Below are 72,089 nucleotides of genomic sequence, written 5' to 3'. Positions count from 1 at the left end.
GGCAGCTAAGAAGCCTTTGTAGGATGCTGAAGACTTCCCTGGATTTCATTTCAGATCCATCTACAGGAGAGGCATATAGCTGCCAAAAAACACCGGTAATTCTGTTTCCTCCTTTCTCTTTTCCTTTACATCTTTAGGGCCTGGGACCTTAACAGAACTTCCATGGCTTTCTTACAATAGTCTGCACTGGAAATATTATCTTGGCCAACACACACACACACACACACACACACACACACACACACACACACACATACCACAGAGACAGACAGACAGACAGAGAGTTGCACAAGCTCCACCACCAGCAAATCTAAGTATGTGTGTTCATCAGTCCAGTAACATTCACACCCTGGGAAACATAGTCTAATTATATTCACCATTCTGTAAACTCCACTTCACACCTATACAACCAGAAACTCAGGTCAGGGATTAGCACCCCATGTTTTAGCCAAACAAGTTTGATTTTTAGACACACACACAGAGAGAGAGAGAGAGAGAGAGAGAGAGAGAGAGAGAGAGAGGGAGGGAGGGAGGGAGGGAGGGAGGGAGGGAGGGAGGGAGGGAGGGAGGGACGGAGGGAGAATTCATACATTCAGTGGAATTGAATGAAGCTTGAAGAAATACTGTGATTCCTTTTAACTCTTGAAAACCTGGGATGGAATACAGCAGATATTCTCATTTAGCCCAGGGTGGGAACAGAGCCATTAAGAAGTCAAAAGACATAATCAATGTGAATTAACCATTGATAAGGTAAGGATGAAGGGGTCAGGAATGTGTGTTAAGTGATTGTTGCACCACACTAATCCTCCAGAGAGTCTAATTTTGCTACTCACCAATTTGCCAGCAAGTGTTCATTAAGCAACTACAGCATCTGCTTCTAAGATATATACCAAACAATGGTGCCACTCAGAAAGGGAAGGTCTGGAGAGTTCTTCAAAGGATTTGTAACACTGCAACCACACTACAAGGCAATATTCATGTGCAGAACTGACACTACAAAGACTCTAAAATGGCTCCTGAAGACGTAGAATGGCTGATAGCTTCTACAGCATTCTTTCACATTCCTTCCCACCTAGAGAGAAGAGGACAGGCCCTTAGAGGGATAAATAACAAACATATTCATAGGCTACAGATTTCTACCACGCATCTCAGTTCAGATATGAAGTAGGTCATGACTTGTTTTGCAAAGTGTTCCTAGTACAGAGCTTTGCGTCTCTGCTCCTGCTGAGGCTGAGAGGGGCGTGGAAGGGTTCATGTCTTTGGAACATCTCAAAGAAGAGGATGTCCAGAAAGAGGGTTCTTAAGGAGGAATTTGGAAGTGCTGCCATTTCCCCAGAATGCATACGACTCTGCAAAATTAAAATGCCCAGGGTTTTTCTTTTCCTTTTATTTTTATTAGGTTATAAAACTAGTGAGATAATGATTCCCACTAAAAAGAGTTATTTTCAGGTTTTAAGCGATCACCATATTTCAAACACTTTTCATATTATCTTAATTATGGTGAGACTGCAGAGTATTTATAAATGTAGAGGAAAGTCATCCAGATGATAATATTTCAAATACTCCCTACATTCTATTTAATTAATAAACCCAAAAGCCTTCTTTTTGCAGAAATAACTGCCTTTAGCTTCAAAAAAAAAAAAGTTTTCACTTTGAAAGTAGCAAAATTTAACATCTAAAAGTAGGTTGTGGTAACAGAAAAAAACTGGAAAAATTACTAACAGAAGAGACTCAAGGAGAACAACCCCTGTTGACCTGTTTTGTTCACTTGTCTGTCCGTCTGTCTGTCTGTGTTTGTGTGTTGCTGCACACATATGGCAGTCAGAGGACAACTTGCTGGAATCTGCTGTCAGACTTGCCGGCAGGTGCCTTTCCTGCTGAGCCATCCTGACCTGATGGCGTACTCCCTCCTAGACTTTCACTGCATATAACGGAACCCTCTTTTTCCCTCTATTTTCAGCGTTCTGTTGAAAGCCTTTATTACTTGGGTTCTCTGAATAGGACTGTAATAGTTTTTGTGGAAACAAAGGCAAACAAAAAGAGAAGAGACATGGTGTATGGAGCTCTTACTGTTGCAAAGAAGCCAGCCAGCACCACTTGGGTTCTGCCGTGACTCAAGGGCAAGCACAGGCATGGGGTGGGCTACAGAGAGGGGTCGTGAGGAGCCCTGAGCATCCTTTTATTGAAAGCCATGGCTAGGGGAAGCTGGAGGCATCCCACTCACTGCAAGCTGGGCAGCCCACTTTCTCTGGAAGCCCAGACTTGGAAGTGGGAATAAATATCCACATATATCTACCTCTGTGGGCATAGAACCCCAAATCCAGAGGGCATTTCATATTATCACACTTGTGTGAGGGCCTGTACAAGTGGGGACATGCTTAAAATATTGTGACTGATAGTCCCTGGACAGACACGAGCTTATTAAAATAAAAAAGGCATCAGGCTGCTAAGCACACAGGTGCTCTTCACTAGCAAGGGTGTCAAGCGAGCAGAGTCCACCCATTCCAAGGAAAGAAGATGGGGCTAGGAACAAGAGAGTGTTCTTGTTGCACAGGTTCAAAACCACTGTGAGCACCAAATGAAAAATGTTTTCCAGGGCATACGACCAAGAACCCAGAGTATTCGTGCCCCGTCCACTCTGCTATTCAGTCAGGATGCAATGGTCTAGCCACACTGAGCAGAGAGTGATCTATTTTATCATGGTGCCCAGGGTACATATTTATTACGTATGCATTCTTGACATCACCTCAATCCAGAATGGGAGAGTTTGGATGTCCACAATTAGTGGTTGCCAAGAATGAGGGCTTGAAATATAGTTTTGTAGACATGCTGACACTTACTCCAGTCTAGTTATTGGCTAAGCTGTGTCCAGCTTTATCTGAGTGCATAAAGAAGTCAAATAAAGTGCTCCTGGTGGGACAAGGACCACTTTCCTTGACAAATATATTACTAACTGGTGTCAGGCAGGCATCCAGGCAGATGAAGGGAGGAAAGTCTCTCAGCGCATGCCTTCTGCTCTAACAAAACGCAGATGGGGAGGGACAAACCACAGAAGTCTATTCCTCACCAATCTGAAGGCTGAGAAGTCCAAGGTCAAGGTACTGGCAGACATGCTGTCTGGTGAGGGCCACATTCCTGTCTCCAAAGTGGAGAAGCATTACAGACGACGAAATGTCTTCCGTTGCCGTCTTTACCACAGGACAGCTCCCCTCTGTTTTATGCAATTTTTTTGTTGTTGTTGTTCTTTCCTGCCTGTTAAACTTGAACAGGTGCCTGCTGGGGAACAGTAGACATCGCAGCTGGACCAGACACACCCACTCTCTCATCCACTAGGGTCATCCATCCTGAGAGTGTGTTCGGGCATATGTCTACAGACTTTCCTGAGTCTTCTGACCTAAGTCTTCAAAGTATGGAAAAGGTTAGAGGATATGGATCTCTTGTAATATTGTATTAATGTTGTATTACAATCGCAGTAATCCTGTATGAGTGATGGTTGGGAGAAAAAGCTTCGGGGGTTCATTCTACTAAGATATCTGGGAGATTAGGCGAGAGAAGAGAGATGGCCTGTGCATACATCATCAGTGGGGTGGACTGTAAGTGAGAACAGGGGCTTCACTGACCTTTTGGGGTGTAAGGAAAGAGAAGAAGGCGCCTGGGTGGAGCCCGGCTCTTGGGTCTCATTCTCTAACCACATTAAAGTGATGGCATCACGTTCAGTGACCTGGACAGTCCGTCACTGTCAGCCTGTCCATTGTGTGATATGTCAGGGGAGAAAACTCCTCGGTGCTAAGGATGACTGAAGAAATCTTTGCCCTGGGGTTTGCAGAACCGGAAAACAGCTTAAGAACTGTTGATTAATGGCAATTTAGCTTGTTTTGCCACAAGCTTCCACCCATGCAGCCTGCTGTCCCTCATCCTTTAATTACTGCTGCAGCGAGAAGATTCATTAGGAGTGGGGGTCCCCATGGTATCCCCACCCGCTAGCTTGCTGTACTAAAGTTCTCTCTCCCACTTCCTTGCCTTTCGGAAAACCGTGTCACATCATGTGGGGAGACCCCTGAGCCTCCGTGCAGTAGCACGGGGAATCTGCTCGTGAAGCAGGCACGTGTTCATCTTCCTACTCTTCATGGCTCCAAGCAGGGAGATGAGACCTTAGACGGTGTGAAGGACGGCGGAGGGGAAGCCAACCCTCCTGGTGTTTACACAGTTGGTTTCACAGCTCGGGCGCAGGTGCACAGTGCACACAGCAGCAAGCTTGAGCTGTCTCGGACCTGAAACAAGGTCACCTCCATGGTGGGAGCCTGAGCTACAGGAAACAGCTGGGTATGTTACTGACGGCAACCGCTGTATGTACTTCAGAGAGGTGACAGAGTAGACCTCTCCCATGATAGGAAACTGGATAGAAATGGGAAGAAGCAATGCCCTGACCTCAAACGGCCTGGGGAGAATGCACAGTGAACCCCGTGGACGAGCCAGCCTGGAGTGCACCCTTTCCACGTCGCCCGACATGTAACACCTCCTTTCTTTTCCATTACTGGGGATTCAGCCTGAGTTACCACACATCCTACGCAAGCCGCGTACCTCTGAGCCACACCCTCAGGCTGTCTCGGACTTTCACACTTTGCCTTCAGACATGCTCTAAACTGTCCAGATAATCTGAAACCCAGGCAAGATCTCATAATCCTCCTGCCTCCGACTCTGAGCCCACCAGCTCAAACTTGACTAACTTCTTTTTTCTATGTTCAGTGGTAGATTTTTTTAAAATTATTTAAATTATCGAATTCTGGAGATAGAAAGCAAAATTTCTAGAAAACCTCCCCGTGAATAAATAATTGTCGTGATAAACATGCAAGGGACTTTTCCAACAAAGGATGTGATTCTCAGGTCTGGAAGCACAGTGCTCCTGGGAGGGAGGTCTTGTACGAGTGAAATTCCAGGACAGTTTTTCCTCTGGGCTCAGAAGAAGTAGGACAAGGAGATTTGTTTAAACTCATTCTTTCATAGCTCCTCAGACAATCCAGTATAATTTGTACCAAGTTGAGAATGGGTAAATTAAAAAGTAAGAAAAAGAGAAGCTCCCCCCCCTCGTCCCCTGCGCCCCCCCCCCCCGGTGCTCATGACTGTAGCTCTCCAGAGGAGGCAACAAAGCCAGGGTGTGGCCTGAGCTCCAGCACTCACTGGACGGGCAGAAAGTAGGTCCTGGGATGACAGACGCCGGCTTGCATAGGATGTATGGAGACCGAGTGTCACAGACTAACCTTGTGTCTCCAAATCTCATAGTTTTGAAATCTTAACGCCCAGAGACCGACCCCTCAAGATGTAACTGGGTCCTTGGACTAGAGGGCTCATGATGGGGAGAACTCTATCCTGCTTTTCCATGTAAAGGAATACACAACAAAGGAATATCTGTCTGCAACCCAGAAGAAGGCTCAGCCCAGACATGGACCCTACTACCCATAATGTCTGCTGGCCTTGGCTTCCCAGTCTCTAGAGGTATGAGAAATGACTTTCTGTGATACACGAGATACTCTGTTTAGGTTACTTTATAATAGCAACCCGAACAAACTAAAGGAAGAAAGGGCAGCTTGGAAAACCCCAGACCACAAAATATACAACAAAACCCACCTTAAGAGCTTTAGTAATAAAGGATGTGGAAATGGAAAGGGGGGTTGTGTGTACAGGCCTGTCTGGAAGAAACACGGAGGAGACAGAGAGAGAGAGAGAGGGGGGGAGAGAGAGAGAGAGAGAGAGAGAGAGAGAGAGAGAGAGAGAGAGAGAGCAGGCGTGGGTGGAGCCTGTCTCTTTAAAAGGGACCTTTGCACCTGTATACAGAGCCAGGGTACTGCCTGCCTTGTGTGCAGCGGTGGGCACTCTTTGTCAGGCCCCTAAGGGGCAGGTGTGCCTGGGCTACAACAACCCTACTCTAGTAAAGAAAGACACAGGATCTAGGTTTCCAAATGCTTGTTACCAAGATCCATAGTAAAAAACTATGGCATGCCATGACCGTGTGGACATGGACAAGTACAATCTATTAAGGTTTCAAAAACCAATATTTACTTGTGGTGTGTAATCCACGTGGATAGTTTATATTCTGTTTCCTCAATGGTGGTCCACGACCCATATAAATTGATTTCTGGGCCCTAGCTATCTACACACAGCAGGATAAACAACTCTTGTGAGAAGGAGAGGACCCATAAGAGGGAAGGGGTGTGAGTCTCCTATGAACTAACAACGTGGCTTTTCTCCCTGAAATATGACCCCTGTGTCCGCAGCTCCTTCTTCACCACAGCTGGGAATCATATGTCCCTGACAGTCTATGAAGAGTTATTACCTCCAGAGTTCATACTGCATGGCTCATCCTCTCTCTCTCCAAGGCATATCTTCCTAACTCTCCCCACTGTATGGTTACCTAAGGAGTGGTGTCTTTATAATTACCTGTATGTCACTGTGACCAAAATATGTCCCAGAAACAAGGTGGAGACAGAAAGGTTTCTTTGGGTCCATAGAAGTTCCAGTCCATCACGACCGGGACAGCACACTGGTGTAGCTGATGCCACACAGATGGGGTGTGTAGGGGGGCGGGGCTAGTCACACCACACTAGACTAATAAGCAAGACATGTCGTAGGATCCGATCTTCAGCGGCCGGCCACCAGAAGCCCACCTCTGCCAGCCAGGCCATCACATTCTAAAGGTTCCACAGCCTCCCAAAGTAACACTATCATCTAACGGAACTTAGAAAAGACACCTCATGACAGCATGGGAACTTGTTAACTATCTTCCAGTTGGGTCAGCTGAAGGAAGGCCTCTCAGAAAGTATGTTTTCATTTTCATATGAGCCTGGTGGCCAAGTTTGCTAGTTTAATGTGAATGTAGTAAGTAATCTTGGGGAAAGATAGAAATTCTGTAAATGTATCCACTGTAGGACAATGGTGATATTCTTTTATATCCCACCAGGGGGCACCATGCACCAGGCATTCGATACCAATGAAATGGCACCTTGAGTTGGTGGCTCTGAAAAATGGTGCGCATAAGACCGACTAACACACTTCAATATCAGAATATCAGACCAATTAACACACCTCAATATCAGACCAGAGAAAAAAACAACCATCCTAATTAACATTTAAGTCCTGTGTGTCTGGAGAGTTCTAGGTCACGTAGGAAACCAGCACATGAAGTCTTCCTTCTAAATAAACGGGATTAGCTGTGCTGTGTTAACGCTTTTCTCATTAATCTTTAAGTTAGCGCACAAAGTAATAGCCTCCATCGTGGCCTTTCACTGGCTTGCTTGCGTCATCATGGTTTTTCTTGTTGGTCTTCCCCGACTACCCTCCCTGGAGAACCTCGCCACAACAGTCCATTAAGTGGTTACCTCCCTCCCCCACAAATATTTCCCATTCTTGTTTTCCGTTTCCATTACCTTCACTTTTCCCAACTCGTTAATATCTCTCCCTTCCTCCTCATAATCCTCTGTCCAGTTCCATAACCCACACTCAGACAGATAACACACAAACATACTAAAAACTTGGGACCCACTGGGGAGACGAATAACCTGAAGCGTTCGTTTGTCTAAGTCATGCTTATTTCACTTAACGGGCCTTCCCATAGCAACAACTTTCCTGTTGATGTCATGATTTCCCTTTTTACTGCATAATAACATTCCATTAGTGTGTCACATTGTCATCGTCCATTCATCCGTTCACAGACATCCAGCTGGGTCATACGGTATTGCTGCCATTAATTCTTTAGAACCCTCCACACTGATTTCCACAGTGCCTTACCAGTGCATGTTTCCACTCGCTGTTCCCTTCTGCCGAATTCACCGGCATTTATTTATAATGGTAGCCATTCTGTCTGAGGTGAGATTATACAACAAAGAAGTACTAACTTCCATTTTCCTGAATATTGAGACTGTTGACCATGTTACGTCTTTATTGCCTGTTGGCGCCTCTTTTGAGAATGGTTTCCTAAACTGATTGGTCCACTTATTGATGGTTTTGCTGTTTAATTTTTGCAGTTCTGATACAGTCTAGCTATATTTTAATTACTTCTGGATTTATGTAATTTTGTGTGTACGTGTGTGTTACCTTCGTCTATACATGTCCATACACATGTGTGCCTGGTGTTTGCGAAGGTCAGGAGGTCAGAAGAGGGGAAACAGGTCTCCTGGACCTGGAGGTATGGACAGTTGTGGGCCGCCTCTTTGTGAATGCCCACAGCGCCCTCTCAGGTCTTGTTTCGTAAATCATTGTCTTGTTGTTGAGTCTGTACTGGAGAAACAGCTGATGTCCACCACAACTCTCTTTGCATACCAAGTCCCTCTGTTGTCCACACTTGGCTTTGCAGTCTGGGGGCTAGGCAGACTCCCCAGATCATACTCCACTGGGGTAACTAATGTTTCTGCGGGGGGGGGGGGGGGGGGGGGAGGCCTCTTCCACGTGGGTTGGCAGTGTGAGAAGCAGCAGCGTAATTGAGGTGGGAGAGGCCCTGCCTGGCTGTCCCTAAGACTTGCTGAGTGTCACTCACCCTGCTGGAGGGATGAAGCTGTAGATGCCAAGGCCCCCGCCAGAACTTGAACTATCGGGTTCTACAGAGGTAAAAGGCAGGCTGGCAGCTCCAGAGCTCCAGAGACTGATCCTCCCAGTGGACTCAGGCTCGAGAGATGTCACACTCCAGGCTTCTCAGTTTGATGAGACCCGTGCCCAACCATGTACTTCCTTGCCTGAGCCAAGCCTCCTGCCACCTGCAACCTTCAGCCTGTGGGCTTTCTCTCCCACTCAGTCTGTGGCACGCTGCGATAAGGCCTGCTGCCCTCTGGCTGTTCCTTCTTCTCAGCCTCCCCTCCCTACTCCTCTGCTAGGTCAGTTTTTTACAAGTTATCTCTCGGATAACAACCAGAACAGCCAGTGCACTCCAAGTCTTATAGAATGACAAAGGGATTTGTCCCCACCCCTGATTGGTCAGAGCGGCCTGGGGAACTGTCCTGAGGGCAAGACTGTTCTCACGTGTCACCTAGTGGCTTCCGGTGTGCCCTTCCACTGCACAGCTGACGCCGTTTCAGCCCATCCCCACCCCATGTCATGTCATCCCTCCGCGTTAATCATCTTTCCACCGTCCTCCTCGATTACCAGATCTCTTTTCTAGCCCATCATCTCACACAAAGGACTCACAGCCCCATGTTCTCATTTGCAAAGTGACAGGGGAGGCAGGTGGACCCAGCCTGTGGGGAATGCATGATGTAGAATGCATCTCCTTCTCAAACTGACACACAGCAATGTTCCTCCCCCTCGTCCTCGGCCACAACTGGTCTCCCTTGCCCACTCTGTAAGGGTAAAATCTTCATCTTACATCAGCATCGTAAATGCGACCTACTGGACCCTGTGCTTTCCGGAGTGTCACAAACAGCTTAACAATCTCACAGCAGTAGCAGTGTTGGGGTTTTGCCATGATCCAGCGGGAACAATGTGGCTTAGAGATCTGACAGAGCTGTTTCAAAATCCAGATTGATGAGTTGGGGAATTCCTATGAAGCATTACACACCAGCTGAGAGCATTTGACTTGTTGAAGTCGCTTCTGAGAGCCAGATCAGATTCCTGCTGCCACGCGGAGACGAAGAATGAGAATTGGCTGCCTGGAAAATGTAGAGGAGGTGCTCCCTGTTACACAGATTTTTTTGTTCTTTAATTATCTGGGAGGACTGCTTTGGTCCCTCCGTGCTATTCCCAAGGGGCAGAAGAGGAATGGAGAGAGTATTGATGAGGCTGCTGTTGTAGCCTCTTCAGGCTGACCTCACAACCCCCTACAGTTCCTGCTTAGTTACCTGTCAGTGGCTCCTGCCCATCAACAGCCCGTCTGCTGCAAACTAATGAGGCCTTTCTAATTGATCTGGGTCCCTGACCTTGTAAGTTGGGAGGACTGTTTTTAATGCATTTTGAATGGTCAAATCTTCCCATTTAAAAATATAATAAGCAGATTAGCTTCCTAATGTAAAAACCGGGGGAGTTGCTAAGGCAGAGGTTTTTGGAATTTGCCAAAGGCACAATTCTTCTCTCACACATAGTTGGTGATAACCTTATATAAATAAAGCCAAAGTTCATCAGATAAACTCTCCAAATTGGTGTCCATAAGCCCAAGGGCAACTGTCACTAAAGTCTCTGAACATGATGGTTTGACAAATGTGGAGGCAAAAGTGGAGAGTGAGACTATTGAGAGTCAAGAGATACTTAGAAGGCAGAAGTGACATTTCAGAGTATGAACGCACTGTTGACATCAGCAAGAAACCCCCAAGTGCGAGTTCAAGCGTAACAACCCCAGGGTCCACAGATCTTTAGGAACTCCCTGTTGGGTGTCAGTCAATACACAGCATTCAGTCTCCTGTATTCTATTTCTTTATATCTTGGGAAATCGTACTGTATAAATCAAGACAGGTCAAATTATGCCACAGTAACAAATGAGCCCAACTCTCAGGTTCCTTCAGCTGCACCAGTTTGTTAGCTTCCTGGGGTGTTCTAGAAGAGTCACAAGGCTTTATCAGTTAAGAGTCACAAAGCTATTTATCAGTTATCAGCACAAAGACTCTGAGCGAATCGCTCACTGGTCTACGGTAACTGAGTCCTTTGACCTGCCATGTGCAAGTTGGAGACACAGGAAACCTAATTGAGTCTGAATCCAAAGGGCTGTGAGTGAATCAGTGTGTGTGTCTGAGAGTCCCTATGTCCCCATGGAAGGAAGTGGCTCTCCTTCCTCTACTACCTGCTCACTTCAGAGCATTGGTGGATTGATTGAATGACACCCGCTTAATCAGAGAAAGCAGTCTAGTTTACTAGTCAGTCCAATGCTGAGGTCACCTGTGTCCTCACAGACATACACAGAAACAAACGAAGCTGGTGATATGGCCAGAACACGAGCAAACTCAAATGACATGTGAGATTAACCATCATATCTGCATACCACGTGCCAAGTTAAAGTTGCTCTGGCTCATCTGTCGGTGAGAAAGAAGGGACAGAGAGGGACAGCACGGTGCTTCTTGGTGTGTCTGCATGGGATTTTCCCTACCTGTGTTTCATTATCCACTTCTAGGCAACTGGCCCTCACTGGGTTTAGCAGAGTAGGAAGGAAAGACCCACCAATAGCAAAAGATGAAGGAAAAATAAAATAGTCGTCAAGGACAGATACTGTTCACCACAACGTTAGTTATTCTCACTCTGAGCCATCTGAACCATTGCTTCCAGAGATGCCAGGTCACCCCAAGTCACAGTTACCACCTGTCTATGCAATCCAAGTTCCGGCCTTTTATCCTCAAAAGGACAGAAACTACTTGGGTGGTCCTATAACACAGTTAACTAAAGACTTGATTGCAACAAAGAGAGAGAACAAGAGCAAATACAGCAAGATAGGTGGGACTAGGAGATTAAGAGGAGAGAGTAGGGAGGAATCAGCATGCAGAGACTGGAGAGAACAGATGTCCAGGCTCTCTCTCATCCTAGTCTCCTAGCCCCGCCTATCTTGCTTTGCTATTGGCCAACAGTGCTTTATTATTAACCAATAAGAGAAACATATTTACAGAATGACATCTCCCAAGTCATTTCATGTCAAGCTTTAGGTCTGGTACTTCTAGTGTGGTCATGGCCATGCTCTACCAATGCACACTCCCCAACCCTCCCACTCTCTCACCTAGAGGCAACCTGATGTCACAGCAAGGGACTGATGTGTGCTCTATGTGTATATATAAATAAAATGAGCATGTTTGGGGAGTAAGCTATGTAATTTGGATACTCAGGCAAGTGATGATTTATGTTATGCCACAGGGAGATTTCAACATTTTATGTAATTTCTTAGTTAACATAGCTAAAGACTACATCTTAGTATGCTGACGTAATTTGTTACAGCAGTCTTTCTCTTCAATTGGCTGTTTCCCCTTTAGTGTAATGAATGAGGTTATCATAAACTACTTCATACATATGGATCTTGCTTCTATTAGATTATTTTATGGAAGCAAATTCCTAAGGATAAAATTCCTGGGTCAAAACTATGGTTATTTTTACTTTGTACTCACTCAGTTTATATCTCTAGCCTAAATTATAACAGTCATTTATAAATATATAACTGTATATTACATTTTTGTTTTATATTAGTCCAGTTTAATTTGATAACTAATATGTGAAATATGGGTGATGTTTTCTTCTAACAAACAAAAAATTAATTTCACCAAGTAAATTTGAAAGCTTTGCATTAGGATGAGGGAAGTTCCTTTTAATATTAAAGTGTTATTATCTAGTATCTATATATCATATGTATATATATACATATATATATCATAGTATACATGGGTTGTAACCCTTTGTCTGCATTTATGGCAATTTATGAAAGAAATAGTACCTTTCATCGTGAGCTTCAGCATCAACTTGATAGGAACCTAGAGTTATCTAGAGCACAGAACCTCAACTAAAGAATTTCCTCAATGAGCCTGGCCTGTGGGTGTCTTTGAAGTGTTTTCTTAATTTCTAATTGATAAAGGAGAACCCAGAGCACAGTGAGCACTGACGTCCCTGGGCACTGGACTCCATCGGAAAGAGCTACCTGAGCAAGTCAGACAGAGTAAGCCAGGAAAGCTGTCCTTCTGTGTTTTCCACTCCAGGCTCCTGCCTCAAGTTCCTGTCTTGGCTTCCCTCCACGATGGACTGACTGTAAACTGTAAAGTGAAATAAACCAGGTCCTCTTTCGGTTTCCTTTGGTCATGTTGTTTAACACAGGAACAGAGACCAAACTAGGACCCGCATCTGAAAGAAAGGAAAGCGGATCAATTACACACCTCAGAAGTGAAGCTGATCAGCTAGGCCTTAGCAGCGAAGCTGTCTGAGCTCACCAACAGTGCTGGAAGAACTGGAGGATTATCAGGGCTACGGTCGATTCCATCTGCTTCTCTCGGGGTTTCAGCTTTAAGTTCTCCAACTGCACACAGTATGTATAGAGAGCCCATTCCTTATAGCTCTAGGACTGACGTGGGGGTGATGGGAACTTGGAGGACTGGTCCCAAAGCTTCCATTCTTCCACAAGGCCACACCCTGGCCAGAGCCTTTGTGCGGGTATTATACATTTCTGCCCATGACTCATGTCGATGACACATGGAGAAGTCATGATATGTCATGGTAGAACTTGCAAGTTTTCACAGGTTCTCATGGAACACACCCTAACCAGTCTGATGTAGGGTAAGAGGACTATACATAGAGACACAAACCTCTCTAGTGTAGACTACAGGCTCGGACAGCCAGGCTTCTGCAGTACAGCTAAGTCAGCCTACTGTCATCGTGCACACGTGTAAGCAGCATTGCTGCTAGACCTGCAGTGGTAAAACCGACACAGAGATCGATGCAGGATGAATAGGAAGGAACAGCATCCATGGAAATGAAGGTTCTAAAGACATGGTGTGTCAGTGAAATCTGAACACCCCAGAGGACGAGGTAGAAAGACCCTTGGTAAGAAATTACCCTGGCACCCTGAGAAGTCTGAAGATCCATAGCTTTCGCTTAGGAAACAAACAAAAATCATTGTCACATGTTGCTATTTGGCAAGGATTGCTTTATTCATATATGGTCCCCATAACCTGTTCTTGGTCCCAGAAGGAATTTAAATTAACTAAGAACTCGGCTGGCTTAGAGTTATCACGGAATAAAGACTGAAAATCCTTTAAAACTGCTCCTAAGAAAATAGTGTTACATCTTTGTCACTACGGGCATACGTTGCTCCAACTTTTGCTATCTGTAGCAGGAAATGGGGTAAAGTGCCAAAAATCTCCCTTGTTTGTCCCAATAAAAGCACTTAGGGCAACAACAAAGTGATTACACTTTCTCCGAATTAGTAAGGCCAATGGGCAAGTTCTTGCGCGCGCACACACATGCGTGCGCACGCATGAGTGTGTGTGTGTGTGTGTGTGTGTGTGTGTGTGTGTGTGTGTGTGTGTGGAAGATGTCAAGCTACAAATAGTGTGCAAAAATATTTTTAATGCATATTGAATGAGAAAAAATATTATTTGGGAAATGAAGTTCTGTCGGGCTTGGCCACTCTACCAGAAGGTTTTCCATTCCTGCCATAAATAGATGAGATAATCTGTTTGCTAAAAGAAAGAGCTTGGAATTGGGGCCTGGAGTCATGACTCAGCAGTTAAGAGCACTGCTGGTCTTCCAGAGGACCCGGGTTCAATTCCCAGCACCCATGTATCTCACAGCCATCTATAATGCCAGTCCCAGGACACGTGATGCCCTCTTCTGGCTTCATGGGTCACGGCACACGTGTGGTACACAGATGGATATGTGGGCAAAACATCCCTATATACAGAATAATAGAAACGGTTTTGCTTTGTTTTGAAGAGAAAGAACAATCTTTGTGCTGAGGAGCTGGGTCAATGGATAAAGATCTCGCTGCACAAGCAAACGCGTCTGGGTCCCCAGTAGTGTGTGCACCTTTGGCCCCCGTGCACCTACAGGAAGATGGGGAGTGGAGTCAGGAGAATACTCTTTGCACAACAGAAGAGCCCGTGGCAAACAACCAAGGTAGAAGTGAGGTCTGACGCTGGAGGCTGTCCTCTGACCTCTTCAAGAATACAAATACATATGTGTATATTTTTCATAAATATACATCTTCTAAAGGTTCCAGTATTTCCCAGTCACTCACCGAGGCTACAACCAAGCTCCGGTGGCTTTTAGGGTTTTTAAAATTCAAACCATAACAACATGCAACTCATACTCGGGGCTCACTCGACGTTTCTGCTGGATGTAACTTGTTGAGGATCATACATTCGCCGAGCCCCGGACATCTGTTCATTTTTTGAGAATGGTCCCTGGATTCTCTGCATTGTTCCCTGACAATGGTGAAGTTAACTATCCAGGTCACCTAGAATGTGGTATACCGAGAGGGTAAACCCCAAACTTTGCACCTGCATACTCTTAATAGATCCACCTAAGTGCCAGTCAAATTTAAAGGATAAGATCTTACTCCGTTTTAGAAGAGGGAACAGGACACAATATCATCTCCAAGAGTGGCTTCTTTTTACGATAAATCACTTCCACTTACTTTGTGTGGGGAAACCTGAGGCAACATATAGGAAGCAACTTTTATTAATAATTATATAAGAAGAGCACCGGTCCTGAGGAAGACCATCCTGCATATGCTCCCTGCAGATAAATCAGCAGCCCCACAGTGAGACTACCTAAGTGTGGCCAGGCTTTAATTTAATAAATCCACTGAGTTACAAACACCCTGACCTTGTTTATAAAGGAAGCTAGTTTGTTCACTTAATGAAGCCATCAATTTGCCGTTCAGCTTGGACCGATTGCTCATTAGCTGCTGCTGTCCCCTGACCAACAAGCTCTGACTTAGCAGCCCAACCTCTACAGATGATCTAGGTGGTGGTGGTGTGCTGCCACCTACAGTCGTGAAGAAAAAGACGCAGCTAACAACCAGAACGCGCTACAGGATTCTGCAAAGCAAAACAAAACACAATCCCAGGTTCACGACTGTGGTCCTTTCACAGTGTTCAAATCAGTGTAAGATGCTGATTACAGGGGAAACGAAACAGATAAACCAAGCAATATCGTATTAAGTCTTAGCCCGATGCCCAGTTGTGACCTGTACGGAAGGACCATAATACAGATAGCTCGGATCTGCTTGAGTTACTTTCTATGTAAACCCTCTTCGTGTTTTCTCAGAATTCATGCTAGGGATTTTTTTTCCACTTTCCTCAATGTTTTTCCTATTGTAGGATGCCACTGTCAGCCTAGTTTTATGTGAACTTGACACAAGCTAGAGTCATCAGAGAGGACGGAACCTCAATTGAGAAATGCCGCCATAAAATCTGCCGTAGGGTATTTTCTTAATTAGTGATTGACGGGGGACCATCCAGCCCATTGGGGGTGGTGCCACCCGTGGACTGGTGGCCGAGTAAGCAAGCCTGTGAGCAGCATCCTCTATGGCCTCTGCATCAGCTCCTGCCTCTAGGCTCCTGCCTGTTTGAGTTCCTGCCCTGACTTCCTTCGTTGAACAGTGATGCGGAAGCGTGAGCCTCATAAACCCTCTCCTCCCCGCTGGTCACGGTGTTTCATCACAGCCATAGAAACCCTAACGAGGACAAACATCCACTGCACGGTTTGAGATCTTCTCGAGTGCCTGGAATCCTAGATAGCTGAGATGCGACATGAATGGAACAATTAATTCTCTTGCCTCTGAGACGCTTCTATTCTAGTGGGGTGAGACAGATAATACACATACTGTGAACTGGACAAAAGAAAACACCCTGATGCTACAGCATGCAGAATGGTGGCAGGTGCCATGGAAATAGTGATACATGGTACTGAAGGGTATGGGGCCGTAAGCGGGATGGGAAGATGGTGCAGGTCCTAACCAGGGTAGTCAGGACAGCTTTTCTGAAAAGGTGACAATGTGCAGAAGTCACCAGGAAGGCAGCAAGTGGAATCTGCAGGGAAAGCCACTGGCCAATATCCCATAGAGAGATGTAGTGAGATATTCACTTAGTCCGCACCTGTGGCACTGACCACGCCCATTGGGGGGACAGGAGTGGACGTTACCTAGGGGAACTAGGTCTGAGGAGGGGGCCCCAGGGAGCTCTCTTGCTTCCATCACGGGGACAGAAGAGCATCCGGAGGCATCCTTGGAACCAGGAACCTGCTGGTGTTCATCATCTGTCTATGCTGTAAGTTATTTCTCCCTGAATAAACATCTATTCAGCCTATTTGCTTCTCCTGATCCTTACAGAGAGATGGTGCCTAGAGTGCTGGAAGATCCTGGAGTCCCCGGGGACATAGGCCTGAGGGACAGAGGAAGCATGTGGCCTTGGAGGCCACTGTCAATGAGCCAGCTTCTAGCTTAGAGAAATGAAGCTTGCTTTAGATACAGGCAGATGTACCTACAGCATTTCCTCAACTTTCAAACGCTACATGGATACTTTTATTACGAGGTCTCAAGAGTCACAAGCACTCAGAACAAATTTTAACAAATCGCTTCACTTTTTGTGGACTTCATTTCAACACTTCGATTCATAGACAGCTTTGAATATACCCTGTTATCAACCACCCCGAATACAGAAGCATCTGGCTTTTAAATTAAGCATTTAATGTGCTCACTTGTCATGAGCATTTTAATGCTACTTTGTGTTTGTCATAAACATTTTACATTTTATTGGCTGCATAAGACTCTTCAAGAGGGGCACTGGTTTTTTTTTTTTTATGTCATTATGAAGACTGAGTAAAAAAAAAAAAACAAAAACAAGTGAGAGCTGAGTACAGTGTCTAGTACAAGATGAGCCCTCAATAAATCGCAGATGTACAGTGATATGCTAAAAGTTTATTCGCGGCCATTTGCTATGAAGAATGATGCCATGATGAAAGTCTTGGTGGAAAGGTATTTCACTGATTACACTTCAACATACAACTCCCAAGGATTATGATCACTGGGCCAAGGGTTATGGTGGTCGTATTAGTTCACTTTTTTTGGTAGCTGTGGTAAAATGCTGTAACCAAAGCAACCCAGAGAAGAAAGGGTTGCTTTTGGGAAACGTTTTGATTACAGTTCCAGAGGGATAGACTCTATAATGGCAGGGACGGCATGGCACTCCGGTAGGAAAAGGAAGCTCAATGGTGACATTTTTATGCACATACGGGAAGCAGAGAGAGGACAGGAAGTGGGTGGAGCTATAAATCTCACAGCCCACCCCAGTGACATTCTTCCTCCATCTCCTAGAGGTCACACAGCCTCCTGAAACAGTGCCCGGGACATGCTGTTCTGGGATTGTCTCTGCCGAAGAAATCAACCCAGTACTTTAAAGTAGCCCCAGGCATATTCTCATGATAAGGGCAGAACACATCTAGATTGCTTGTCAAAATATCCCACAAATGGCCTCCGGTACCATCGTCTGCAGAATCCTCCTTCCCCTTGGAAACCTCCGGAGTCTGACCTCTACTTTCTGCATCACCCTCAATACTATTACTGTCTTCCTGGCTTCCATCAGAAGTGATAAGTGGAACTGATGGAGTCTGAAAAGCTCTGCATGACGGGTAGGGGAACAATCACTGGAATTAGAAACAGTACACAGATAGGAAACTGCCTTTTCAAACTATACATAAGGCAAGGTATTAATGTCTGAGATGTATACAGAACTGCAAGGATGTGGGAGATGGCTTAGTCAGTTAGAGCTCTCTATGTAAGCCCAAAGACCTGAGTTCAGATCCCTAGCACCCATGTAAAAACAAGCTACTGCAGCATCTCATAGTCCTAGCACTGGGACAGGCCGGAGGATCCCCATAGCTTGCTGGCCAGACACTCTAGCCAAATTAATAGGCTCCGGGTCCAGTGCGGCTTTCTCAAAAAAGGATGTGGAGAGCAACTGAGGAAGACATCCACTGTCAACTTCTGGCCTCCATGCTCACATGAACACACATTCATGCCTCCTGACATATTCATACACACTCACATGAATACAGACACAGAGAGGAAGACAGCTAGGAAAAGTTAATGTACAAAACCCCAACCAATCATCCACGAGTTAATGAACTAAATAGAAAATTCTCCAAAGAAGAAATACAGACAATACTTTAAAAATGGAAATACACACACACACACACACACACACACACACACACACACACACATATATCATCATCATCATCAGCCATCAGGAAAATGTACATTCCACCTGCTCTAATTATTCCTTAGGAATTGCTGTCATCAAGAAAACACATGACAAATACCAGTGATTATATGGAGAAGGAGTAACTCTTCCTCCCATAGCACTGGTGACAGTATAAACTACACAGAGGAGTTCAGTGTGGAGGCCCCTCAAAATACTCAAAGCGGAGGTACTACTGACCAGCTCTACCACTCCTGGGAACTTACCCGAGGGACCCTAAGTCAACGTATCTCAAAGACGCTTGCACATCCATGATTACTGCTATGGAACTCACAACAGGGAAGGAACGCAAGCAGCTTCCCCACCCATCAGCAGATGAACGGGTAAAGAAAACGTGGGCATGCCCACAATGGAATTGTATCCAACTGCAAGGAAAAACGAAGTCATGATATTGGCAAGGGGATGGGTAGAACTGGAAATCATTATGATCCATGCAACATGCCAGGTACAGAAAGACAACCACATGTGTTCCCTCTCAGGTGCAGAATCTAGCCTTAAACCATGCGGGGGGGGGCACACGGGCGTGATAAAAGTGTAAAGAGGGCTATCTGTGGGGAGGAAAAGATCTCAAGGAGGTGCTGGAACAAATGTGACGTGGGAGCAGACTGTAGGGACAAAGGAGACCAACACGAGGGAGTATGCTGGTGAATGGAGTTGTGAAAAAAAAGTACATATTATATTCATATATTAAAAGGTCATGAGGAAATATCAGTCTGCATGTTACTTTAAAAAAAAATAGTTAAGAGAAAACAAACTCTGGTGTGGCATGTCCATAATCCTAACACTCAGGAGTCTGAGGCAGGAGGGTAGTTAATGCCTGGAAGAGCTACAGGATGAGTTCAAAGCCAGCCTGAACAATGTACCAAGGGAGAGGAGAGCGAGGTATGCAGTCAGTGATGGGACACTTTCCTACTATGCACAAGGCCTGGGTCCAAAAAATAAAAATTAAACTGCTCATGAGGACTTGGAGAGCAAAATTAAAGCCATAAAGAACATTAGAACACGTTGTTCTTCAGCATTCCATGTAGCTAGGCATAACCCTCAAATGGCCGCGCTCCTAAGCAAGGGGGACAAAGGAGAGTACATTGTACTGGCAGTCCCAGGGAGCAGAGCTGCAGTTCTGGACACTTCTGGACTCTCTCCTCCCACTGCAAAGCAGTTTGCCTCACGCAGCCACATAAAGGGGCACACAGGGCTCACAAAGGGGCCACTGTGCTATTTACCAGCTATGACTTAAACATGTTGACCCCTCAAACAAAAGAGCTGCAGTTTGTGACAGAAATCTCGGAGTCCCAAGCAGAGTTCAACTCTGAATCTTCAGAAGGTAGCTAGAATGGCAGACATACACCACAGTGTCTCTGCCGTAATAGATTTGCTGCAACTTGGACTCACGGATCTCCAAATGAGCCCTACAGAAAGAATTGTGTTGGGATTTCAGTTAATCCTGTCCACATTTCATTTGCTTTCTTCTGGGACCTTGCAGTTGAGTTCCTCCCACAAACTCCCACAGTTCAATATCTGTGTGCTCATCACTAGGTTCTGATAGAGTTCCTCGACCCTTTGCCTTTGTGAGTCACGTCTCTCTTATCTCAGTCACTAGCAGCATCCTCTAACGGCACTTGCCCATTGACTCCTTTATTATTTCTTTAGCCAGCTTTTCTCCAAACCTCCGATGTATCACTTCCTACATCGCATGAATCTAGCCACCTTTGCAAGCATATCTCTACTCCAACCTACCACAGCTTTGACCTGACCATAGCCAAAGCCTCTCATGAGTCTCCCAAGTTCCACTCACTCATTGTGCAAGCCACAGCCCTCTAAATAGCCAGAGAAAGGCTCAGAAATTCAAAGCTGGTTGTATCACACAGCTCAGAAGTTTCCCCTTATAATTAAAGAGATTGCAGAATCTACACAACACCTAAGAAGACTCGGCAGCGGTGCCCTTCCTCCGTTAACGTGTCCTCCATTCTGAAGCCATGTGTACATCCTCTCAATCCGAATACACGGCATACAACCACAACGAACACCCCCGTGCTCGGTGGAACCTTCTTGCCTCTCCCAGCAAAGGCATATGCAGCCCCAACTTTCTGCTCACCGTTTTGGGTTGCATTTGCTTGCATCCCTCCTCATGCCTAAACTTGAGGGTCAATCTTACTTCCTTCTTTCACCACTCCCTGAAGCCCCTATTTGGAACAGAATGTGGAGGGGAACAAGGACTCCAACTAGAAAGTTCTTGGGGCTCAGTGTGGAGATGGAAAAGGCTCGGAGGAGAATCTTGGTATCACGCGAGAGCACTGAGGCGGATGAAAGCTGGTAGTAGCATCGCCAGGCAGTGCTAGAACGTTGGAGATGAGAGGGGAAGTACCGTGAGAGATGACTCCAAGGCTTTGAGTCAGGAAAGGAAAGGAGAGGTGGTCCAAATTGCTAAGATGGAAACGACTCAAAGGAATGCAGGGTTTGCGTCAGGAAATCATTCAAAACATCTGTCTCGGTTATTATCTTACGCGATGCCATTGTTACGCATCTAAGAGGAAAGATAGAAAAGCTTAGATGTCTCAGCACCTCAGACAACTACTGTGCATCAAATCGCTCCTGAAGCATGGTCCTCTAACGACAAGGTTAACTCGTTACCGCTCACGGACTCTGCCGTATGTGACTGGTGTCTGTCCTCAGGCCTGAAGCATCCGCTGGGAAGGCTAACACGGTTTGGTGACCGGGGCTAAGATTAGCTGGAGGCTTTGACTCAACCATGAGCCTCTGAGTTTGAAGCCAGGCTCAGCTGGTATTGTTAGTGGGTGGGGTGCGTACACATGACCTTCCACAGGGCTTTCTCACAGCATGGTGACCTCAGAGCATCCCTGCTTGCTCATCATGACTCAAAGGTCCAAGAACAACTACTCTGGAGCTGAACAAAAAGCACAAATAGCCTTCTGTGCCATCGTGCCCATAGAACTGTACCCTACTGACCAAAGCAGAATGACAGCCCCAGGTTATGGTGGAGGGGATGGCAACATTGCCTCTAAAGACTATAAAACATCAAACTGGTGAGGTGCAGGCAAGAAGACCAGGAGTTCAAGGCCAGCCTGGGCTACATGAGACCCTCTTGGGGGTAAAAGAATCTAGACTAGCCCAGCACGTGATAAAGAAATTAGAAACAAGTCTCTGAGTTTAAGAGGCCTGCTTCATGCTCAGCCTGGAGGCGCAGCCTACAAACTCCAGCTACTTAAGATACTGAGCCAGGAGGATCAGAAATTCGAAGCCTGCCTGGGCTACAGAGCGAGTCCAAGGCCAATCCAGTCCACTTAGTGAGACACTATCTCAAAATAAAAACTAGAAAGAAGACTGGGGATAAAGTTCAGTAGAGTGTTTGATTAGCAAGCAAAACCCAGAGTTCCATCCACTGTACGGGAAGAAATAAAAAGGGAGGAGGACAGCGGGGAGAAGGGCGTCGGGGAGGAGGACAGCGGGGAGAAGGGCGGCGAGGGGGAAAAGGAGAGCAGCTGCATGGGAGAAAGGTCACGCGGGAGTGGATGAGTTTCCACTTGGCTAGCAATGGCTTCTGACGGACGGCACACACGGACACCGAAACTGCACACCTGGTGGGTAAGATAACCAAATGCAGAAGACACAGTGCGGTCATGTTTTTTGTCGACAGTCCCTTCTTGCCTCTTGGGAGGTGAGGCTTCAGCAGCCGACTGTAACAAGACTGTCAGTGTCAGGACAGTTGTATCTTCACTTAGTTAAAAACACAAAACGGTGTTTAAAATGCTGGTCTGGGGAACTGGGCCGCGTGCCATGGAAGCTCAGCATCCCAGCTGCCTTTGAAAACCTTGAGCTAGAGCAGTTCGCTGGAGCCCAGCAACACAGCCCACACCTCTGCCTGCCTCACTTTGTGAATCTCAGGACCCTGGGATCAGCCCCAGAATGGCACGTGGTCGTTTCCGTCTGTCCCAGCAACTACGGTCTTGATCTTTTCAGCTGTTGGCACCTCTTATTGAGGCAAGCCATCCAAGGGCACCTGGAGAGGCATCTTATAACCGTCATGGGGCAGGGCTACTCCACCCAGTCTCTCCCCTGGACAAACACAGACTTTGCCCCTTGCCATGAAGGCAGGTGCTTTATATGGCTTTAGACTGGCTGACCTCTAAGGCACACTTACAATGCAGCCCCATGTGGGCACCTCCAGCGTGCTATGCATGACGTGCTATGCATGACGTGCTATGCATGACGTGCTATGCATGACGTGCTATGCATGACGTGCTATGCATGACGAGGCAGGCGGCTTCTCCTCCTCTCTCTCCTCCTCCCATTCTCACGGGCAGCTCAAGGAGACACAGAATTTCTGTCTAGCTAGAGACCTGCATCCCAAATTACATATCAGAGGAACTAGGGAGATGGTTCGGCGGGTGGAAGTGCTTGCTCTGCAAGGGTGAGGATCTGAGTTCAAATTGTGAGCATTCACATCGAACAAAAATAAAACAACAAAAGAAAGAAGGAACGGAAGGGAGGAGGGAGGGAGGGAGGGAGGGAGGGGGGAGAAAAAGAGGGAGGGGGAGAAAGGAAGAGAGGGAGGGAGGGGGAGAAAAAGAGGGAGGGGGAGGGAGGGGGGAGGGAAAAGAGGGAGGGGGGAGAAAGGAAGAGAGGAAGGGAGGGAGGGAGGGAGGGAGGAAGGAAGGGAGGAAGGAGGCATAACTATGCATGTCTGTAGGCGGAGGAAGGGTAGAAACAGGCAGATCCTGAAAGCTCATTTGCCGGGCAGCCAGTCTGAAACCTTGAGTTTCCAGTTCACCAAGAGACCCTGTCTCAAAGGAATAAGATGGACAGTCATAGAGGAAGACATCCTACATCCTCCCTTGGCCTCATCACAAGAGAGGAACATACTCTGTGTCCTCCTCTGGTCTTTGTTTATGCATGCCTGGGCACATGTACATGTATACAACACACAGAGAAATACACACCAGCTAGCATGCACATGCACAAACATACACACCCCACACTTTCATATGTACATACACACCATGCTTACACACACACATACATACACAATCACATATTAGCCTCACCCAAGTACCACTCTGAAGAGCAGAAGGTTCTCTCAAGTTTAAGTAGCTCACCCCAGTCTAACCACGGGTAAGATGTCAGACTCCCCTCCCCCAGGCAAGCCCATCTCTGTACGGGGCTCCCTGGAGGTGTCTCTACTTGATAATCCCTCTCAGTACTCTGCTCCTAGGAACCCACTCAAAGAATCTAGATTCTTAATGAATCATGGGGTTCCCCTATATAGGCTTAGAACCAGAGACAACCCAGCCAAATGGATAATTTTAGTACTGGTTTCAAGTCCTGCATGTGTCATTGTTGACTCTATCTCTGTCTGTCTTTCTGTCTCTCTGTCTCTCTGTATCTCTCTCTCACGTGTGTGTGTGTGTGTGTGTGTGTGTCTGTCTGTCTGTCTGTCTGTCTGTCTGTCATCTCCCTCTCTGCCTTCTCCTTCCCTTTCTCTGTTTTGTTTTAAGACAAGGTCTCACTCTGTAACCAAAACTACCTTGGAACTCTCTATGTAGTGCAGGCTGCCCTGGAACCTGTGGCAATTCTGTCTCCCTGTCTCAAGCTCCAGGGACACTCCAGTGTCCAGCTGACATCTCTAGTATGTTGTCCCAACTTTTGAGGCTTGCCCTGAGATTCCAAAGTGGCGAAGCCCCAGCACAGCCCCATTCTACACACAACCACATCTCCCCTGATTCCCCAGGGCCGCATGTCCTGGCCTCTGCTGCCAACAGAGCTTGGCGCAGTAACGACAGTGTTCTCAGTGAGTACTGTAGAAACACGAGCCCAGCGAGCACTTGAGATGTGGTCCCACATGTTTATTCTTCTTATGTCACTTTTGTCATCCAATATGTGCATGCTTTACGCACACATTGTTGTCCATCGATCTCAGTTACGACACACGCTAGGCAAAGGCAGAGATACTGTCCCTTTCTCTACATCAGCGGCTCTCAATCTCCCCAAAGCTGTGGCCCTTCAATACAGTTCTTCGTGTTATGCTGACCCCCAACCATAAACTGTTTCCATTGCTACTTTATAGCCGCAATTTTGCTACTGTTATGAATCATAACGTAAATATCTGAGATGCAGTATATATGAAATGTGACCTGTAAGCGGTCATGCCCCACAGTTTGAGAGGCAGTCTCTGAAGTACCTTTGGGGCCCAAAGCGTGTATGGCTTTTCCTGGGGTATGACCGAGTTTTGCTGTGTGAGTGAATGAGTTACCTTCTAGATTAGGCCTGCACTCCAAGCAAGGGATGGCAATCCTCCACGCCCTGGGTGGACTTATGCCTGAGGATCTGAAGCCAACGTCAGAGGCGGGGCCTGAGGAAAGCTCACCAGCTCTGTGTATCGCGAAGAGCGCCAAGCAGTGAGCAGAAGAGGGAGGTGCCTGTGTGTTGGTACACAGATGACACAGCCTTGACACAGCCTGCGGTGGGCAGACTGCAAAATCTCCCATGCAGCATTCAGCTTGAAGAGCTACCTGTGTCGCTGAGATGGAAATTATCAGTCACATTTTCAGTCAAATCTAATCAAACCACAGAACTTATTTACTTCCCTAATCGGACGACACTCAAGCCAGCGTTGGAGAGTCATGCCCCCCACCCATGTTAACCACAGAATAAGACAACTGAGAGGCTCATGGGTTGGATGGATGCAGGTACCCAGACGTAAAGTCATAGTAATAACACACACACACACACACACACACACACACACACACACGCCACAGACAGATCATCTGCCCTGCCACCAACACAGACAAAGAACATGTAAGGGAACCATGACCAAGATAAATTCATTTTCTCTTATCGGTACAGCTGTCAAGCATCAAATCCAGGCTCCAGAACCACGCGCCTTTATTCCTCTCAGTCCCTTTATTAATGGGGGTTTGGATGTATGCCCGAGTCGTTGCCTAAACCAGTGTCATTCCTTTACTTCTTGAGCACGTACTCCATAGCGACTATTTCCAGCAGCGTGCAACAGCTGTCTGCCCTCCCAGACCCCGAGGAACACAATCTACTAAGTACTTCGGCGGGCCAACTTCTCCCACCTTATCAGAGCAGCTACGTGCTCCACACCTTGTTCCTGTAAAACTGTCAACTCCACTCCCACAGGCTCCGTTGTAGCTGAAACAGCAGCCTGAGCAGACTTCCTGCACTCGAGGAAAGCTGTGGAAGACGCCTTGGCAGAGTTAACTTTCCACCGCCGCTCCCCGAAAGACACCCCTCAAGTACCAAGAGCTCCTAAACACCAGACAAAAGGCTCAAACGAGGCCAAAGCATGTTTTACAAAAGGGACCTTCCACAGAAAACTTTCCGCTAAAGGCACTGATGGGCAACCCTGTGTCCAATACATAAAGCTACCATTTAAATCGAGGCAAATGAAACCTTCCGCATGCTTACACCACAAAGCAAGATTCCAGCAGCATTTCCTCTCACATGGTGACTGTCATATCTAAAACCCGATATTGAGACAGCAACTAGAAAATTGTTTGGGTCCCAGTGTTCAGAAAGGAAATTAACTATTCGGGAAAGTGCTGACTTTCTAAGAACAGTTAAAAGTAAACTTAAAGCTGGAAGCAGTGAGCACAGAAAAGATGGCTATGATTGAGTGATGAAGGAACGCGCCCTGCTCGGCTCCGAAACCCTCCCTGATCTTTTCATTTAGACCCAAAGAAGAGCAACATACCAAACAGAGATGAGAGAGATGGGGAAACCTCTCGGAAGCGAATACTTTGATTTTAAACCTGGACCTATGTCCCTTTCATAAGTACCGTAAAGATGGGAAGGCAAGTTCGGGGCTTTTATTGGGGTCTATCCCTCCTGAGGGTACCCTGCTGTTTCCCTCAAACTTCCAGATTCGTGGACTCCATGTAATTTTCTCCCCCAGTTCCCAGTCTTCTGATAAGTCTCCTCACGCCAGCCCTGGAAAGGTGGAGCGCCTTGGATAACGGAGACGGCAGGGAAGAAATCTGGTGGCTCTCACTCCTTCTCAGTCACTCTTCTCCTTGGAGCATTGTTCCTCCACCGGTAGGAGTAAAGGCCATGCTGAGCTGATGAGAGGAAAACCTCTCTCCATGAAAATGAATGGGGAAATTATTTCCTTAAAAGCAAACAGGAAACCTGCTACTGAATGTCTATTTGCCTAGTTCTGTAATCCGCCACTCAGCAGCTCCCCATCAGCAACCGGGTTTAATTTGGTCTTCCTTCTAATGTCATTGTCTTTCTCTAATTTTAACCCCAGGGCAGGAATATGAAAGACCTGTAGAAAGGTGTGAGGTGTGAGGCACAGAATTTGAAAAGGGAAACACCTGTGTGTTCATGATCTGATCTGTGAACCAGTGTGTGATGTCCAAGCTCAGACAAGGCATGATGAGTTGCTTTGGTAATGAAGTTGGTCGAGGTGAGCGTTTTCAGCCTGGAAGGTTGCCAGAGTATTGTGTTCTAGCCAGCAAATGTGATTTCCTGCGGGAATCGCTTCCTGCCTTCCTTGGGCCTTAGAAGGGGCCATTTAGAGATTTTCATGCCAGAGCCAGCCACTGGAATCTAGGCAGAAATGTGATCATCGCCCACAGGAGAATCCTGCAGGGATCCCATCATATGGCCCAGTGCTGAGCCTCACACACACACACACACACACTGATCATAGCGCTGTGCCACCTATGTTGAAAACACACAAACGTGCAGGTGCTAACAGCAGCTCTGCCAGGGTAAGTGGTATTACGAGAATGTAGCACCAGGCATACCCCTACTCTGTCTGCAGAAGACACTCCGTGTGCCTGCAGGGGGCAAAGTCAACAGGGAATGCCATCTTTTCAGCCTTGCCTTGACTGCTACCAGCCGTTTCCTTCTTTGGGGAATCAATTCCCTATGGTCATTAAACAGTTAGCAGAAACCCTCCTCCATCTCCAACCCCATGGACGCAGGAGGCCTTTGAAGAGTGTGCAATGTGCCTGGAGTTAAGATGTGAGCAGTGGCGGGCTTGTGGGGGTCCTCTCCAGCTCCAGCAGCTGTGCGAGGCACAGCAACACCCCAGGAGCAAGCTTTGTGTGGGGGTAAGGAGTTTAGATGCCTCCGCTGCAGTCTTCAGTGAAACAGACATCTCCTAAGACATTTAAGTGTGAATGGGAAGAATATGTACTGATTATTCAGTTTCCAAGGCGACTGGGTTCCAATGAAGAGTCCTCTTAAGGTTCTAGCTTTTGAGAGAGAGCTGCAGACCAGTGGGGTGTACCAAATTTCAGTTAATCAAGGAGTGAACAGCAAAGATTCCAGCCTTGAATACAAGCGGCTTTTCTTAAGTAGATTTTGTGTTGTTTAAACCTACTTAATAAACTAGCCAATCCCCAGGCAGCCACTATCTTAGGACACACCCCAGTGGCCCTGGCTGGATCACATCTATGCCCTGAGAGAGCTTGCTCAGGGCCCGTTAGCCCTCAGAACTGTCCTGTTGGAACAGAAAGTGTAAATCAAGGCTTCATACAGCCGTGGGTCTGTCTCCCAGCATGCTGTGAGTCAAAACCTAACTATATCTAAGTAGTCCCAACACAGATTCAGGTTGTGAATTCCAGGACAAGCACATCTCTCAGAAGTAGGAAACAGAACTTGGGTTTTGTTTGTTTGCTTGTTTTTAATATATCATCGAATCCTCTTATTATATTGGGCAGTACTAGGTACCAAGTTCAGGGACTAAAGCTCTGTCTGGGACAAGTGATTTACAGCTTGAAAATTTGCTTACTCCAAATAAATATGGCTCTGATAATGCTATAACCCCTCATACTCTAAACCAGTGGTTCTCAACCTGTGGGTCATAACCCTTTTGGGGGTCAAACAGACCTTTAGTAGAAGTCACCTAAAACCACTGGAAAACACAGATATTTACACTTCATAACAGTAGCAAAATTACACTCATGAAGTAGAAACAAAATAATCTTATGATTGGAGGTCACCACAACATGAGCTGAGAACCGTTGCCGTTGGGCGGCTAAACAGGGATTACACCAGACACCCAGCCTTAACCCTCCCAGGTTCCTGCAGGAGCTCTCACAGGGCAGCAAAGCTAACGTTTCCATGGGAACCTCTTCCCCATCCTAGGCACAAAGCGTCCTGCTATGAGTGAATGAAAATCTGGCAGAGTAGTTTGGGGTTCTTAAAAGTTTTTGAACTCTGAACTCAGGTGGGCAGATTATTTTGCTTTTTAAGCTCTGGATTTGAACCTCCCAAGGGATAGGGTCTTTGTCCGTCTGCAAAGTAGAGCCACAGTACCTCTTCCGGAGCATCCCGCCATTGGGCATCTTCATGTGTCAGCATTCACCGCTCCCAGTGCACAATCTCTGATCTGCTACTAAGACAAGGGACAAACAGAGAGGAAGGGAAGGGGTTGTGGCGGGGGAGCTGGGATTTTGGCGGTTCGGAATACACAGGGAACTTCTGGATTTACTTAGTGTGCTGTTGAATCCACGTCAGGGCCTCCTGAGGGACCAATTGTCTACCAACAGCCCAGAACACTGCAGCCTGAAGCTGGAACCAGATATGGCAAGTGGCTTCCTCCTCCAGGGTGTCCATGAGAACTCCCAGAAAGCAGCTGTGTCTGCATCTGCAAACTGGCTGACTAGAAGCTGGAACACTAATTACCTATCTCAGACTAACTTTAGTCTCTTGGATTGCCTCAAAGTCTGGCAGCTGCTCAAAGCTCGGCTTTCAAGGCCTTGTTGGAGCAACAGATTTAAGAAATAATCCGAGAGTGTGTGTGTGTGTGTGTGTGTGTGTGTGTGTGTGTGTGTGTGTGTGTATTTGTGTGTGTTTCATAGGTAACCAGTGTCTCTCACTGGCCTGGGACTCACCAAGTAGGCCAGGATGGCAGGTCAGAGGGCCCTAGGGATGTGCTAAACTCTGCTTCTTGATACTGCAATCATTGGGCATCCATGGTTCAAGCCCCTGTGGCCACAACTTGGCATTTTTTTATATGGGTTCTGGGAACTGAACTCAGGTCTATGGCAAGCATTTTACCAACAAGCCAATCTCCTCAGACCCTTCACATGCCCGTTTCACAGACTGAAATTAAGTAAGTGAAATGCAAGACTAAGATATGTGTGTCTTCTATTACCGAGCACTGGAGTCTTTTCAGGCATAAGATAACCCAACCCTCCCCTCCCAACACATAACCTGACTTCTAGTAACTAATCAAACGGTTGATATTAGTATGTGCACACGGGTAGTGAGACAGGGAATGCACAACTCTAGTCCAGTAAAAGCAGGGTTAGGAACTTTATTTAACTGTCAGTCTACCAGCTAATACTTATATTTCGGCACCTTTAGACAAGCATATTAGGAAGGAAACGTAAATTAAATATTATAAAGTGTACGTCTAATGAAACATGGGCTTAATAGGACATGAATATATAAGTTCGGTGGTTTTATTGCAGTTAGAAAAATTATATTATGAAAGATACAAAACATCAATATTATTATTTGCTTATTTTACAATCAGTATGCCATCTTTTACCATTATGGCTTTAAATTTTCAATCTACCCAACAGGTGGCAAAGAATAGTTTAGTACATGCCTTAATAAAACAGTTAAAATACTTACAAATTCAAAATAGATGTTTTCATAACTGAAAGGTTCACCTGAGAATTCACTGTCACATCGCCATTCGCTTCTTTTTTTTCCAAGCTGTTAATGTGGCTGAGTGCCCTCATGCCGTTCCCACTATCCCCTGCATCATATATATTACATTCCTAACTTAAAACTGGCCACGCATGAAGCTACAGTAAATCGATACAGAGCTTGCAGGGAGACAACCAATGCTATATCCATATTTATTCTGAATATAACAATTCAACAAAGTATTTGTAGCTACAGCATTCAAAACAAGGGGCAAATATTTAAGATGACATAATTGTATTGAGTCAGATATGACAACTTAAAAAAAAAAAAAATCACCAGGCATTGAGAAGGTCAGATCATACAACAAGGAGTAATGATCTCGTGAATATGCGAAACACAAACTAAAAGCATTGACAAAACTCTGCATGAAGGAAAAGGCATACGATGTACACACATGATCCTATCACTTGTCTTCGGCACCCCCCCAAAAGAAATATTGTCTTGCAACAAATTTTCTTAGAAAAAAAAAAAAGTCTTTAAAATGTCTTGTTAAAATAGGCATAAATGTGTAATGCTATGCAATATACAGAAAACTTACCCATCTTATGGCCAAAAGACAAAAGGTAAAATCTTTCCTGTCCATCTACTACAACTTGAAAATCACATAGTTATGAGGTAGTGTAGTTACTTGTATTATATGCTGGCTGTTAAAAGTAATGCTAAATTTTAAGGAACATTACACTTGGCCAATTACCAAACACCATGAAAATTAACCCTTAATGCTAAACTGTTCACAGGTAGGGAGACTAAACCAAGTGTCTTTAAAAAAAAAAAAAAAAAAAAATCTTTACATTGAGGAGAGAACTGCATTTTATCATAAAATGGTAAGTAGCTTTCCAAAAGCAAATATTTACAGTTACATTTAAAGCAAAAAAAAAAAAAAAAAAAAAAAAAATCTGACATATGTACACACAAAAACTGATGACTGACAGCTGAGTGTACAGTGAGGTAGGAGATCGAGGGTTCCATTGGCTTGTTAAAGATTTCACACTTTGTAAACCAGAGACGTTTTCATATTATTTTATGTTAAGTTGAAATCTGAAATTACAAGTATCAGATAGCTGCGTGGGGACATATACATATATATACACAGCTCTTTCGTAACATGGGGTGCAAGGTCACAGTGGGCATTCTCTCCCAGATGAACTGAGTGGACTCTTCCAAGTTTCTCGAAAATAATTACAATTTAATTTTGTCTTCCAAAGACTAAAAACACACTATCCTCCCTCCCTCCCTGCACCCCGGGGGGAAAAGGGGCATCATCTGACAACCTACTATTGTGAAATATTGATTCTGGTCCCCATTTCTTCTCATAGCAAACATCAGCTTGCTACTGACTCGATACCACACTCAGGGTGGCTCTCTGGCACGCTCTCCCTCTCTCTCTCTCTCTCCCTCCTCCTGCCCCACCCTCTCTCTCTAGGATCTCCATGCAGTGGAGATGAGTGTCTCTTTCGGATATCTGACTTGGAGAGACGACGCCCCATGGACTGTTCTTCATTCCTTTACACAGGGCTCTGCCCATGCCTCTGCCGATGCTTCTGCGAGCACTGAGGGGCTCCCTTATCGGGGGTGTGTGAGACCAGAGGTGCCTCCCACCCCAGTTTTCCCACTGTCAAACAGTCTACAGACTGCTTCGATAGCTTGACGAAGGCGCCCTCAGACCCTGCCCCAGTCTTAGTGAAGTTCCTATGTACCTGACACACAGCTTAAAGCTCTCAGAAGATGTTGACGACCCTGTTTTGATGGTGGCCCTGCCTCAGGAGATCAGGACTGGGATAACCCACATCTGGTGTCAGCTGTCCTCAGCGTGTTGCCAACTCTCTGGCAGTGTGTTCACATTCCTTGAATACAGGGCTTTCTCTCCACTGCAGAGGTCTGCATTGTGAGATTCCAGAATGGTTAAGAATCACTGAAAAAAATGTCATGGGGTAGATGCTCAGATTATTAAGAATTCATTTTCTACCAACATTAATAAGCACAAGGCTGACTTCTCAATGTCCAAGTCAAAGTGATGCGTGTGCCTTCACACCATACCAAAGGGGGAGAGACTGCCATTTTATGGTTTCAAATCCCAGCAGAGCTGGGGAGCCACGTTTGCTACAACAGGCAGGCTACGGAGCACACTCTTCATTAGGACGCCAGTGAGCTGCCCTTCTGGTCAATGTGGACATTCCCCTCACCTGACCCCACTGCCCTCTTGGGCATCGGTGACCTGCAGCTAGACAATCGACAGCCTCTCACAGGGGTGAAGCTCTCCAGATCTGTGACAACTGCAGTTCCGGCCAGCGTGTGCACACTCGGGCCATTCAACCTACCTCCCATTGCTACCTCCAAGAGCAAGAAGGGGACAGAAAGTTCCTAACTGGCCTAGACATGGCAGAGGCTGCAGAGGGGAACAAAGGAGAGAGCAGGAAAAATGGCATTCTCGTCAAGACTGAGGAGAGGAGGCCTCTTAGCTCTGGCCAGACGTGGCCCTTCACTACACCCTGCCAGGGCAGCCTCGGGGTCACTGGGTCCAGCCCACACTGGACTTCGGTAGGAGCTGCAGTGGAGTGTTAGAGTTCAAAGATGATTTCTTTTCCACGTGTAACAGCCCTACACAAACTCTCAGTGCTGATAGCCCCCTTCTGGGTAGATCACCACCACACTGCTTGGGTAGAATTTTTCTCTTTAATCAGTATACTGCCAAAAGGTAGATTATCGAGCTTCCACAGGCCCGGAGGGCCGAGGGCAGACGCTTCGAGCTGTTGAAACGGATACTGCAGTTTCCACTGCCAGAGTTATTTTGAATACTGGGAGATTATTACTCTGTATTTTCACATGTGATTTTTCAGCATCCAAGAGGTAAATCATGTCATGTCTCCTGTGAAAATCAAGAACTCGGGGTTCCTAAAAGAGAAATCCCCTCAATAGAAAGCTACCGGGGGAAGAAGGGGCTACTAAACGAGTAGACACGGCCACATGCGGCTCTCGGGACAATGCCAAAACTTCAGGAGGAAATCCACGGGCTGAAGGGGGCTCGTGCGGTTTACTCATCAGTAGTGCACTTGTCTGTCATCTGCTGACAGAAGTCTGAGATCCCGCCACTCTGCCGACAGGGTTCCAAGAGCGTGGCCTGCTCCAGGGCAGCTGTGGTGGTTGGTGAGGCTGTCTGGGACACTTGAACTGGTTTCTGGCCTGCCTTGCTGCTCCCGGGCCCACAGGGGGCTGGCACAGCCGGAGGCACATCGGACACACTGAAGACTGAAGGAAAAGCAAGTTCACCATCAGGAATACTTTTTCCTTTCTCAGAAACCAAGAAAGAAAGCGGGCAGTCTGAGGCCGAGTACTTGGCGAGGATCTGAATCTGCTCCTGACTCAGGGCGGCTTCCTTGCACACTTGCTGGCAAAGCCCCGTGAGGTTCTGCTTCGTTTCACCCAGCGTGGACAAAATGTGATCTCGCTCCTTCAGCAAGTTCTCCTTTTCACTTTGCTGTGCAGGGGTGGGGGGGGGGAGAGAGAGAGAGAACACAAGGGCTCGTGTTTATTGGGTCCACCGACATCTCTAAGGCAACCAACATTCAGCGTCTACAATGTCGTCTCCTTCGGTCAACTCAAACACACATCCGCCTCAAGTCACGAGAGACACCTGCACATCAGCGTGTACCACAGCACTGTTCACAACAGCCAAGGCACAGGACCAACCAAGGGATCCAACCGCGGAGGAAGGGACGACGTGGCGTAAGCACACAACGGAGTTTCTCCCCGACAGAGAAAAATGAAGTTATGTGATTGGCAGGAAAACAGATGCAACCGAAGTGAATTAAAAGCCAGTGTTCGAAACATAGATGCTCTCTGTCGTATGCAGGTCCTGGCTTTTTCGATAAGGCACATGAAAATCGCTCATGAGATGAAAGTGGAAACAAAACAAGTCTGGAGAAACAGGGGAGACTAAGAGACTGGGCGAGAGAGGGGAGTGAGGGAGTGTACACAATGTGTCATAGGCACTTGTATGACAGCATCCTTGCGTCATGTGGTGTATGTAGTACTGTGTACCAGGACTACACAAAACTGAACACACACATGTTGAATACCAAAACCTCATGATCCTTCATCCAAAACTTCTAGAGACGGACCTATGGTGGAATTCGGAACTCTTCCCATTACAGAAGGATAATATCGATGCGCACACACTGCTCCAGTGTGTGTGGAGTTAGCACCCAAGATCAAAAATATTTATACTTTTAAATAAAACACTGAAATATCCAACAAGGTGGGAAGTAGGGAGAAACTACTTGTAGCTGGTTATCAAATTTGGCTGGGTTCTAGCCAAGATTCTAAGACAAATCACCGTTCTGAGAGTTTGAATCTGAACTGTGGAAGGCCTGGGCTTGACTCTGGGCAGACACCAACAGGGTCTTCCTAGTTTAGCCCTAAGACTAACCCCACTGTATGAGTCGGCTAATGCCTGCCTCCCTGAGAACAGACTATGAGCCCAAGATCAGGGCCAAGGTGTTTTGGGGTTTTTTTGTAAACAATCTTATCTTACAAACCAACCCCTCCCTCCAGCCCTCCCTCTCCCCCCAGGGCCAATGCTGTTAAAAATGCAATCTCTGCTATATAATCCATACACTGGCTTAGTGAACGGGAAGAAGACTGTAGCACATCCAGAGATAAATTGGTTGGGAATGAAGGGGCTGGCCTGAGTTTATTGTTTCCAGTAATGTGACATTTTTCAAATCCTTACAGGAAAGTCTACCATAAAACTTTCCCAAGTGTTCCTGGCTGTGTCCCTCCTTCCCACGTTAGGTATCAGCGCAAACAGCCCCTTTCCACCCACCCGCCTCTTTCACACACCACCATTTCACTCCTCGTCCATTAGGAGCCAGGCAACTTATAACCCGGCGCTTGTAAAGTTAGCAGAGGGCCAAAGGTTCCAGCTGTGAAAACTATGACTGGGGTCTGAGGGAACCAGGGGCCACCTGTCTCCTGCCTGCTCACTGACTGGTTCTGGAAAGACCAAGGATGCCTCAGAGCACTGAGATGAGGGCCACCTCAACTGTCATAGTCGATGTCCCTTCGGGCGGGCACAGACAGTTTAGGCTTTACTAAATGCCTATGGATTATTACAGCTTTATAGAAAAGTATTTCTACAAAGTTATGTGAGAATTCAATTAGTGGTGTTTTTTTTTAAAAAAAATTAAGATTATATAATCTTTAAAAAAGAATCCCTTTGTTATAAACACGATATAAATTTTTATATTGCAAAGTAATTCTCCAATTTGTTCAGGTTTCTAGGTTTGTCTCAGAATAAAAAGACGAGCAGGTCAAGAATGATCATATGCATGCTTGTGTGGGAGCTAGGTTCAGTCAGCCATTTCCTCTGCACAGAATCTTCCAGTTAAAGGCTTCGAAGAGCCCACCTACAGTGCGGAGGGGACAAGACCAGCACTGCCTTCCACCCTGGAGAAAAAGCACATTTAATAGCACCTGTGCCCTCCCTTCTTGGGACCTGTCAGAAGCTCATCCTAATGGAAATAAAAGCAAAGGCCCCAGAAGAGGATGAGAACCCTCTTTACCTGGTTCCTGGTTCTTCTACTGAGGTCACTCAACAGCAACAGAGGAAGTGCAAGGTCATGCTGCCCTTTCACATTAGGAAAGGTTAACGTTAACAATGACCATTTGGGCTTAGTGATGGTAGGGACATCAGAAATACTATGTAATGTCTGCACCTTCATGTAAACATCTATCTATATGATCCCTCCACATTCACACTCCTACCCCACTGAGTAAGAGACGGCTCCATTCATTAAGAATATCCGAGAAGAGTGTGGGGAGATGACTCAGTTCACAAGTACAAGGGCATGAGTTCAAACCCCCAGAAACCTCGAATAAAGCTAAGTGTGTCCACACACTGCTGTGGCCCCAGTGCTAGGGCTGGAGGAAGGAGGTAGGGGGAGGTAGGGGGATTGCTGAGGCTTGCTGGTCAGTCTAGCAAAAAAAAAAAAAAAAAAAAAAAAAAAAAAAAGGAGGGGGGAAGCAGGGGGCAAGCTGCAGCTCTTGTTAAAGACCCTTCCTCAAGGGGCAAAGGCAGAGAGAGGGCCATGGAGAAGGGCACTTGGGCCTCTCATGAAAACATGTGTACACACACACACACACACACACACACACACACACACACACACACACGGAACACACATGCGTGCATTCGAGTGCACACACACACACACCAGACACACAATTTTAAAAAAACAACAATGTCCTGCAGAAGTTGGCCTGTGCCCAGCCCCACCCAGCACTCCAGAATCTTACATCTGTTGCTGGGATCCCAAAGCCACTCCTACACAGCCACATCCGCAGCAGTTAACTGGCCTTCCCATTTCCTTCTAGTTTTAAAATGTAAATTTACCACCCCGGCAAGTCAGAATAGTTGGTAAGCAGCAAATTAAAGGAATCCAACGCAATCACTTTATAACATTCATTATCAGCGCCTCCCAAACAGAGGAGGATCAGGAGTTCAAAGCCAACCCAGGCAACTTAAGTGAGAATGAGCGCCATGCTTTTTCAATAAAGGGGGGGGGGGGTTCAATGCTTAACCTAACAGGCTTGAGGCCCGAGTTTAATACTGGGGAATGGGAGATGATGTCTCAGAGCCTCAACCTCAAATGCAAGCCAGCTCCTTCGATTATGGTCATGTGCGGTCCTTGACAAGGAACATGCTCTATGACATGTCTTATGGGGCAACTGGGCCACCGTACAAACATCTAAATGGTGCCACCTGAAACACACTTGGGCTGAGATACGGCCTGTTAGCTCCTGGGCTACAAACCTGAACAGCGTGTTCCTCACTGAAGCTGCAAGCAGCGACACATACTCCCAAGTGTCTGCGTATCTGCCCCTGTCTAAACAGGAGAAGGGCACAGTGGAGATATGGTCCTGAGGATTAAGAATGGACACCTGCACAGGCACCTGGACGGTGGGGCTTCCCAGCCTGGACGCTCGCTGGCTGCTCTGGGTGGGAGGATGAGCAACTGACGGCCTGGGGGAGCACTGTGCACTCCGGGGCCCTCGCAGCTACCAATGCAGGCTGCACTAAATGCTCCGACACGGTGGGATTTTTCTTCGGCTTATTATGAATTCTTTACTTTGCCCTCTAAGTTTCTTTTAAACTTTTGACTCTTTTGAAATAACACTTAGCTTACAACACAGAAAAATAAAATTAAATGGTGATGGCAGAGAGTTCCAAGCTTGCACCTAAAATGAGTACAAATACTGTGCAGCTATACTTTATGTCCTTAGCCTTTATTTTTTTTTTTTCTTCCTTTACTTTTTAAAGGGTTCCATTAAAAACTAAGACACATGCGCTGGCCCAAACTGCATAAATCGACAAGGTCAGTGTCCCTAATGACACCTCCACACTTAGACGCTCTGGAGGGTCTTCAGGGGTGCGACACACACGGGCCTGTCCCCTTCGGTGGCAGCTCCCTCCTGAGGCCCTGCCTGAGGCTCCGCTGTGAAGGCTCGCCTTGCAGAAATAGGTGCATCGTCTCTAGAGGAGCGGATGAAGAACATTCATCTTTTGGGGAGGCCTTCCAGGGTGGGGGGACACTTTTATTATTACATTTATTTACTTGTGGTGGTTTGAGAGCAGTTTGTGAGAATTCTCCTGACCCACCACGTGGGTCCCATGGATTAAACTCAAGCTGTCGGGCTCGGCATCAAGCCTTTTCTTCACTGAGGCAGCCTGCCAGCCTGGGAGTCAGACGGGGGAAGGGGCTTGCTGTGGTCTACAGAAGCTGCCACTGAACCCCCATCCTTTTTCCTGCAGCTCCTGTCCCCCACATCATCTCCTGAAAGGTGACAGCAATCCAGCAGCTCTCCACTGTGTAGGGTCAGGGTCCTTGGAGCACTAACACGATGTGACCTTATACCACGCATCTGTGCTTAAGCTTCACACTTTCTGCCCCTTCTGACAGTTTCCTGATTCTTACTTGCTAATAAGCATGCTTTCTGCCCATGTTTTGTCTCAGAGGGGCATCTGAGGCAGGACAGACATCTGTAGTGTGCCCCTTGCCTCTGCAACCGGGGTCTGTGCAAATCACTGGAATGAGAGTTATGGTAAGGACTGGGTGGGGTTTGGGAACGGACACCCATAACCCAGCACCACCACACACAAGCCAACTCGACTCTCCAGGTACGGCTATGGAAAGCGGCCGGTGACAGACCTGAGCTGTGGGCGCTGCGGGCCCCATCAGCTACCAAAGGCCAGGTGTCTGCTCCCCAGTCATACACAAGGACATTAAGTCTCATGAGGCCAGTCCTTGCTCCTCCTGGGGCACTTAGAGCTGACTATAAATTTTCCTTGTCCTCATGAATAATCGCTTAGGAGCTCAGGGTGCCTGGGGGCCTTGCAGCTTCTGGTTCCCAGCCCCTTTCTCTTGCCTCGACCACAGAACCCTGTACGCACCCACTCTTCAGATGGCTCCTGGCTTTTGCAGCCAGAGTCCAAATCAATACAACAGTTAAATTGGAAACTAGCCATTTTGGCTTCTGAGTTCACAAAAAGGCCTGAGGACCTACCAGCCTCACACTGGAAAGCAAGGACCTTTCTGTTGAGCAGATGAAAGGAGCCCCTAGGCTGAGAGGGAGGGACTGGGGGAGGGGCCTCCCAGCCTCCACAGCTTTGCTGCTTGGTCATCCCAGATGAAGAGTCTGCCACTGAGAAAATACTAGTGACAGACTGGCTCCTAGGTGAGCCTGGGAGGCACTTCCTTGACTAATGATTGATGTGGGAGAACCCCGCCCATTATGGGCAGTGCCTCCCTGGACGAGCAGCTGAGCAAGTCAATAAGCCACACTCCGGTATGACCTCCTCTGCTTCGGTCCCTGATTCCAGGCTCCCACCCTGAGTCCCTGCCCTGACTTCTCCTGACGACAGACTATGTGGGGAAGCATAAACCAAATAAGCCTTTCCTCCCCGAGCTGCTGTGGGTGTCGTGTTTATCATAGCAATGGAAAGTGAGCTAAGGTGATAGTTAGGAGAGCACACCAGAAAGGAAGCCAACAGAGGCTGAGAAAACTGAACATTAGTACAAGAAACACTAGCATTTATTGAGTGCTAGCTCTGCAGTAGGTACTTGCTGGGTGTTCTTCTGACACATTAATCCATTTGCTCTTGATAAATGAGTATCTTAACTATAAAGCGGTAAGTAAACATTATCCTATTCACACCCACACTTTAGACTGCATCTCCCATCCTCATCACCCTAGATATATGATCCAGCAACCCAGTTTCTGCCCCAGTCCCCAAATATGATAGCTTCGGGCCCAGACGACGGAGCACTGGCACGCTGCTCTCAATCAGCACATGCCCTGTGCAGTAAATAAAGGAAATCTTCTTCTTCGTCCTTGTTTATTTTTGGAGGAGTGGGAGGACTGGGTAAAGGCTACAGATGACTAAAATCATGACCAGATGAGGAGGGAGGCAGAGTACGTAGAAGCAGAATTAAGCACTGTAGTACAATCCCACACCAGCTTCAAACAGTTCCATGTAGCCCAACAGTGTGGAAAGCATCTACTACAGTAACTAACAACTCTGTAAACTCACCCACCCAAAGGCAGCTGAGCACTAACGTGGTATAGCATGAAAGATTACAGGTGCGTAGAGCCAGCTGGCTGTGTGGACCTGTTCTGTGATCCTAGAACTCTGGTTACCCTGCATCCCCACCAGATTTCCCCTTCGTCTTTTTCGTTACGTCCCCTAAAGTACGTGCACAGAATATACATAAGAAAATGTCACGTTTCGACTACTCTTAAAACCGTAAAGACATCTTTTTCCTTTATACTGTTTCTAGTCTCACCCAGAGCCACAATGTTCCCGCTTGGAGACCAGTTACGGACACAACTTTAAACTTTCGTCCATGGTTAGTAAAGACACAAAACTGAGTATGTGAAGGCTTCTTCCTGCCTGGTGCCTGGCCCATATGTAGCCCTCGGTTTGCCTGGCACCTGAGCTTCCTCTCACGCAGCACTTCCTTCCACCAACCACAAGAGGCCAAAAGAAATGGGAGAAACTAATCTCTCTTCCAATTAATGTGGTTTGATGCCGGAAGAGACAGGTCCGATAAGCAAGCAACCCTCACACTGAGGGTCTTGCTACATCTCAGAAGTTTCTATTCGAGCCACAACTTCGCACATCAGGGTTTTTCCCTCGGCAGAGACACGCTGTTCATCTGCTTGGTTTTGGTATCAACCCAAACAGGTAATTCAGGTCCACAGTTCTACCCAACTGGAAAACAAGCTTTTATAGACATCAAACATCATAAAGTACTGTATAATTACTTTAATCTTTATTCAACAACTAAGGATTAGATAGAAGAGTCATTAAATCTAAAAAAAATCATTAAAAAAAAAACATACCCAGAAATGGTTCCCCACCTACTCATTTTAGTATACCGTGCTAAAAAATGTAGACTGCACACACAATCAAAATAGCCAATGAAAACTCTGTTTTTTATCTTCTAATCTTTCTGCCCATGCCTTAATTTCTCTTAAAAATGGTACTTGGGACACTGAACTTCCTTAGAATTTAAGTAGCTATTTACTCTATACAGTGAGGGAGCTGGGATTTAATGACATCGGGACCATCCACACACTCACCAGCTTCTCGATTTCTGACTCAAGGTTCTGAATGCAGTCAAGTTTCCTCTTGCGACAGCGCTGCGCAGCAATCCTGTTCTTACTCCTCCTGCGGATGTCGTGGATACAGTCCAGCTGCTCTGGGGTCAGTTTGTGCATCTTCAGCAAGGACTGGAAATCATTCCTTGAGAGCGAGATTATTCGTTGAGCGTTAAATGGCAGTTTTACCTAGGATGTGAAATAAACGTTAGGAGCGACCACTACCACTGCAATGGAGACATTCGGTACACGCTAGTTACAGAAGAAGACACACGCATCCCATTTTTCAGAGTTTAACGTGTTACTAAGAACCACAGACCTTGGGGCTGGAGGGATGCAGAGTTCAGAGTGCTTGCTGCCCCTGCAGAGATGCTGAGTTTTCTGCCCAGCCCCCACTGATGCCTCTGACCCCAGCTCCCACCGTCTGCTCTCTGTGGGCACCAGCATGCATGTGCACATTCCTGCACAGCTACACACGTATGCGCCTAACTTAAATAAATCCAGATTCTACATAATCCACCCCAGTAAGAACTAACAGTTAACTGACAAGTCCTGGCCTGGGAGAGCGTTCAGGAGTCAAATGCTATAGCAATCCAGATTTACCCATCACACAGTAATGCATTCAAACCAGAATTTACCTTACTACCCCATGTTAATGTGCACTTCACCGTCTATTCCACTAACAGCTTCTTTAACATGTGCCCCACCTTTTCCCCAAACATAATCCACTATATCTTTGGATATTCCCACACTACAGTGACACCACCCAGTGTTGGGATAATTATGCGGGTCATTTCTAGAGCACTTCAGAAAATATCTTTTCTGTCAAAAATGTGGCTTCACATGACTTGTTTAAAAAAGCTACATATATCTCACTTGCCACTGGAGGAACTGTTAAAACAAATTAGGAGTACTTTCCCTAGACTACTTTCTCTTCTGTGTGTTTTGGTGGCTCCGATGACTGAATCCACCTCCTCCCAAGGCCAGGAAAATCCAGTCTCTTCACATTAACACCCTCTAATCACTGCAGGGAGAAAGACGATGAGATGATGAAGAGTGGCACGTGGAGAAACGGGCCCTGCGTACACGGCTGGCGGGAATCCGTCAGCTACTACGAAAGCCAGCGAAAGCTCTCACGAGTGCATGCCATGTGGCTAGTCATTCTACTCCCTCCCGGGTATCCGTGCGAATGGGCAGACATCAGTTCTCAAAGTGATGCTTATCCTGCCCACAGTCACTGCAGCATCCCCACATACAACGGCGAAGACAGAGAGACCACCTCAACATCCACACACGGGTGAGAGGATACAGGCAATGCGGCACACATGTTCACTGACACCTGTCACTCAGCCTGCCGTCGGAGAAACATTATACTGAGTAAAATAAACCAAATTCCCAAAGAGCGAACCCTACATTACCGCACCTACTATAGGCAGTAACTCTTAACAGACAACCAAGAGGGCCATGAGGGTGGGGGAGGGCAGTGAGACACGGGCGTACAGTGGCTTTTCATTACAAAAACAAGTTATGGAGACAGGTTGTGTTAATACAGTACCGTGCACTGGGGAGCCCTCCTTCCAAGGAAGGGCAGGCCTCCCGTCATCACAGACTTAAAAAGCAAGTAAAGCATGCATAAAACGGGAAGGAGCGTGACTAAAAATTACTTATAAAAGCAAAGTGAAAATTGCCCCTGTAAAGAGAACACTGACCTTTGCAAACTAAAGAAACCCAACTTCTAACACACGGCCCCGACTTGCTATAACTAAATCAGAGTCTTACAGAATCCAGGGATGCAGTAGTAAATACTGCTTACACCAACTGCACAGGCCAAGCTTGTTACGGCTGATAGTCAGCAGCTACGTGTAACTCAAGATGAATTATTAGGGTATTCATCAAACTACTGCCTAAAATGATTAGAGAAAAGCAAAGTAATAAAGAAAAGCAACCGCTCTGAAAAATTAGGTCTAAGAAAACATCCCCTACATGCCACAAAGCCTGCAGCTCCTCACAGCCACCCAGGACTCACATACCACACTCTGTCCCCAGGTTTGACAGTCTGGGGCTGTGAGCACTACAGACTATATGATGTTATCAACCACAAGTTATCATTAGCCACCAATGATAGAGCTGCTATCAGCTCTCCCTGCAGGGGCAGCTGATCACAAAAGCTAGACAGCTCATGTCATGTGCTAGACAGCCCATGGCGTGGCGTGGAGGGGCGGGAGGGGGGGGGCGTCTCCTCCCTGATCTGTTCACACGGCAATGCGACGACACACGTGCACACAGCAATTCTTCAAACTCCATACATTTCCATATCACCACTCTGGTGTCTGTCACATGGTCTCCCCCTCTTCCCTCCCTGCGCCAGGCGTCAAGCGTGCCTCTTGACGAATGGCCGTCTGAGCAAGCGACAGCACACCCACTCACCTCACATTCCTGCTCCCTGGCCGAACAGGACTCACTGTCACCTTCTGTGTCCGTCTCGGAGTCATCACCCAGGCTAATCACGCAAGCGTACGGACAAGGCTCCTGCTGAGGCTCTGTCACGTAATCGTAGTTTCCGATTTCCAAGTTGCTGGAGCAGCCTTCGGAACTCAGAGTACTGATGAACGGGCAGTTGACGGAGCTGAGAGTTGTGAAAGTCCGCTGGCCTGGCTCCGGGCTCTCGCTGATCCTGATGCCCAACCAGGGGCACTCAGAGCGCCTTTGCGGGTAGCCCTGCTCTGAGCCCTCTTTGGCTGCAGCAGGTGACAACTGCATTTGGCAAGTAGAGTCCGTGCTGCAAATGTCACTCCAGAAGCCTTTGGCCAGATGCTCTGCCACCTCCCTCTCCACACTACTCCGATCGCCCGATGCAAGGCTGCTGCTGTCTTCTTTGGGGCCCGCGTCAGACTTCAGGTATAAATCCGGATTTTCACCGAACGGCTTCTCCTCCTGGGCATCTGCGCCTGACAAAGGCTTTTCTGTCTTCACTGTCTTACTCTGCACCCCAGCAACGCCCAAGTCACCAGGCTGGTCGTATGTGTGTAAGACTGGCAGGGAATAGAGCCCGTGAGGGTCCGCGGAATTGTGGGGGAAAGGAGCCACTTCCGTCTGCGCTGCAGGGCGCCGAGAAGCGGGGTCTCTGTGCTTTGTCTCCTCGCTCTCCATGGCTGGCTTCGTTTCTTCACATCGTAAGACCACCTGTAAGTCTGCACAGCCTTGTGCGCCCCCTAAGCACTCCAGGTCAGATGCCTCATTTGGTTGGACAAAAGCAGCATGGACATCCTTGAGGCCGGATTCTAGAGTGCGGATCTTGTCAGTTCCAAATGCTTTCTGGAATTTCCTGTATTTGGGGCACAAGGAGGGCAACGCCAGGGTGCCATCCTTCTCCGAGCACAAGGACTGGCACGTCTGGCTGGCACTGTCTTGGAGAGAGGGCGACGCTTTCACATCGCGCTGACACTTCTGGGGGTCACACCGAGGAGCCTGAACACTTTTCTTTCCCAAGAACTCCTCCGCGTCGTCGATTTCTAGGTCTTTCTGGTCGGAGAGCGAAACGTTAAAGTCGGCTTTCTGGCAGTGTGAGGAGAAGCATTGTTTTCTGGCACATTCCTGCTGCTCTGCAGTGGAGTCCAGAAACTTAAACTTGAGGAACTGAAAACAGGACTCCTCGATATTGTGCACGATTAAAAACTCCACACACTTGCACACTTCGTCAACATTGTCTTTACTTAAAATGAGTTTGGCAGTGTAGGCAAACTGAATTAAAGGCTCAAATCCTTTAACTGTCACCTGTTAATACACAAGATAAAAATAAGCATGTCACCTAACAGCTGTGTAGCCGTGAGAACAGGAGAAGAGCGGGGGATGGACACACACACACACTCACACACACACACACACACACACACACTTCTTCTCTATGAGCACTGAGTGGGTACTTTATTTTACAGGAAAAGGAGACTGGTAAAGCAGAGTCCCGCACCCCTATTCTGCAGGACTAATCCTCCAATTTAGGAATACTGCATCAACGCCGTTTATGATGTAAATATGTTTCTCTTATTGGCTAATGAATAAAGAGGCAAGGAGGATTCTGGGAGAGGTAGGAGGAGAGTCACAATGTAGAGATTTGAGAGAGAAGAGGTCTGGACCCTTTTCTCCGGTAAGATAAGACCACGTGGAAATACTCAGATAAATAGAAATGGGTTAATATTTAAGACAGAGCTAGCCAATAAGAAACACTAGTAACAGGCCAACAGCTTTATATCTAATACAGCATCTCTGTGTGTTATTTGGGGCTGGCGTGGCTGTGGGACCAGGCTGGCGGGAAAACTACTCATAACATACTCATTACCATGGTTTCCCCATGTGGAAATAAGTCATCTATGAAATAAAGCAGGACAGATCCACCCACAGCCCTGCTAGAAGAAAACGGCTGTAGCTCTGCCAGGTGTCTGAGGGTAGCACAGCTCCCAAAGGCCAAACAATGTGAACAGTAATAAACTATAGATTGGAATTTTTAAAATGAAAAGTATTCACGAAGCTGCTCTGTGCGTAAGTGTGGCTTTATCCAGTTATGCTCAACAGGGGACATCACACGGTACGCCACACACACACACGGAGTCTACACACACCCCAATAAACAGAGCCAGGAGGACTCACCCAACCAGCCCCACCCCACCTAAGACAAGCCCCTTCTAGGCTAGGATAATGACAAAGACCCTAGCATTTACAAGCTTAAGTTATACAGGACTGAGGAGGGACAGTGTATTAAAAACAAGGAAGACAACAAGCTGTTTTGCTTTTTAACACTCGTTTGTTTATCGGGTGGGGGATGTGGGAAGGGGTGTGTGTGTGTGTGTGTGTGTGTGTGTGTGTGTGTGTGTGTGTGTGTCTGCCAGCATGCATTTAGACGTCAGAGAGCGACCTGCAGGGTTCGGTTATCACCTTCCACTATGAGTTGGGGTGGGGGTGGTGGGGTGGGAATCGAACTCAGGTCAACAAGCTTGGCAGCAGATGCCTTTTCCTGCTGAGCCATCCATCTCACTGGCCAAAACATCTTTCCTCCCAAAGCATAAAGGCAATCTCAAGAAGAATCTAGAAACGAGGGAGAGAGAATGCATACACCCTGAACCTGTCACGGCTGTCCCTCAGAGGGACGGTCGCACAGGCAGCATAAGCTATCAGGCGGACTAAGATGCAGGTGTTGTGTCAGCATATTCCAGTGCTCAGCAAGCATTAACGTCCAAAGTGAGACCTTTACATGTAAATATTCCTGTAACAGAACCCAAAAGGTTGCTACAGAAATGATCCTTGAGATGCCCATTTCCTAGGGGAGACAGGAGTTTGCTTTCAGCTTATAACCAGAAGGTAGCTAGGTAACAACAGGCTGTGATTGCCGGCCGGCGCTGTGGCCCCTCACCTCTTCCGGCAGTGTGATGGTGAGCTCGGCATCAGTCTGGCCTACGATTCTCGAGTGGAAGTAGCTGCTGCACGCAGCCAGCACCGAGCGGTGGGCTCGGAACCGCTGGCCCTGCACCACGACAGTGACGTCGCACAGCACATCCTTCTTCCGCTGGTCATTGAGGCTGAGCAAGACGTTGGTGCTGTGCACGGAGGACTCGTAGGCAAACACTGCGCTCTCACTCACAGACATCCTGGGTGGCAAACGGGGTCAGGGAGAGCAGAGGGAAGCATGCTTCTAACTGTCACCGACCTGCAAACACACAGGGAAGATGTCACTTAACAGATCCTGGGGGGGTGGGGCAGATGTGTGTTTTTAAACAACAAACTGTCAAACGCCGAGCTGTCAGCATGAATCAAAAGGTGTACTTGTCACGAACAAAAATTGGAGACAAACGACTCCAAGGGACCAACCACAAGTAAAGCAGGCTGATAGAGGACAGTGTGGAGTTCCTGACATCATGTGCGTACGTCTTCCAAACACTCCATGTGTGAATGGAAATGCACTGATCAGGGCTCACAGAATGAAGAACTGGCCGTCAGTAATGCTTTTTACCCAACACTTTAACTGCGTGATGACCGGGCATGGTTCTTATCCACGCTTCTCAAACCCAAAAGCAAACTATGGCACCTCAGCTGCTTATATCTGTAACTGTTAATCTGCTAAACCCAAACTCAGACTCGGGACACTTGAATAGTTCTGTATCCCTGGATAGACACGCTGCCTCCATTCAGGAGAAGGTGTGCTGGCTGACCGCAGCAAACTGCTGACTCATTCCCTCAAGCTGACGAAGGGTGACCAAGCACTTCAGAGCTTCCTGGACCTCAGTCCCAGGATGCTCTGTTCTCCACCCAGGAGGGACAAGCTACATTTTAATACAGTTACTGTGTTTGGCTGGTGTTTTCCCTTTCAAAATGACACTGAAAAACAGGAGAAAGAGCTGTGATTCATCACATCGTAATAACCTTTCAGATAATTTACCAAAGAGGACACTCAGCCTGAGGTCATCTAAGATTGCAGGGCCGGGTCTGTAAAGCTTCCCATGGCAGAAACTGAGGGTGCAGCTCTGTGTGACTGTAACGGTGCAAGTGTACAAAGAACTACTTGCCACACGGATCTCAAGTGTCAGTAACGGGGTACAATAGACAAGACTGCCACCCCAACATTCTCTCTTCACTGAGCAACCACACAGGCTCTTTCTGCGACGGCCACCTGTGACACTCTATGCACTAGGGGCCACAGGAACACAAATGAAAGGCAGGCCCACTCAGGAATGTGGCTTAGATGCTCAAAAGGGGAATGAGGATTCTGGGTAAACTAGGCAGCCGCCACCAATTCACACCCAAAGGTGTTTTACAGGAAGTATCAAGACAAAAGCTGGTCGCTTTTCCCTTCATCATCGTACTATTTAATTAACGAGAAAATTACCGTTTGTTGATCGTGTGTGTGTGTGTGTGTGTGTGTGTGTGTGTGCGCGCGCGCGCGCGCACGTGCACTGGCAGAAACACCCAAGTACCGACCAATGGACGTCAGGAATCCTATTTAAAAACATCCACGATGGCTCTTGTATCTTCTGTTCCTGGAAGCTGTGCCCGCTGTCTTCACCACCTGCCATCACGTTATGTCCACCTAACTGGAATGCAGGACTTTTGATGGCCAACTCCACAACCCACTATCTTTCTTGACCTTTGATAAGCTTCCAATTCCCCAAGACAGTTCCTGTATTCCACGCCGAGCTACCCACAATGTGCGTGTCCTGAGATCTGGTAATCAGCCTTATCGTCGATCTTTCAAGTGGGCGACAGACAGCTGACACACTAAGGCAGCGTGTACACATTTAGTCCTTTGCCTTCAGGCTTTTCCTTCTCTTTAAAATGTTAAAAATTAAGATGAGGCTGCCCGTACAAAAGAATCCTCAACAGCATGATGCTTTTATTATTATTCTCAGGTTTTCAAAAAACCTTAGCATCAAAAGCTATGTGGAAATACAAACTAGCACCGACTTCCCGAGACCCTGAGACCTGCCTCACCAGCCAGGAAAAAGCCAAGTAAGATAGATGAGAAATGGAGAACTGTTATTTCCTTTAACCTCTTGGAAGCTTGAATATCACAGGTGTTCAGTCATCCACACCTGATAGCACAACCTCTCAGGTTAGTTCCCTAAACCTCAGAGGAACTTAAGTAGGACTTGACACTGGTGGCGTTATTTTTATTATTTATGTAAAGCCCAAAGGAACAAGAAGGACAAAGCAGAGAGAGGAGCCAAGAGCACTGTCCAAAACTAGGAGCTCAGGAAGTCTGTGGAGAGCTGGATTCAACCCTTCTGTGGCTAATGAAGCATTAACCTTTGAGAATTGACATTTCCTATCAGCAAAGAAAGCAGTGAGCTTCATCACAGCATTTCAAAAACCTGGTTCTAATTGGTTCTCCCCTGCCACACCCTCCCCCATGCCCAACTCCTCTCCCTAGCTGCCCTCCCCTCCCCTGCAGTGTCTTCCTGCCCCACCCCCTGCTTCATAACAGAAAAACATCACTAAGAACCTTGCAGCACCCACTGTCTCCTTTCCCAATCTTAACAGTGACATAAGTAATGGCAAGCTTTGTTTTCTTGGGTTTGGGTTTGTTTGCGTTTTTCTTTTGTTTTGTTTGTGGATTTTTTTTGTTTTTGTTTTGTTTTTTTGAGACAAGATCCCTACATGTAGTCCTGACTGACCTGGAACTCACTCAGTAGACCAGGCTAGGCTTGAACTCAGAGGTCTTCCTGCCTCTGCCTCCCAGATGCTGGGATCAAGTGTGTAAGCCACCATGCCTGACCTGTCATAAAATTCCTGATTAAATGTTGTATTTGAAATTTTAAGATAAAGGTGAGGATCGGGAACTGTTAGAGAGCCTAAAAAGTTAAGTCTCCTACTCAGACACCAGCATCAGAAGTTCTTTACATCACAAGTCGGCAAATCTATCTTAGCTGGTTTGGTCAAAAGTTTAGAAAAGCCTGGAAGACAATTCAGGAACAATATGAAAGAAAACAAAGAAAGAAAACAGAAGACACACCACCTCTCTCCTCCTGCCTTTCTCCCTCAAGAACTTGAGAAACAACCGGGGCTTTTGTTTGCTCAAAGCACTGGCCAACTACTTAAAGTTTTAAAGGGGCTGTTACATCTTTCATGAAAATACGCACTAGCTGCTAGAACTGGTGTTAGTGTCCAGGCATCTGTCCTGGCATCTGTCCTGGCCTGTCCTTGGGGTTCTCACAGGATATGCCCTCAGCTGCAGCCACTAAGAACACCACCTGTGCACACTATGCTGCCTTTCAAAGGGGGCCTGCCCGCCTCCCATCCTCTCTCTTTCTCTTCCTCTCTCCTGCTGCTCCTGCCCTGGAAGGTCTCCTCCCTTCCCTTCTCCCTTTTTATGGTCCTTTTGCCCTAACAAAAACCCCTGTCACATGGCATTCTCTCCCACTGCTTTTCTTAGATTATAACAACCGGTCCATACCAATAAAGCATCCTTCCTGAACCCAGACTTTTCATCAAGCATCATCAGTCATCATTATCAACTGTGGCTACACACGATGAGCTCCCTGCCTGCGTCTGCGTTATGCGCTTCAGTGAGCTTCTATTTTGTTAAGATGTATTTAAGACATGTCTCATTGTGTAGCCCAGGCTGATTTCAAACTCCAATTCTCCTGCCTCAGTGCCCCGAGTATGGATAAGCTTTGAAAATTGTATATACACATGAAACCAGCATCAAGTTATGTGGGTTCCTGTCACTCCTCAGAATCCACACCGTCCTTTCTTGTCTCCTCCATGCTCCTGGCTACTGGAGGCCAATGGCCTGGTGTCTATCATCATCACTATACAGTAACATGAATTATTTCCCTCTTGGCATGCAAATGGATTGTATCCTGCGCTCTTTCCCAAGCTGCTTCACTCAGCTGAATGGCTTCAATACACACTGATGCTAAGAACACCTGATGTTTCTTTTCATTGCCACTGGTGGCAAATATTCCATTGAAGGGATACGCTTCAATTTGGTCACCCACTTAATTGGTGATAAACACAGATAACTGCCCTGGGTCAGCCCGCACACTCAGAAATGCCCACTCCACTTTCCCAGGGTAATTACCTAGGAAGACAAGGGTCGGGTGATATGGGAGGTGTATTTTAGCAATTGTATAATACTTTGTATTTTAGCAATCACACAATACTTTCCCAGATGGACGAACTCTTCCAGCAGTGTGTGGCTGTCTAATGGCTCTATTCCAGCACTAACCCTTGGCAGTGCTGGCCTCTGAACTGAGTATGTCTCTGTGGTTTTTATTTGTGCCCCTGGTGGCTAATGATACCCTCACATGTGCTTGTATTGAACATTTTTTTTATCTCCTTGGGTGAATATTTTTAATTCTTCATAGATTTCTTTTTAATATCTTTGAGTTAGAAGAGCCAGTAGAATTATGATTAGGGTTGCAACAAAACTATCTACTAATTTAGAGAGAACAGCTAACAAGTCGAGCTCTCTGGCTCATGAATAGGGATTCCCTCTCCATGTTCCAAGGACCTCTTTAATATCTCTTAATGTTATGATAATGATGTCTAGAGCAAAGGAAGTCTGTGCATTGTCTATTAAATTTATTCCTACACATTTTGTGGTTTCTGTAACACTGTAAATAGATTTAAGCTCTTACACTTCATTTCCTAGGTTTACTATATAATTGCAAATGGATTTCTGAGATTATGAATCAAAACCCAACAACAACCTGAACTAATTCATTAATTCTGGCTGCTCCTTTTCAAATTCTTTACTGGTTTTGTTTTTGTGGTTTTTTTTTTTTGTGTTTGTTTTGTTTTGTTTTTCTATGCACAATCACACTGTCTGAAAACAAAGGACTTTATATCTCTCCCTTCCATATGAGCCCTTTTCTTCCTCACCGCAGTGACTGACTGTAGTGGTGACAGGCAGTGTTCTAACCCCCTATTCGGAAGTATGCACCACCCACCTCCAATCTAGGATAGCTATAGTTTTTTGTTTTGTTTTGTGTTGTTTTAGATGAACAAGTAATGGACAGAAAATGACCACCCCTGTTAACTTAAGGCTCCCACAAGAACTGAAATGTTCCCAGAGTGAAACTCTGGGTCACTAAGCCTCCCCAAAGCCTGTATCTTACCTAAGTACGCACTTCAGACATCCCAAGATCCACAATCAGATGCCACAAAAGAGAAGGCAAGAGAATTAATTCCTAGAAAGGAGCAAGGATCCTATCAGAGCCGCACATGTGGAACAGCCAGGCCAGCACAAAACAGCCCTTAAGGCACTTAGTGTCTTCCCAGCCAGCTGGGCAAGCTACTTCATGTCTCTCTCTTAGAAACAGAGTTATTTTTCTTGGGAAAAAGAGAAGGTATACATACTATGTTTAGCATAGCCCCTGGCGTATGATTTGATTTTTTAATGCTGTAAACGTGGTGTTTTTTAATGCACAGGGTGATGCCGAACAACAAGGAAAACACAACACATTACCACACAGTTCAGTCCACACCCAATATTAACACAAGTAAAATCCCATAAAACACTGTTCTCGCAGAATGGCATCACAGTTTCAGGACAGAATGAAACTATTACCAGCCTTCCAACACAAAACTGTGGGCTAGGGGATAGACTCCAAGAATGCAGAAACAGGTAGCTTTTCTACAAGACTTATAATGAAGGGTGCAACAGATGCGTCTCATACTAATGAGACCAAGAAAATAAAACAAACAAAAACATTTTAGAGTTGAGTGGGAGAGGCTCTCAACAGCAGAAACAAAACACGATTACCAAGGGGAGGGGAGAGGCAGGAAATGAATGGTCTCAGACTGGCACATGAACACCTTACAGACACGGTGGTGGTCACAAAAAGTTCAACGCCCTGAGTAGAGCCTGCATCTCAGTAGAACTACAGCGCAAGGAACCAGGGTGTTCCCTCCAACTTTTAATACTCCAAACAACACCATACTGATTTCACTAAAAACAAACACCATACTATTTCACAGAAATAGTAACAAAAGCCCAGTCAGGTTCAGTTACGCGGAAACTGCTGGTAAATGGGCTGTGAGAACTGATAAAACTTCTAAAGATTTTTCAAATAGGAAGGTGTCCACAGGAAAAAAAATCGATCTTAAACTACGATCTTAGATTTTAACAAGAATGAGGAGTTACGGGAAGGTGGCAAGATACAGTAGGGCGGATGAATACCCGGGTTCCTATCCTCAAAGCACAACATCCCTCAAAATGTCTTGACAATGCCCCCTCCCGCCATCCCCTTTGTGATGGTTAAACGGTCAGCCAGACAAGACCCAGAATCACCCTGCGGGGAGGCTCTTCGAACCAGTGAGGCCTCTTCTTGGTCAGGCTGGCACTGCAAAGGGGAGTTCCCATCCTAAAAGTGGGTAGCGCCATCCAGCAGCAGCCGCCGAGTCTACGGAAGCCCACGGGGAAAGGTCGGTCTTTGCCTGCTTGTGGTTGTGTCTTAGAGTCGCTGTTACGACTGTCACTGTCTCTCCCCAGCCGTCATCCCAGGCAGAGTCAGAACTCCAGGTTCTTCAGCCTTCCCACGTGGAATGAAAGAAAACCAGTGATTCTACAGGGTTCCCCCCAGGCCTTCCTCACAAGACGGGGTCTGCTGGAGCAACCGGTTCCCACTCCACCCTCCCCTGACTCAGAGTATGGGCCATCACCGCTGGACCACCCAGGCTATCTCACATACACCAATCCAATTAACCCTCCAGAGAAGCCTGGCTAACACACACTTAGGACACCCAAACTGTCTCCACCTCCCACCCTGTGCAATTTCAGGAGAGTCCACCAAAGGGTAAACTGTCAGCGTTCTTGAATAGTTACCCCCAACATTTAACACCTTTTTTCATCTTCTCCCTACAATCCTTACCAGGCTTCCGGGGGCCCACAGTTCACGGACTTCCGACCCACCTCTCCGGCACACTGCTGTCAATTTTGTTTGGTGATCTCTGTGATGACCAGTGTTAATCATCAACTTGACAGACTCTTGAGCCATCTGGTTGTGTGGGGAGCTGCTCAGCCTCTGGCTATGCGAGGGAGTGTCCCGAATGATATGGGCAGACCTATCACTACTGAGAGCAGGACCCTTCCCTGTGCGGAGGAGGGTCCAGAGGACCCAGTGTGGAGAAAGTAACTGAGCTAGCACTCACAGGCATTCATCTCTCTGTGTTCCTGACTGTGGATGTGTTAACCTTGACGTCCCAGGCAGAATGAATTACACACTTGAACCTCGGTCCAGGACAAACCCTTTCTCCCATTAGCTGCTTTTTGTCAGAGAACTGTATCACAGTGATGGGAAAAGAAATTCTGACAACCATCCTCTCTCTGATTGCAGAGGGCCAGGCTGAGTCGATACCTCATCTTGGTATCCCTACACTACATTCAAGGGCTTATCTAAAGCCACATCAGGAACTCTACACACTCCAGTGTGTTTGTGATCTAATCGTGACTTCCATCCTATACTTCAGACTCACACACCTGTATACTCAAATCACTACATATATGCCAAACAGGTGTGTGAAATGTACCACGTGCCGTAGCACTGGGTGCCATCCATCACTGCACTCATTAGGATAGCCATCAAAATAATGAGGTAACTGCTTTTTTCTTCCTTCGGCTTTGGCATTCAAATTCTCAGCTATAAACAACACAGATTACCCTGTAAATATGAAGCGATAGCGACAAGCGTAGAAGTATGCCCTGGCTAAAAAATATAGCTCACGCTTATTTTAGATGTCAGTGAAATTAAAGGACAAGTAGTATTTCTTAAATCACCAATAAAGATCAGATCAACGCTGTGGAAAATCTACCACTGACTTCAAAACACAGGAGCCCACGGCCATAGCCTCACAGCTCCTACCAGAGTACATACTGAGTTTCATTTTAAAAACTGTCTTGGGGACTAGGGAGGTGACCCATGTTAAATGCTTGCTTTGCAAGCTTTGCAAGCCTGAGGGTGGGAGTTTGGGTCCCCAGCACCCACAGTGCAGTCCCCACTCCCAGCACTGAGTGAGGGAAGACCAGGGAGGTGGAGGCAAACACATCTCTGGATTGTACTGATTAGCCGGGCCAGCCAATCAACAAGCTCCAGATTTGGTGAGAGACCTGTATCAAAGAAGAAACCAAAACTCAAAGAGATGGCAGTGAGAGAGAAGAGGGCTAGCTACCACACCCACGGATCCGCCAGCCATGAACGCCAACCAGAGGTTCCAGTCCTCCCTCTTGACACTGACATGCAGAGGTAAATCCTGGCTTGGGGGGAGTTCTGACACAAGGAAGAGGGTAGCAGCATCTCTCCAGCTTCATCATTGATAAAGCAGCATCCCATGACGGTGGGGAGGAGTATCTCGCTCCTTGCAGAAAACTTAGTCACTGAGATAAGTGAGCTTGTGGCAGCCATCTGGCCCACCCTATGAGCAGATGCTGCTGGTATCTCCACCCTTTATCCACAGCTAAGTCTGCGGAATGTCTGACATGCCAACGCGAGCAGCATCCTCCACCAAACCATGTAGTCATCTTACCCTCCGAAGGCCCTTCTGCCTTCCCCAAATGTGGGCTTCTCATAATCTACAATCCCCTAGCTCATTTCACTGCAACTAGCCGTCCCGCAACAGAAAGCCAGTCTGTTAAGCTGTAACTTCTATGAAGTTCTGCCAGTTATCTACAGAGGCTCCTGGCATATAGAGCCATACGTCTACATTACATGTAAGCCCATTATCTGACAAGCTTCGGTGTCACAAATGCTGAGGTAACTTTAGCAGCCCACTGTGGCATCTAAACAGGCTTATCAGATGTGTGTCACTCAAGGAAGCGAAGCTTGATCGGTACTTGGGGAGTCCTTTACCACATAGACGTAACCGGGCATCGAAAGTCGAGGCATGTCAGCAAAGATGCCTCGTCAGCAGGGCCATATGCTTCTCAACATTAAAAGTCTAGCCAAGTCAGCCATGCCTATGGCCCTCTCATGGGAGAGGCGGAGGTGGGAGGGTTGTGGCGCTCAAGGCCAGAAGCAGAACCCTGCCCAGTAACAAAGTCTTTTACTAAAATGGAAAAACCGTTCTTCAAAGAGCCACAGATTAGTTTGCTGGTTCTTCTAAATGAAAAGACAGCTCCGACACTGGGAAACTACGGCACATGAACATCAGGGCCTTGGAAATGACACCTGAGCCAATACACCATAACAGCTTTTCACTTCAAAAATCTGTGGTTAAAAATAAAATATATACTAATAAAATCACTGTTCTCACCAAAAACCACTACTCTGGAATTACAACCCAATAAATGTATTAAGATGTCAGTACATGTTTATAGCTAAGTATTTTATAATCAACTCTCTGAACTGACTGAGTTGGCTTCTAAAAGGTGCTGGCATCCTCAGCGGAGGGAGGGGACACTAAACACAGGAAGACGCCAGCAAGTAGGGAAGTCGGTGGGTGGGTCTCCCTACTTCTTCAACTGGACGCTGGAGAGTTCACCTCCTCAGTCAAGAGCACCTTCCTGCGGAATTTGGGAGGCAGATTAAAGGTTAATGGAGAGAGGGGAGGAGGGAAGAGCCCTCACTCTATTATTTAATCTACAGCCTAAGGAAAGGCCCATTGCTAATGTCCAAGCTACAAAGGAGCAACCACCGAAAAGCTCTGCTGTAGAGAACTTCTGAGTAGAATTCAAGCTTAAGGAAGGGTGAGAAAGAAGCAGAGAGCAACCGTCCAGCATCACTGACCCCTACCTAAGAAATGGCCAGACGTTTCTTGTCTTGTTTTAAGTAAAATAACTTTATCAGATACTTTGTTGGTTTGAACAAGAATTGCCCCCATAGGCGCACAGGTTTGAAGGCCTCGTCACTAGGGAGTGGTACTACTTGAGAGGTATTAGGAGGTGAGGTCTTGTTGGAGGAGGTATGTCACTAGGGGTGGGCTTTGGAGTTTGAAAAGCCCAAGCCAGTCCCCGGGCTGCTCTCTACCTGCTGCCTGTGGAGTCAGATGTAGAACTCTCTGTAGACCAGGCTGGCCTCGAACTCACAGAGACCCACCTGCCTCTGCTGGGATTAAAGGTGTGTGCCACCAACGCCCGAGATGTAGAACTCTCAACTTTCTCCAGCACCAAGTCCAGCTCTGCCTTGATGACAATGGACTCAGCCTCTGAGACTGTAAAGCCAGCCCCAGTCAAATTTTTATGAGAGTTGATGTGGTCACGGTGTCTTCACAGCAACAGAATACTGACTAAGAAGCCAGGAATACTTATTACAAAACTATTATTTTGAACCTAGAGCTTTTAAGAAAACAGATTTTAACCGAATAAAATTTGCACACAACTTCAGTGCACTATGGACATTTCCCAAACTGCCCCAGTGCTGAGAGGGGAACGGTACAGCTGCCTGGCTTCGGGGCAGTCTGCCATGCCCTAACGGTGGTGTGTTACCTTGTTTCTTTGTCCCTGGTTTGTCTTGGGGCAGGTTTTAATACCGCATGAATACAAGCACATCCTAAATGCTGAGGTTCTGACTAGAACTAAGAAAGAGCCGTTCTGAGGAGTGACATCTGAAAGGAGGTGTTAGGCATACAAGATGGGTAACATCTCCACAACCAAAGTACATTTGTTCACTCTAAGTCAATTATAGGTAAAAACAAATAAATAAATCACAAGACCAGTTTCCTGGCATGACAGCATGGAGTGCCCCAGAGCTCCAGCAAAGCTGACAGCCTATGAGCACCAATCTGAAACTCCGCTACCGGACTTTCCATTAGCATCTACTTGAGCTGCATTTCTAGTAGCAGTCCCTGCCCTGTGGCATGCCTCCAGCTCACCTGTGGCAGAGGCTGCTAGATCGGCTCCCAGAAGCTACCTAAGGAGGTCACATAAACAGGAATACGACCAGCCTCATTCTGAACACCAGAGAATAGGAACTAACAGTTTATGTCCTGGCCACTTGGTTCACAGAAACACACTACATCCTCACACCACCACCACCACCATTTTTCAGAAACACAAGTAAGTTAAGAGCTAGCCCCAAGGATGATATGATGGCTTAGTGGTACAGTTCTACACCTCCCACCCAGAGTTTACTGTACAGGGGTAGCACTTTCAGACTTGTTCATGCCATGCACTACTAAGCCAGAAGCTGGGGGTCCAGGGTGATGAGCAGCAGTCATTTATCTGCAGTTCTGAAATGTTTACTTTCTGCAAAGGGTCTGCGTTTAGCAGACAACACTCAAATTAGCCAAGCTTTGGATAGCAGTCCAGTCTCTCACACTTGGCATTATTTTCCTGAAAATCACAAGACTCTCTTAAGTCATCTGTCCCACCACCTAAAATAATCCCTTCCTTTTGCTGGCTCTTAAAGAGATACGGGGCTCAGGCTTCAAGCAAGTGTCCCGCTAACAGAAAGTTAGAAAAACTAAATTGGGGAGTGACTTTAAAACTTCAGCTGTGGGCAGAGCAAGCCGTGCTGTGAAGAGTTCACTGACATGTGGTCATTTCAACAAGTTTTGTAACCGTTATTGTGAGAGTCACCTCCATGGTACAGAGGTACAAAGGCACAGGCCTTGAGCTGCAACTGAATGGTAAACAGTAACCACGCCTCCTAGGTCAGGAAGATGGTAAAGTGGGTAAGGGTACCCACTGCCAAGCCTAAAGGCCAGAGTTTGCTGCCCCCACCCACATATGGAGGGAGAGAACCTATCTATTTCCACAGGTTGTCCTCAGATCTACACACACACTCACACAGACACACACACACACACACACACATGCACACACACACCACACTTACACACAGACACACACACAGATACCCCATGGTACCTGATAGAAAAGAATAAATTAAAACAAAAAAAATGTTAAAAAAAAAAAAAAGTAGTAACTGCTCTTAAGACGTTGACATTTTACTACTTTGCAATGGATTGCCTAAATGCAGTTTTAATAATTCTCACAAGAATATGAAAGGGGAGGGGAACCCATAGGCTCTCAAAGGGTAAGAGAACACTGTCCTTTTTAAAAGACTTTGTTATAAATATTACAGGTATTCCTGATGTATGGTCTACTACTCTACAGATCACACACATTCAATCACCCACCCACCCACTGGCCTCACCTCCAAATTCAGTAAAAATGTATCATATCTAGCTGTATTATTTCTTACTTTTATCACTAACTTCAACAATGTAGCATCTTCTATTCTGTACAATATATAAAAACTACATGTGGAGTGAAAATTAAATACTTAGAATATTTTGAAATAATTACAGCTCTCCAGCTGAGACTGTAAATTTAAAACAAACAAAAGAACTTGTTGCAGAGTATTTGTAGTGGTAGAATTTTGTATTCCTCAAAAGAAACAAGACAAAGTGCATATAACTACATTACTTAATGAGAAAGTAATGATGCCACTGTTTCTTTAACACCTTGTCTTTTATTTTTAAGTTATTTTTAAAAGCGAAGTGTGGGTATTTTCATATCAGATAAAGCATCTTGCAACACTACCTGAAGCTCCTAATATCTGAGAGATACATGATTGACAGATAATCCCTAAATCTAAAGCAACAAAGTAACTGCTTTCCAACTACAATTGTATTAGAGAAACTGACCATCAATAATAAAGAATCCATCGTCATTCTTGGGGTCCATGCAATGGTTGAGTGGGCAAAGGCACTTGACACCAAGCTAGATGACCTGAGTGTGAACCCCAGAACCCATAGGATGGAAGGAGAAACCCACAATGGCAAACTGCCCTCTGCACAAATACATGCAGGAAACAAAAATAAATGAATAAATAAATGTAAAGAAAATTTACAGGGCAAAACAAAAACAACTTCGCCAGCTCTCTTCCCCCTCACACACGTTTCTATTTCTAAACTTTGCACTGAGGAGTAACTGATACGTGTATGCGCTCATTATTTCAAGCAAAAAGCAAGCAGACGAGATCCATAAAATCAAGAGTGAAGCAGACGACACACACTGTCTTCCCATAGAGCCCTCGTTCTAGGCTTGACCCAGGAAATCTGCTGACTCTATCCTTTACCACCTCTCTGACCCTAGAAACTAGCTATGCAGGAAAACCTAAAAACCTTGAAAGGAAATCCCCTTTGTGGCCTCATCAGAAATAAACTTTTATAAAGAATGACTTAAGCGTGTATTCCCCACTCAACATCAACACTAAAAGAGAAACAATTAATTGAGGACATCACGAGAAGGAAATGTTCTTCTATCTATCTTTCTCCAGCACAAATTGGTTCTCCCACAGTAGGCCACGAGGCTGCTGTTTAAACACCACCTCGGCGTTTTACTTGGCCACGTCCTAAGCCTGCTCACCCACGTCACCCACTGATTACCTGTATCAAAACACACAGCCCCCAGCTGGGCCCCCCCTCCCGCCTCCCGAAGCAACCCCTCATGAGTACAGCTCAACCTTTTATAGAGGAGGCATGTGATGCGCGTATCTGCACCAGCTGTTCCTAATTACCTCTCAGACTTGGGTGAATGACTCAGCAACACAAACTCTTTTAAAGAGTCACCCTACCTTGTTATCCAACCAACGTAGCAAACAAAGGGAAACCACTTGACAGATCCGTCGGTTAAACAATACAAGAGGCGATCACTCCTCCAAAGCCACCTCGAACTCCAAGATGAATCACCAGGAGCCTTTTCTCCCCCTACACTTACCTTACGATGTCCAAAGCCAGAAGTGGCAAGCGCCTTCAAGCCCAGCCCCGAGCTTGCACCCCTACGCAGGAGCAGGAAGAATAGGCCAACCCATACCTCTTCCCATTTCTCTGAACGTGTGTAGCTTTCAAAAGCTCGGTCACTAACAAACAAATGTAGAGTGTCCATCCTTTAATCTTTCCGAACTGCCTTCCACGCAAACCCAGTGGGCTGAATTGAGTGCTCAAACACCGAAACAAAGACCCAACAGGGGCATCCTCCATAAGGAGCGGTCACAACTCTATACAATTCTCCCAAAAAAGAGCAGCATCCTGCTAAAACCAGCCTTTGTTCTTCCAAGCCTGTCTCTGGAGCTGGATTTCCCCACACACGTTCTTTCAGAATTACTACAACGTCTGCCTTGACTCAGCCCAAGCTGAAACGTAGAGAGCTCACTACATGAAAGCCATCGACGCAATTCCACCAAACGACACCACTAAGTGCCAGGGGAACAAGGAGAACGCGTAGGTCCTGGCGCTGCCGGACGCGAACACAAAGCTGGTGTCGTTGTCACCGAGACCCACTCTGCCCAATGCAGTGAGAGGCTAAATCACAAACGTGCGTAAAGCTGCAACAAAGGGAGGCCAGGCCCGCGGGGTGGTCCTGGCGTCCGATGTGGCTCGGCCTTGGCCCCCGCGCACAGGCAGAGCGGGACGCGGCCCGCGGAGCTCGGTGCAGGGCGGCGCCGGCTCGGCCGACCCGGGGAGTCCGCGCTGCGCGTAAACAGCTCGCAGCCCGCCGCCCCCTCCAGCCCGCGCGGCCGCCCGCCTCGAGCCCGGTTGACCCCCGGGAAGGACGGAAGGGCGACAGCCCCCCGCCGCCCGAGCCACTCACCGGAGCCGAGGCGCGGCGCGGCCCGACTGCAGGCGGCAAGCGGCGGTCAGGTGACTCACTCCCTCCGCGCGGCCGGCCGCCCGTCCCCTCCCCTGCGCTCCGCTCCACTCCGCCGCCACCGCCGCCAGCGCCTCCCGGCGCTAACGCCCCGCCCCCAGGCCACGCCCCGCGGCCTAAGCCCTGCCAAGCTCGGGGCCACGCCCCGTCCCGGGCCACGCCCTCCACGGGTGAGCTCCTCCCCACGGCGCCTCGGGCTGGTACGGTGCTGCGTCCAGGAGCTTGAAGCCCAGACGGAGCCTGGCGTCCAACCCGGTCTTCCTATCCCTGCCTCAGGTGGCGCGGTGACAAGCCAGCGGGGACCACCTCATCCTCACCTACCGAGGGAAGAGAAGGCTGCCGGCTCCATACCCCCCCAAGGGTTGTTGCGTTGCATTGCTCAGGGTACTCAACCCCACAACAGGTCAAATAAGGATCTTATACCCCCACGCCCCCCCCCCCAGAAACTTTGTAAGCTCGTCTAAGCCAAGCTCCTGGGCTGCTGTCCAGTGGGGGCGCGAGAGCCTGGTGTTTGAGCCTGCCGAAAGGGGTGTGTCAAGAACGTCTGTCTTTCGCGGGGCAGGGCATTCAGGAGCAGGTTTGAGAGGAACAGGCTGCCGCCCTCTCGATGATCACTAACTTCCCATCAAGTTGTTTGTGTCAGACGAGGCCCTTCCTTGAAAACCACAAGGCATGTGGCCTGGAGTGTAGTTTGTTCATTATACGAACCCACTAACATGCACGATTCTCCTATCAAATCCCTTTGCTGCTTGCACCGCACACTCTGCTTTGAGAGTTATCCCTGTGCCCTTCATATTTGCCTGAGTAATCGGCACCTTTTGTTTTGTTTTCGTCTTTCAAGACAGTTTCTCTGTGTGACCCTGGCTGTCTTGGAACTCACTCTGTAGACCAAGCTGGCCTGGAACTGAGATATCCACCTGCCTCTGCCTCCCACGTGCTAGGATTAAAGACCTGTGCTTCTTGTCTGCTAGCTGTGATGGGCTGCATTAACCAAAGGGCAGACACGTTGTGCTGGGCTTCACATCCGGAATATTGTAAAGGTGTCTGGCAGCCTATGTTTGTCCATCTATACTGTAGCTCCGAGGAAACATGGACCCAGTTTCAACGGCTGGCGTCAGCCAGAGGCTCCCCTCAAGCCCTGGCCATGCACTCATCCTCAGCTGCTTATTCAGGTATGTATCCCATTGCTCACTTTTATTTTTTATTGCACTCACTGTTGTTCAAAGCGGTGTCTTTCTGCACAGCTTCATGCACACGTGGCAAAGCTTACCAGTTTGTGGAAAGAGCAGAGTGCACTGGCCAACCTGATTAGAATAAGGAAGGAATCACCACCCCCAAGGCCCAGTAGCTCTGGATTTGTGGAAAGGAATAATATTTCTGGCTTTTGAGTTCAAGTGGAAAGGTGGAGAAAAATGGGTGGCTAAACACCAGCAACCCCAAAATGTATATACTCCTTAAACACAAGCAGAGAGCCCAAGGGGTCCAGGAGAGGGGTGGCTATGGAATAGTAATATCATTTACATGGTTGTGTCTGTTCATTGCATAAGCTCTTGTGAGTTAAGGACATCCAGTTTCCTCCAAAACAAGTGTGGAAAGGGTGGCTTCGAGAGGAAGGGATGGCAGAGCAAAAACCAGGGCTTAGCTGAGGTGAATGTGGTCCAACAGGCTATGGGGGAATAAGAGATGATGGAGGTGGCATTTTCAGATGCCTGAGCTCATGGTGCAGGTATTTACTTAGTGACGAATTGGGGGACGACACTTAGGGAGAGACCCACAAGAAGGATGAGGGCTCTGAGAGACACCCGAGAGTTCTGAGGGTTCTTGGTGTCTCCTTCCATTCTGACCCAAGGGAACTATAATCACGCCTCTAACGTGCATTGCTTAGATAAACTGCCTTGTGCTGTGTGGTATTAGCTCACCCAGAGGCTTCCTCCAAACATGCTTATCCTGACTTGCCTCCCAAGAGCATCTCTCTTAGCATGGGCTGCCCTGCACCCCCAACTCTATGACAAGAAGGAGAGAAAGACAGCAAAGAAGACCAAACGTTAAAGCCTTGTGCCCATGAGAAGAGCTAAGGCAAGCCAATTCCAAACAGGTTACTATTGCTTTTCCCGTGTTATTAAAAGGTCTACTTCTGTGAAATAATCCTTCCGTACACTGTGAAGATTTGTTGCTCTCATTAGTTGGCCAATGTCTAGGCAGGATTTCCGAGGCAGCGAGAATATTGGGGAGAAGCAGTCTAGACAGAACTCCAACCACAGTCTACAGTGGGCAATAGAAATCTGAAGTTCAACCTTGAGAGTCTCAATCGTGGGGAGAAGGCTCGACTGGGAACTCCAGCTGACTGCTTCACACTCCATAGTCAGGTGCTGTGGACATTGTCAGAGCCCTATTTGATGGTGTCATCTCTAAATATTGTTGTTTTCTTTATACTCGGAAGCCCCACTTGAAGGAGGGACAGACACTCTGCCTGGGACTCTTGATAGGGAACTGCAGCTATCCACCTCACAGGTACATTCCCCGGTCTATTTCTGCTGGCTGTTTGAGTACTCAGTTTTATGATTTATTACTCTGCCCATCTACCCTTTCTATTCATTCTGTAACTCTGACTTCTGTGTACTGAATAAATTAACTCAAAACTAAAAACTGGGCTATTTAGATAATTCTCAGAATGGCACCTGTGAAGTCTTTCTTGGTGGGCATGAACATTCTTCTGTCTTTTAGGCCATGACTTTGACTTTCGATCATGACAGCCTGTATTCTGATCAGTTGTATTGAACTTCCCTACAAAGGCATACCAAGATGTTGAGACAGTCAGGACAACGAGTAAGAATATCCACAGGATATTAAAATGCAGGCTTCCGGTCCTGCCTCCCTGACATTCTAATTCCACGGGACGCCAAGAGGCTCAAGGATCAGTATTGTCAGGATTGATGAAGGTGGGCTTCATTCGGGTCATCGTTGAGAAACACCAACAGAGGATGAAAGTAAAAACCATGCCAATGGGAAGAACCATGGGCTGTGCATCCTAGGCTGACAAGAAATCCTTATTTAGGTTGTGTATTATTTAAATTAATTCTTAAGTGGAGAAGAATAGAAAGGTGATGAGTGTAGGTTAGATGAAAGGAAGGATGATAATTTTCAGTATTTTTTTTTAACCAAAACTACCTTTAAAAAAAAAAAAAGAACAAATCTTGCTTTTAATGTCTGGCTCTCAGTACAGCTATTCACAGTCAGCTGCCTGGCCTGAATCAGCCTTCTTGACTTCCTGAATTAACACAGCCTATTAGTTGCTAAGCCATTGAACCCTGGACATTTTCCTCCGTTGCAGATTCACTGGGCTTGTTTCCTCTCACCCTGATGAACATGTTGACAAGTTGAAGTACACATTTTTTATGCTCCTATAAGAGTCTTTTTCATCATTTTTGGTCAACTTTGAAAGATATCAGTCTTGGGATCTCTTGCCATTATGCATTCATTAAAATACTAATTTTAAAATTGCTCAAAATTATCTTTCACTCTAATGAGATTATTGTTTCTTTCCCATTTTTAGTGGGAAAAAAATCTTTAATTTGGGAGATGGCTCAGCCATTAATGTGTTTACCTTGCAAGTATGAAGACTTTAATTCAAATACAGTACATACCTGTAACCCCAACACTGGAGCTCTACAGCCATTCGCCCCAGCCAATAATCTTCAGGTGTCAGTGAGAGACCCTGTCTCAGAAACAAAATAAGGTGAAGAAGTATTACAGAAGACACCACTGACCTCCATATGCATGTGCATAGATGCATGAACATATCTGCACATATGTCCCCTACACACACACACACACACACACACACACACACACACACACCACATCCTAGTCTATTGATCACTTGACTAGCAGAGTGATGGCCAAGTTTTCTGTGTGAGCAGCTTTTGTCAATATACCATCCTTCTCATACAGCATTACACATAAGTATTACCACGTTTGTTCCAAAAATAATACTCTTTTTTTCAAACAGCTCATCTCTGTTCTCTTTTGAGATATAATACTGGATTTAATCACAAAAACAAAATTGTGTCATTAACACTGAAAAGCATTTAAATAACTCCAAGGCACAAGCCAAGAAGAGCTCTTTTCCAGAGAAATCTAAACATATCCACCGTCATTTTCTGTTCCAGGGACAGAAATGCCTTGCATGGCTCTCAAAAGTGAAAAATCTAAATCCTCCCATGAAGCAGTATGTGGTAACTGTAAGGGAGAACATGGCACAACGTTTGGATGAGACAGACATACATCTATCCCGTATCAGATGACAGCTGGGCTCTTTCTGTTCCCTTTCCCATCAGGGAGATCTGCGCATTCACACACACTGCTCAGCCGCACTCAGCGCTGTGTCTAATTTCCTAGATCGCCCCTACACATCCTCTAGCCCTGGCCCAGGACGTTGTCTTTCATCGTGCCCCCGCTCTCTTGAGTTTCTGTAAGTAACCATCCACTAATTTCCCCCAGCAAAAACTCTGTGTGGGGGCAAAAATCTAGGCTTTAAACTGGAAGTGGAGAGTGTTGACGTTCACCTGCAGAAACCTTCATTTGGAACTGCAAATGTGTGTGAGTGTGAATGTGTGTGTGTGTGTGTGTGTGTGTGTGATGGTGAGGGTGTGTGTGAGTGTGTTCATGAGTGTGTGTCTGTGTGTTTTTGTGTGTGTGTTGTATGTGTGTGTGTGAGATGGTGAGGTTGTGTGCCTGTGTGTGTGAGTATATGTGTTTGTGCGTGTGTGTATATGTGTGTGTGTGTGTGTGTGTGTGGTATGTGTGTCTGTGTGTGAGAGAGTGTTGTATGGGTGAGGGTGTGTACCTGTGTGTATGTATGAGAGAGAGAGAGAGTGTGTGTGTGTGTGTGTGTGTAGCAATGTTCCCCTGGCAACTGAGCTGAGGAGGGGGTGGAGAGGAGGTGGCCTCTGATCTGCAATGCCCACAAAGTCTGCAGTAAAGATGGAAGGCAGAGAACAGGCATGGTGGCACATGGACCTGAATTCAGTCTGGCCTGTATGGTAATACTTTCTCAAAACAAGTTTTCAGAGCATCTAGATAGCAGACAAAGGGAAAAGGGAGTACTGGAGGAGGAGAAACTCGCGTGACAAGGACAAAATCCACGAAGAAGGTGATACTGAGAGAGCACATTCATCGATCACCAAAGTGGATCCAATGCAGGAAATATCTGCACTTCTAAAATCCAGTAGAAGGCTGCCATGGGCTAAAGATGGACACATAATTTGTCATCCCCGCTCCTCCTCCCCCCTCCCCCCCCCCCGGTCTCAAATTTGGCCCTGTCCTGAGGAAAACAAGTCTGGATCTAATCTTTCAAAGGAACGCAGCTCTTTTCTCTTCTGAAATGACCTCCCTCAGAATGTCACGCTGAAAACAAGCCACTTTGCTGTTAAAAGGTGCGGGTGGGACACATACTACCTCTCACCTTCCAGCCCCAGCAGTCACCAGCACCAAATCCTGTGAGCGAGCCTCTACTATGGAGTGCTGTCCTCCAAGCATAACAAAGCACCACCAACTTTATCAGAGCAGCTGAGATTACCCCCAAGAGACCTCCAAGATGGGGCCTACTGATGTTTGTTACGAGCAGTTTTCCCTCCAGCCTGGTCCCACAGCTGCATCAGCCCCAAATAACATACAGAGACGCTGTATAAGATATAAAGCTGTTACTAGCGTTTCTTATTGGCTAGATATGTCTTAACCCATTTCTATCAATCTAAGTGTTTCCAAGTGATCTTATCTTACCTGAGAGAGAGGGTCTGAACCTTCTTCTCAAGTCCTTACATCTTGAATCTCCTATTACCTCCTCCTGAATCTTTCTTGTCTCCTAGTCCCACCTATCCTATTGGCCAACAGGGCTTTATTAATTAACCAATAGTAGAAACATATTTACAGAATGGCATCTTCCATCATCTTCTCTTTTTTGTCTAAATAAAGTGTTTTAACTTTAACATAGTAAAATATATAACAAAACAGCTATCAAATAGTTAACAATATTTAGTCTATTAACATTTAGCATTTAAAGAAAATATTTAATCATCTATCCTATCTTTGTGAGTCTAAATTCTTATATGCAACTTATCTTTAATCCTAACTAAGGAAAACTATACACATAACTATCTGTCTTCAACTCCATCAAAGACCACAGAAGGATAATATATAAATCTAGAAATGACAGAGATATCTTGATACCTGGTCAGTCACCTGAAGTTCTTCTGTAATCTTCCATCTTCAGCCTATAGACCATAGTGTGTCTGGCAGACTCCTCAGAATTTGTCTTTTTGTAAACCTTTATCTTTTTCTGGCTACGAGTCTTTTATCTGGTAAACAACATTGCTAAAAGGAAAGCTTCAGCTAGCTTTGGTCTATCCAAGATGGCAGGGTACATTTACCAACAGCATTGAGAGCTGTGCTCACTGTCTTGGTCTATGCTGCCATCAAGCAGCATGCTGCCGGCTTGGAGATGTGGTCATTGTCATTGCCAGCTCTTGTACACACCATTAATTTGTTCACAGGGTTTGCTGCTTATGCTGAGTCAGGAAACCTCCCTTAAAGGAGCTGTGCAAATCTCTGCTTATCTATAGCAAAATAGAGTCCACTGGAGAAAAATGTTGCTACCAAGAAGACTTGCTTGCCTCTGTTATTTTGTTTCTACAATCCCTTTTTAAAGCTTTTGTTAAGTTTTATGTGAAAGTTCTTAGTATCCAAGTTGCAGGCGCCATTTTATTAGAAGCAGTTTTCCTGCCAGCCTAGTCCCACAGATGTTCCCTCATAGAAGGGATAGGGGTTCATTAGTCCCTCCTCTAAGATGTCAAGGGCTCTCTCTTACACCTCTCTGCCTGCTGTTTGTAATTCTGCCCTAGTTACACGTCGTCTTGGGAGATGCTGAAGTAAGGCACAGAAGTTCACTGAAGGCTAGGAGGTAACCATGCATACCATGTTGATATCTTTCTGTTTAGCAGCTGTTCTGGGGGTTCCCACCTCTAGTAAGTAACTCCTCACTCACAATTCTGTCAGTAAACCCCAAACTTGATTTTCCAAGATAGGTAGATAGAATCATCCCTACCCTATGTACAATGAAGCTTAAAATATATATCCTTGGCAAACTGGGGGTCAGCTAAAACAGTACTTGAGCTTGGGAATGGGATGGCCACAGGGAGGGTAAGAAGTACTGAGATTCTAGAGAAGGAAAGAGTCATAATCATAGACGCCGGTCGCAACAGCCTGTCTCTGGAATAGGAATGCCATGGGTAAGAAATACTTTGAATAAAGCAAAGATTCCCCTCTGAGGTTTAAAATCTATAAATAAGATCTGTGATGGAAGAGGAGAGATGTCTATACTACAGAGACAGAGAGCATTTAATTAATTGGAAGTGGCTAGTTTGCAGCACTAGCTACTCCAGATTGTTCCTTCAACTTCTCTGCCCTGACCTGTGTTCTCAGAGACATGAGCATCAGGATGCAGGGTTTCCCTGATCAGTTGTCTGTGTGTAGTAGCAGGTGACATTAGTAGCTAAATTGCTTCCCCACTGTATCAATAAGCTGTATCAATATTCATCTCTTAAAAGCCTCGATTCCTTCCAGATCACCCTTACCTAGAGTTACAGCCCAAAACAATGTCACTTTAGAGGTCCCGTTTTGCGTATCTCCTACATAGGCTACTCCACCCCTCCTCAGTATGTTCTGGCCCCATCCCTGGAAGTGGTCCCTTCCCTGTTCTGTTTCCTCACTGATCATCAGGTCGGGAGTTGGATGAAAGTGCAGTGAAACTATTAATGTGTCTAAACAAGAAACAAAGCTGTGGGGGAAGGAAGTTAACCCCTGAAGCCAAGAAAAGAAAGTCTAAGGTACAGCGGCAATCCTGTGTGATGTCTAGGAAGGGAAGATGCAGGGCCAGAGACATAACATTTGATCCCTGGGACGGCAGGAATGCAGACTGCCATGGTTTGCAACACCTAGACCCTAGCCATCAAAACCATTCCACTCCCAGTCCTCTTTGATTCTTTCTAATGACACCTGGCTTTGCATGTAACATACATTCGCCTACAGAGAAAGACAGAATAGTGGCTAAACGGTGCCACTTGACACACATACCGGTAATCGCCTAGTAAATTAACCATCTTTCCGGTGTGCTCACTGCTTCTGCAGCTTTGTGGGTGTGCCTTTGAAAGCTGAATCACCATGGATATGTTTGTGGGTCAAAGTTCAAAATCGATTACGTTCAGAGTCACGGCGAGTTTGATGAGGCAAACCCTGCTATGGCCTGGTCAAGGTAGTCCCTACTGCGTCACAGAAACACCTTTTGTGTTCATCACTGGTGGTTTCATGACTCACCTTCTTCTCCATTCTCTGATGCTGTTAGGTGCCTGCTCAGTATCAGTTTCTCCTTCATCCTTTCCAACGTAACCCACCTAACACCTTCCCAGACTCCTTCATCACACAACAGGGACTTCACGGGATTTTCAGGAAACCTCTTACTTTCCTCTAACGAAAGGACCAAATTAGCTGGCATGCAATTTTGACCCTGACCTTTGATCCACAAAATGATTGCAGGAGGAGTCATTTCAATCAGTCAAAAGTATAAAAATCACAGTCTCGGGCCAGCAGAACAGGACACGTAGCTGCAGCTCAAGCCCTCAGTGGCCTCTGTGTTTACTCTTTTTCTACAAGGACAGAATTTCTCATTCTCTTAAGCTTCTAAAAACAAGTTTCCATTGCATCAGGCTAGAGTGTGTTCCTGTAGCCTTCTCTGATACATTTCAGGTTAAGTAGGGGTAAGAAAATCATGGATCAGCCTGAATTTTTTTTTTAATGTTTATTTTTATTGTATTTCCGTTGGTGTTTTGCCTGAATGTATGTCTGTGTGAGAGTGTCAGATCTTGGAGTTACAGACAGTTGTTAACTGCCATGTGGGTGCCTGGGTCCTATGGAAGAGCAACCGTTGCTCTTAACCATTGAGCCATCTCTCCAGCCCCTCAGCCTGAATTTTTAGCACAGCAAAATTCATTTGTTAAATTTTACCCCCGTCCCCCACCTTATGATGAGAGGAGTGTGTGGAATCTTCAGAAGGCTGGTAGGATAAGGGTGTAGCCCTTGTGACTAGGGTTAGTGCCCTTGTAAAGGGTTCCTGGGGAACTCCCTTACTCTTTCACCCACATGAGAGCAGAGAAGGAAGGCAGCCAACTGGAAGGCAGAAGACCTTAGAACTGCATCCTGTGTGACTGGGAAAGAAATGTGCTGTCGCTGCAGAGTGTGGCACTGTGTAATTGCAGTGTAAATCCTGGGGACACTCAGTCCATGCGTGGTCTGGGGGCTGGCATGTGAACGTAATGATGATGATGATCAGAGAGGAGCAGATAAATGGGTCTGGCTGTGAAGCTTTGGAGACTGTTGTTATTGCCATCCAGATCGCCACTTCCTCTTGGGGAAAAGTAGATCACCAAGAAGGATGCAGACATGTCAGTAAAAATACTCTGAGTTCCGGAGAACAACTCTTTTGAGATGTGGGACAGCTGCCAGAGAGGGAAAAGGGGGAAGTTACAACCCTGACAAACAAATTCATGAATTTAAGCTCTGTGTAAACACTGGGAGATCGTGAGAAATTGCATGGAATTACCCTGACACATCAAACTCTCATCCGGTTTTGATGTGTTACAGAGCAGAATGATTAGTGAAGAGCGTCACCATCAACTCCTAAGTTGGGCAAAACTTTTAAAATGGGATGAATGTTAAATCCTTAGGGTTGAAGTGAGCCCATGGGAAGATGAGACGGTAAATCCCATTTAGGTAAAGGAAATATCTTCACACACTAAAAATCTGAAATTTTTACATAAACCAAAGGGACACTCTAAAATTTGCAATAATAGCAACAATCCTGAAAGCATCAAATTAAATTAATTAGAATACTGGAAAATGGTTCATCGGCTAAATATGACCTTAGGGAAGTATTATGGGGCAGGGTGGGGCAATATAAGGACACTGGATGCTAAACAGAAAGAGGACAGAAAAAAAAATCATAATTGTTAACAGAGACCCTTTGGAAGAAATGTCACCCACTCAGTAAAATTCTTATTAAATATCTATTTTCAAGTGTGATGCTGAAAATAAGAACATATAACTACATTGTGATTAGTAAGGACATGGAGGGATGTTTTTAGGAAAGTGCAAACATCAGGAAGCAGGTAGCGCTTCACCCCACTCAACATTCTGAGTGCGTCTCTTTCACGCTAATTTACAACCCATCTTCATGGCACTGTGTCATGATGAGAATTCTGGGGATCAGAGACACGAAATAACTTGTCCAAGACCACTCAAACTCTGTATTCACGTGTGGGGAAGGACGCATTGAATGTAAAATGGCAAGGGAAGAAACACAAAAGGTAAAAACTCTATTACATATAACCGTAGCATGGTTGCATGGTCACCAACAATTTAGAGAGTGCAAAGATATATGAATCTGACTTCATTGAGCATCCTCCTAATTGGTGCAGTCCCAAAGACAGGAAAGGGGGTGTCCATTCACAGTCCCAAAGACAGGAAAGGGAAAAGGGACATTGAATGAAGCCAAAGCGAACTTCCGGCATTCAGAGTGGCTTCTAAGGAGAACAGAAGTGATTGTTTCTAGAAAATTAGGGCCAGGAAAACGTTTTGCACTTGTGATCAGTAGTCACCAAGGTAAACTGAACCAGAACACGGGATATTATTAATTAGCCCAGGTTCTTGAAACGGCAAATATCAAGATGAGATTAAACATTCAAGGACCTGGTCAGAGGAAATGTTTATATAAAATGAAGTGGAGAGAAAGCTGGAAATGGCTGGCAAAACCTTAAGACTCTGTGGCAAGTCTAATCCAGGAGATAAAGACTGTGCCGCCCAATGAAAGTTCAGCAACACCGTCGGGA

The 72,089-nt window shown here is 46.5% G+C and overlaps 1 protein-coding gene across 1 annotated transcript; it reads right to left on the bottom strand.

The window, feature by feature from the left end:
• Positions 1–30,144: 30,144 nt before the first annotated feature.
• Bach1 (BTB domain and CNC homolog 1) lies at positions 30,145–61,243 on the bottom strand. The gene is made up of 5 exons (XM_051191813.1): positions 61,096–61,243; positions 46,477–46,770; positions 43,500–44,846; positions 41,055–41,261; positions 30,145–33,888 (listed from the first exon to the last, which is right to left on the bottom strand). The coding sequence occupies exons 2-5, from the start codon at positions 46,708–46,710 to the stop codon at positions 33,445–33,447; spliced, it is 2,232 nt and encodes a 743-aa protein (XP_051047770.1). The 5' UTR covers positions 46,711–46,770; positions 61,096–61,243; the 3' UTR covers positions 30,145–33,444.
• Between the last annotated feature and the right edge of the window lie 10,846 nt (positions 61,244–72,089).

Source organism: Phodopus roborovskii, unplaced genomic scaffold (genome assembly GCF_943737965.1).
Source record: "Phodopus roborovskii unplaced genomic scaffold, PHOROB, whole genome shotgun sequence".
In the NCBI taxonomy this organism is placed as follows: domain Eukaryota; kingdom Metazoa; phylum Chordata; class Mammalia; order Rodentia; family Cricetidae; genus Phodopus; species Phodopus roborovskii.
This window is presented reverse-complemented; position numbering and strand designations above follow the sequence as displayed.

Excerpts from the sequence above, each read along its gene's own strand:
- Bach1 (XM_051191813.1), bottom strand. The coding sequence starts at position 46,710 with ATGTCTGTGAGTGAGAGCGCAGTGTTTGCCTACGAGTCCTCCGTGCAC. Across the intron at positions 44,847-46,476 it reads CCATCACACTGCCGGAAGAG|GTGACAGTTAAAGGATTTGA; the intron begins GTGAGGGGCCAC and ends GTGTATTAACAG. Across the intron at positions 33,889-41,054 it reads AGTCAGAAATCGAGAAGCTG|CAAAGTGAAAAGGAGAACTT; the intron begins GTGAGTGTGTGG and ends ACCCCTGCACAG.